The 72089-nt window shown below is 42.5% G+C and overlaps 2 protein-coding genes, 2 long non-coding RNA genes and 4 pseudogenes across 29 annotated transcripts; 4 read left to right on the top strand and 4 right to left on the bottom strand.

Annotated features, from left to right (window-relative positions):
• Window positions 1–36127: 36127 nt before the first annotated feature.
• LOC148916563 (uncharacterized) lies at window positions 36128–37655 on the bottom strand. Its single transcript, XR_016127308.1, has 2 exons — window positions 37347–37655; window positions 36128–36353 (listed from the first exon to the last, which is right to left on the bottom strand). It is a non-coding gene; the product is annotated as an uncharacterized LOC148916563 (long non-coding RNA).
• Window positions 37656–42030: 4375 nt separating this feature from the next.
• Window positions 42031–51380, top strand: LOC103330907 (putative disease resistance RPP13-like protein 1 pseudogene; annotated as a pseudogene). Of its 20 annotated transcripts, none has more exons than XR_016126871.1 (8): window positions 42031–46097; window positions 46321–46435; window positions 47069–47493; window positions 47720–49287; window positions 49408–49573; window positions 50255–50308; window positions 50412–50548; window positions 50787–51380. The product of XR_016126871.1 is annotated as a putative disease resistance RPP13-like protein 1 pseudogene, transcript variant X19 (transcript). The 20 variants fall into 20 exon arrangements; XR_016126866.1 differs by having other exon boundaries at window positions 42031–46102; window positions 46332–46500; window positions 47720–47883; window positions 49055–49287; window positions 50255–50548; XR_016126870.1 differs by having other exon boundaries at window positions 42031–46102.
• A 197-nt stretch (window positions 51381–51577) lies between these two features.
• LOC107880114 (uncharacterized) lies at window positions 51578–52799 on the bottom strand (annotated as a pseudogene). Its single transcript, XR_016126695.1, has 3 exons — window positions 52613–52799; window positions 52144–52432; window positions 51578–51982 (listed from the first exon to the last, which is right to left on the bottom strand). The product of XR_016126695.1 is annotated as an uncharacterized LOC107880114 (transcript).
• On the bottom strand, window positions 51578–54884 carry LOC103330908 (uncharacterized; annotated as a pseudogene). The gene is made up of 4 exons (XR_016126873.1): window positions 54029–54884; window positions 52613–53948; window positions 52144–52432; window positions 51578–51982 (listed from the first exon to the last, which is right to left on the bottom strand). The product of XR_016126873.1 is annotated as an uncharacterized LOC103330908 (transcript).
• A 1485-nt stretch (window positions 54885–56369) lies between these two features.
• Window positions 56370–57665, top strand: LOC148916562 (uncharacterized). Its single transcript, XM_089051686.1, has one exon. It carries the CDS (start codon window positions 56370–56372, stop codon window positions 57663–57665), a length of 1296 nt encoding a protein of 431 aa, XP_088907812.1.
• Window positions 57666–57755: 90 nt separating this feature from the next.
• Window positions 57756–60037, bottom strand: LOC148916561 (uncharacterized). Its single transcript, XR_016127366.1, has 3 exons — window positions 59896–60037; window positions 58046–58403; window positions 57756–57950 (listed from the first exon to the last, which is right to left on the bottom strand). It is a non-coding gene; the product is annotated as an uncharacterized LOC148916561 (long non-coding RNA).
• On the top strand, window positions 57944–63810 carry LOC103330909 (putative disease resistance RPP13-like protein 1 pseudogene; annotated as a pseudogene). Of its 3 annotated transcripts, none has more exons than XR_016127364.1 (4): window positions 57944–62046; window positions 62450–62635; window positions 62963–63074; window positions 63185–63810. The product of XR_016127364.1 is annotated as a putative disease resistance RPP13-like protein 1 pseudogene, transcript variant X3 (transcript). The 3 variants fall into 3 exon arrangements; XR_016127363.1 differs by having other exon boundaries at window positions 62392–62635; window positions 62997–63074; XR_016127362.1 differs by having other exon boundaries at window positions 62392–62635.
• Window positions 63811–64423: 613 nt separating this feature from the next.
• On the top strand, window positions 64424–68080 carry LOC107881098 (uncharacterized). Its single transcript, XM_089052853.1, has 4 exons — window positions 64424–64636; window positions 64733–64864; window positions 65486–65664; window positions 66937–68080. The coding sequence occupies exons 1-4, from the start codon at window positions 64581–64583 to the stop codon at window positions 67881–67883; spliced, it is 1314 nt and encodes a 437-aa protein (XP_088908979.1). The 5' UTR covers window positions 64424–64580; the 3' UTR covers window positions 67884–68080.
• The last annotated feature ends 4009 nt before the right edge of the window (window positions 68081–72089 follow it).

Genomic DNA, 72089 nt, shown 5'->3' with positions numbered 1-72089 from the left:
ACAGTTGGTAATTGCATTCTAAAAATAAAAAGGCTACCCAATTGCATGCCAAATATGTACACAAATTCCAAAAACCCCTTACGATTTGGTAATTGCATGAGTTGAAGATGACCTCAATGTAAGATATCATTATATATCATTACAATTAAGAAATTCTACCTAATGTTTTTCAAATGAGTCACAAACTTTTCAACATCAACAATATGCCCAACATGAAAGAAGAGAAAGATATTGACACTGATCATATTGTGTTTCTTCTTTGTGAAAAAACTCAAATTACAATGGTTTTCTTTTCAGAAAAACAAAAACCCATTAACTTCTACTTGCTTCCTGGGTTGCATTAATTTCTGCTTAGTTTTTCTGGTTTTCTTTTCATAACATAATTACTTGATTTCATAGAGGGAAAATTACCCATATAAATAGCTGAAATATTGTCTTCCTCAAGTGTTATATTGCTGGTATTTGGGAACTCAAGTGTGGACAAGGATAAACTACTATAAAGCTATTACTTTTACCTTTGCAATGGCCACTCCAATACGTTTCAGCAACTCTTTTGCATTGGTTTTGACAGGACCCGCCCCGAATTTCCCGGAACCCGAGGCGAACCTGCGGAGACCCGGCATCACACCCACGCCGGGTTTACTCCTTAAAACTATGTCCTCTTTTACGAGAGGATTTAGGGCCGAGACTTTCTGCGAAATTTGTGAGTCTCCCCTACTAAATTGAACATTCCCCAAAATTTCCACCTGCATAAAACACATTTTATAACCCAACCAGCAGCACGCACAATAGTCTCATGCAATTTACATAAATGGCCTCCGGCCTTCAAATGATTCTAGCAGAACTGCCCACACTGTCTTTAAAATAACTTAATGCATTAAACATGCATATAACCAATTCAAAATCTATCTAAGCACACCTTCGCTCACTCAGTACACCGGACAAGCCTCAATCCAACCAAGTTTCGGGACCAACCACGAGGTCCGCATCACTCTCGACAAAACCACCTAAGTGGTGTCTAGGTCGTGGCTGCACCTAGGCGCTATCCCAGGCTGCCTACGTACCCTACTAAGGGATCAAGCCACACGTAGCTCTTTCCTATCAATCAAGGCTCCTAATATCAAATAAACCATTACATCCATACAAATTCATACATTCTAGGGTTTATCCATCACAACACACAAACACCATCACATAGTTCCCCTCATACGACGGGACGCACCCGACCTCGTATGGGAGTGCATCTACGCCGGCTAATCCAAAGAGCGCGTGCGACCTCACCGGGGCTGGCTACATTCTCACCATCCCTCATACAATCATATCTCCCCTCATACGTCGGGACGCACCCGGCCACGTATGGGGTCTTTCAACACGCCGGCTAATCCAAAGACGCGTGCGACCTCCTGGGCCTGGCTACATTGTCACCAGGCCCTCACACAATCACATCTCCCCTCATACGTCGGGACGCACCCGGCCACGTGTGGTGCATCAACTGCGCCGGCTAATCCAAAGGCGTGTGCGACCTCCTGCTGGGCACTGGCTACATTCTCACCACCACGGCACGGCTACATTCTCACCAGCCATCATACAATCACATCTCCTCATACGTCGGGGCACCGGCCACGTGTGGGTCTGTCAACACGCCGGCTAATCCAAAGGCGCGTGCGACCTCACACTGCAGGCTGGCTACATTCTCACCAGCCATCACACAATCATATCTTCCCTCATACGTCGGGACGCACCCATACGTATGAGTGCATCAACACGAGGAGGTACATAGGGTAGTGCATATAGCACTGCAAACTAACATTCAATTATAAACTCCATACATAATTTGTACATTAAATTCTAATTATATAAACACCTTAATAAACAAGTAGCATCCGATAATTCCCCATAACATCAGTACCTGTCTCTATGATCATTCTAACCCTCCTGGGAAGGTAGAACTATCCCAAAGGTCTCACAATCAACCTAGGGTCAAACGGTCCTGCGGGGCCCACAACCTCCAATTTCCGATCCGAAAGTTCCAATAGGTTCTACAAGCTCTAGGATGCACGTCCTGCAAGTTTGGTCCAGATCGGACGGTCGGATCGCTCACGATCGCACGATCGGACGGTTACTAAAACCCTAACCCCAGGGTTGGCATTTCCGGAGTATCCGGGACTCCGTTTTACGATCCGTCAAATCCTACACGATCCTGGTAATACCTAGATAAACATATTATAACTTCAGGACCATCCAACGGTCCAAACCTAGCGAACCCGGAAAATACGCGATATGCGATATCCGTTCGGAACTCTAACGGTATCCAAAATGAGATCCGAGCACACCTACGCGCTCGTGACATCGAGAGGATCACAGTGGGACAAAAATGCCCCTTAGCTACGGTGCCCACGCTCCGCCACACGCGCCGGCGCGTGGGTGTCTAAAGCGATATCGCATCGCCGGAAAACTTCCAAATCGTGAGCCAAGACTCCTACCCTAGGTAATACACCTAATTTGGAGTCACTTTTGTTCTTGGACATACCCCAAAAACTGACCGGAGGTGGCCGGAATCGCGATCGCAAAACCGATCGAATTTCAATTCGTAGATCGAGCTACTTAGCCTCAAAATTTATGAAATCCTACCCAACCATCAGCTAAAGCTCGGAAAATAGGTGAGAAACCATACCTCACTTACCGGAATCGGTGGCGGACGACGGAGAACGAAGCCGGCGAGTTCGAGCGAAACCGGGCTGTTTTCTTGATTTTCGGCGGAATCCCGGCGGTGGCGAGACCAGGGGTAGGAAGAGGGCCGGCGGTCATTTTGTACCGGCCGTCGACTTTGGGGGCGGACGAGAGCACGACCGGCCAAAGCGTGGCGGTGTTTCAGCCGTCGCGAGCAGAGGAGAGGGAGAGGGGCGGGGAGAGAGAGTGTGAGAGAGACGGGGGAAATTCCGTCTTTTAACCAAAATCCCACTTCAAAATATTTACGATTATGCCACTGAGCTTCATTTGACCATATCTCTCCCGTTACAACTCCGATTCGAGCCCACTACACGTCTACGGACTCATCTCACCGTGCTCTACGCAACGGTACAACCGAAATTCCCAAATTCCTTCCGGATAAGAAAATGACTAAAATACCCCTATCCCACGGGTAATTTCTCAATTCCACTTAAATAAATTAAAACATGGGATAAATTTGGGGTCGAGGTGTTACAGGTTTTTTGTGAACTACACAAAATGTAGCCACCGAGATTTAAGATCTTCTCAATTTCATCCACAGAATCAAGCGATTCACAAGTAAGGGAAGAGAGGGAGAGATGAAAGAGAGAGTTGGTAGGATTGCCTCAGCAGTTCAACATCTTCTTTGCCATTCTCCCTTTGTATCGTTCTATTTTTCTTTTTTTGTTTAAATTTTATTTTATTCACTTTTACCTACAGCAACCCTTTTAACCGGTTACCAGCATTCAATGGTGTGGATTTAACCCACATCTCTACTTACTCATCAAATGGTGTGGATTTAGAATGCTCTATTACTAATTTGGTACCGCTTCCTAAAATCTCAGATCCGCCCTAATACATTCATAACATACATGTTCAAAGTTCAAGAATAATGTATAGAATGTGAAATTGACGACCCCAGCCTTTATGAGGCAACGTCTTTATTTCTTTGGTTATTCCAGTTTAGAATATTTGCACAAATGAGATGACTCCAAGCATGAAGTCACATTTGACCAAAAAGCATGAAGTCACACACAAAAAGAACACGGACAATTGCTAAGTTTATCCTTGTATCCTTATTTTATTGATCTGACCCAATTGAAGAATTAAAAAAAAATGATAAAATATATTGTTCACTGCTTTTACATCTATGAGTAAAGTCCTCCATTTGAAATTGCGTCATTATAAAAAATTGGAATGAAAAAAGAAAATCCTACAGTTAAATTTGATATATTTCCTTCTTTTTTTTCGATGAGATAGGGGGGACAAACCCCAAAAAGAACCAACAACTAACTAGAACAAACTAGGCGAGGCCTAGCAACTCCTAAAAAATCATCCTCCATAAAGGAGCTAACCCAAGACGAGGCCTCATCCAAATAGCTAACCCCCAAATCCAAGTTAAAGCTCCAATTAGCCATACGGTCAGCTACAACATTCATTTCTCTGTAAACATGAGCAAGGTGACAGTTGCCAATACGCCTCATAAGACCACAACAGCTCTGAATTAACGCAGCAAGAGGATGACAACTCAAGGTACCAACTTGCTGAACAAGGGAAACAACAACAGCAGCATCCATCTCAATAAGAAGATTAGAGATACCTTTATCACAAGCCAAATGCAGCCCAAAATACAAGCCCCAAAGCTCAGCCTCAATGATCTGCCCCTTGCCTAAATTCGCAGCAAAACCACAGATCCAATTGCCAATAGCCCCACGGATCACTCCACCAGCACCAATACAACCTGAGGCTGCTCTCCTGGAACCATCCATATTCAATTTGAACAAACCTAAACCAGGAGGCTCCCAACTGAGTAAAAGCTGAGCTTTAGGCTCATCTTGACACCCGCCTGAGAAGCCTTAATCCAATCTCTTACAGCCATTAAGATAGTCTTAACAGGGTCAGCAACAAACTCATCAAGCGGGAGAAAAATATGCTATTCCTCCATTTCCACAGGTACCAACAAGTAAAAACAAACACAACTGACCAAGGCAGACCACCACCCCATTTAGCTTTCGAAAGCATGTTAACTTTAAGCCAAGGTATGAAATCCTGCTTAAAAAAATGGGGAGCAATTTCAGGGATAGAAAGAGTATGCCAAACACTTTGAGCCCTCTCACAGTCACGGAAAATATGCAGCACAGATTCCACAGGCCAATCACATAACCCACAAAAAGAATCAATAGCCAGTTGACGCCTCACTCTATACTCATTGGACAAGATTTTACTTTGGGACGCAAGCCAAAAAAAGATTTGCAGCTTGGGAGGAATTTTCAGTTTCCAAAGGAAAGCCCAGCTAGACTCAGGCTAAGAAGGACCAGCAAAGAACAATTCATAAGCAGACTTAACAGAGAAAACACCATTAGAAGAAGCATGCCAAATTTGAGTATCAAATAAAGACCCATGAACACCCACAGGAATACTCACAATTTGTTGAACTAAATCCTCTGAAAGAGCTTCTCTTAACTTGGAAATATCCCACCAATTATGAAGAAAAAAGCTTGAGACCACGCAATCAGCATCACAAATCTTCAAAACACCATCCTGATGCAGCAAGGGTGTGTTACTACACCAGCTATCCTTCCAAAATTTTACTTGAGCACCCGAACCAATCCTCCACCTCATACCTTTCAACAGCAGCTCCACACCATGAACAACACCTTTCCAAGTGTGAGAACTAGCCTTCTTGGTAAAGTTAGGAGAAGCCAAAATAGAGGCACCTTTCAAGTACTTAGCCTCAAAAATCTTAGCCCATAAACCATTGTCTTTATTTTGAACCCTCCACCCAATTTTAGATAACAATGCTTGATTCATTGCAGCAGTTTTTTTGAACCCCATTCCCCCTTTACATTTAGGCCTATAAACCAAATCCCATTGGCAAAGATGGACCTTATTTTTCTCCTCCTTGCCTCCCCAAAAAAAATTACGATTCAACCGATCTAGATGCTCACAGACACTAGCAGGAAGTTTAACTGTTTGCATCGCATAAATGGGAATGGAAGAGGTCACAGCTTGAACAAGAGTAGCCCTACCAGCAATAGATAACAGCTTACTTTTCCAAGAAGCCAAACGATTGGTCACTCGATCAATCAACCCATTATAAGTAGTATAAGTTGGTCGTGAGTGTAAAAGAGGCATACCAAGATAATTCCCAAGACTTGCAACAATAGGAGAACCACATATAAAGCCAATCTCCTTAGCAATTGCCTTAAGGGTATTAGGAGAGCAGAAAATAGCAGACTTATCATAGTTAACAACTTGCCCAGAAGCCTGACAGAAAATCTCTAAACAATTCTTCATCACATGCGCTTGCTTAGAGTGGCTTGATAAAAGGATAAGATCATCTGCAAAAAGCAGATGGGAAGCAATTTGGACCACTCTGGGAGGATTTAACAGGTTTCCAAATCCCTTTTTGAACAGAGTCAAAAATAAGGTGAGATAATTTTTCCACACACAAGACAAAGAGGTAGGGTGAGAGAGGATCACCTTGTCTAATACCATTCTTAGGCACAAAGGAATCAGTTGGCTCACCATTAACGCAGATCTGGTACCTCACCGTGGAGACACAATGCATAATCAGTTGAATAACAACTGTAGGAAGCCCCACTTCCTGTAAAACATACTCAACAAAATTCCAATTAAGTTTGTCATAAGCTTTAGAGAGATCAATCTTCCAAGCCACAAACCCCTTCCTTCCTTTAGAAAGCTTGAATTTATGCATAAGCTCCTGAGCAATCAGAATATTATCTGTTATATGCCTACCAGGGACAAAACTAACCTGGTTGGGGCTAATGAGGCAAGGCAAGATAGGTCTCAACCTTGCAACAATAATTTTGGAGATGACTTTATAAAGAGTTGAACAAAGACTAATGGGCCTGAACTGAACCATAGTCTGAGGATTATTAACTTTAGGCACCAGAGTAATAAGGGTGTAATTCAATTTCTCAGGAACCTTGCACTCAGTAAAAGCTTTGATCACCATAGCATAGATGTCAGAAGCACAATGATCCCACTTACTTTGATAAAAACAAGCTGGAAAACCATCTACACCAGGTGCTTTAAGACCTCCAATATTAAAAAGGCTCTCTTTAACCTCGTCCAAATCAATATTCTTACCCAACAAAGCCAAATCATCATTGCTAATACCAGGAAACAAATTAGGGAGGACCATGTTAGGAACAACCACCTGCACTTGGTTGAACTGACCAGAGAAATACTCCACAGCAAGAGCCTTAATGCCTGCAGCCTCTTCAACAAGCAAGCCATCACTATTTTTAAGCCGCTCAATTTTATTCCTCCTTCTTCTAATCACAGTAGTGAGGTGGAAAAATTTAGTGTTTCTGTCACCTCCTTGCAACCAACTAATCCTAGATTTCTGCTTCCAAAACAAAGCTTCATGGTCTAGGACTTCATTAAAATCATCCATAAGAGAAATCTCCAGCTGCTTAAGGAAAGGATTAGGACCCTGACATAAAGCCCTCTGAATCCCATCAAGATGAGCCAAAAGTCTAGCCTTCTTTTGTCTTAAGTGACCAAAGACAGTAGAATTCCAATTTATTAAAGGTTCAATCAAATTCAAAGTCTTATTTACAGCAGAGCCAGAAGAACTCCCCCAAACAGCAACAATTAAATCATTGAAGTGTTCATGCTTCAGCCACATCGCCTCGAATCTAAAAGGCCTAAGAGAGGGAGAAGCACAAAAATTAGACTCCAAAGAAACCTTGATAGGATTATGATAAGAAGTGGTACGAGGCAAATGCCTAACATGACCCTCAGGGAATAAGTGTCTCCATTTCATGTTACAGATAGCACGATCAAGCCTCTCAAAAACTTTGTTGTTTCTCCAAGTAAACTTAGGCCCATAAAAACCCAAGTCTATCATATTATTACCATCAAACCACCTTTTAAACCCTTTCAACCTATTCATAGAAGCACCTCCCAACTTATCATCAACCGCTAGTAATTCATTGAAATCACCAGCTAGTAACCAAGGCAATTGATGACAGGTAGCAAAAAAATCCAAATACTCCCAAAGCTTCTCCCTCTTGAACCCACTAGGATTAGCATAAATCACAGTTAACAGCCAGGGAGATTGGTCCTTCCAAGACACACAAGCTGTAATAGAGTGATCAGAAGTCCCAATGATGTCCAAATGCACTCTGCTATCATCCCACATCAACCAAAGACCACCAGAAAACCCAACTGAATCAACAATTTCAACACAAGAAAAACCTAGAGAGGTAGCAATATTCAAAGCCTTCTCACCACTAATTCTAGGCTCACATAAAAACAAAATATCCATACGATGAGTACGGATCAACTCCATCATATTGTTTTTGAATTTTGTGCTAGCAGCACCTCTAACATTCCAACAAACTAAATTCATAATGAATGAGTTAACAGCAAAAAAGTTCACCTCAGGGCTTTACCCTTTAACAACCAAGAGGCATACCTCCAACATTGTCGAAGGTATTATCTGCTAACTGCTCTTCAACAACATTTCCTTGCCCTTCAGACAAATCCATTTGTTCAACTTTATTTTGGCTTCCAGGAATCGAGCAGAGAAGTTGCTCCTCATCATCATCAGAATCGGAGCTATCCTTCACGACTCTTCCTCTTCCTGTATGTTGGGTGGCTGATGTCCAAAGAAATAAACTCCCTTCTCTTTGGACAAATCATTCGCATTAACCCAACTAGCAATTGTTTGTGCCTAATAAATCACAGTCGTCAGAAAGGACCTCTTCTCGGCCGTAGCACTGTTCATGGATGAAGCGTACGTTTTGTCAAACATTTAGCCTTTTCGAAAACATAAGAAAAATACGAAGGCAGGGATCTTCTCGGCCTGACAACCACGGCATTATGGGCCGAGGCCGAGGTCCATGAGAGACACGACCAAAGATACTATGGTCAAATCGCCACGTAGTGACAAGACCCGCCCGAATTTCCTCGGAATGCTGGGACGGACCCGCCTAATTACCGACATCAACCCGATGCGGGCCCACTTACTAAAGACTGAGACTTTCTACCAAAAATTTGGCAAAGCCTCCCCTGTAAATTGAACATTCCCAAACTTCAACTGTTCAAAATTTACGATTAATTACAACTAATGGCGGCATGCTTTACAAGCAATAAAACAATTTACGAGGCCTCGGCCTCACAATTTAAACCCTCGTGAGCGATACAGCATGTCTAAGAAATTCAAATACAACAGAGTGCAGTTCAACCGAAAAGAAAAAGGTGAAGGAGTCCCTACGAAGACTCAAGTTCAGAGAGCACGGTCCGCTCAAGCTGCGGGCTCATCGCTCTTGGTTGGGGGGCGCAAAACAAAAAATTGTGAATGGACAAAAATAAAGTTCAGTTCAATTAAATCAATGTGATATAACCCCACCTTTATTAAAACATGCAATAAAACCATATGCATAACAAACCGTCAGAAGCAGTATATAAACATATACCAAAAATATACATACCGGATCTCAAATCCGTAATCCGTGAATAACGCTTCACAAAATCCACCACTCAAACTTAAGAGTCCCGAGAGATTAAACTCTCGGCGTACCCAAATAAATACGTGGAAGTATCCTACGAGAATCGTAATGAAGGAACATTCATATATACATATATATACATAATAATAATATACAACATAATAGTAACAATATATATATATATAAGTATAACCAATATTTAATTGTACCGCGGAAACAATCCAGGGGATTGTTTGACTAGTCCACATGGCGAGCCATTCCTCAATTCACCATGTGTCTAGGAACGAGCCGTCCAGCTGGGACTAACTCTCGGCCAAGACGTACAGCCGACACTCAAACCTTGTACGCTGCAATACCAGTCCTGCGCGCAGATCGCCACAAATCAGGGTCCACAGCAACATCTCCTCAAGGATGTCCTGAGCTCAAATAATTCCAAGTGTATCAGTATCAGTAATCAAGTTTCAGATCCGGGGAGGTACATAGGATAGTGCTTAAAGCACTCCAAACAGACATCAATAGTCACGCCTTTTCATAAACTCATATTAACCTCCCAAGTACCCCACATATAACCATATGTGTATATATTCTCAAAACTCAAACATATTATCAAAACTTTATGAAAACCACGAATTTCACATTCGAATATATACCATATTCAATAAACAAAATAAAGCAATATGCCATATTTTCCATGAATAAAGTCATGCTGAAGTTTTGAAAGAAAAGTCCACTCACAAGTAGTCCCACACAGCTTGACCCTTAGAGGTCCGCCTCTGCGTATCTTTGGGTCGAGTACGATTTAGAATACTGAAAATCGATGAATATCAAGCGCTTCGAAACAGAACTTTAAAATAAAACCCTAGCTTCGGGTTTCCCGTGAGTAAGAGGAAAGAGGTGTTCTAGGGTCCAATTACCCAATTCGCACGATGGAACAGCTTCCGGAAGACACTCGGTCAACCGACGGTCAAACTTTCCAATTCAAGTCAACCGGGCCCACGGGACCCACAATCTCCATTTTTCAATCCGAGAGTTCCTATAGGTTTTACGAGGTCTAGGATACACGTCCTGTAAGTTTGTTCCAAAACGGACGATTAGATCGCTCACGATCGCACGATTGGCGCGGTTACTAAAACCCTCACCCTAGGGTTGGCATTTCCGGAGTATCCGGGACTCCGTTTTACGATCCGTCAAATCCTACACGATCCTAAGGGTATCTAGAGTAACATACTTCAATTTGAAAACGATCCAACGGTCAGAACATATCGAACCCGGATAACGCACAATATGCGATAATCCGTTCGATAGTCAAACGACCTCGGAATCGAGATCCGCGAAAATCCTACGCGCTCATGACAACAAAGATCACATTGGAACATTTTGCAGCTCCACCACACTTGCCCACGCGCCGACACCGCGCGCGCGGCAAGCGGGTGTCTGAGAGAAATTCGGCGACGGAAAATCTCCAAATCACAAGTCACCCTCCGACAGGTCCTACTCAACTAGAGCACTTCATTCAACTACGGCCAAGCCCAAAACCACCAACTGGCGAAATTTCGAATTGAAAACCGGCCAAAAACCTAATTGAAAATAACTTCCAAAACATCAAAATCGTTTCAATCCTAAAAGCGAGCAATAGCGATAAAAAAGAGGAGAAACCTCACGAATCAGGAAGCAGGCAGGAAGCGGCGGCGCAACGTCGAAAACCTCCGATTCGAACGGTCAGCGCGGCTATTCTCGAGTTTTCGGCGCGGTGGGTCTTGACTAGGGCGTCGAGGCGAAGATTTTAGGACCACTCGAGTGAGGTGGCGGAAGTGATGTCGGCGTGGATTTTCCGTTCGGGTGAGCGGTGTGGGGAGAGAGTTGCGGGAGAGAGAAAAGGCATGGGAAGAGAGAGAAAAGTGAAATGAAATTGAAGAATCTGATTTTTACAAATACCCTTTTCGAATTATTTACGATTTTGCCACCGAAAGTAATTTGATCGCCAAAACTTCGTTATAACTCCGATTCAAGCCTACATGTCTCGAATTCATCTCAGAACCACCTACGCAACCAAACCACTTGTGGTCCCAAAATCCTTCCAGACAAGAAAATGACTGAAATACCCTACCCCAAGGGTAGTTTCGTAATTTCACAGTTAATTTAATTTTTAACCTTTTGAATTGGAAAATTAAATAGAGTCAGGGTGTTACACGTGGCCTCAGGGTCTCACGCCCCATTTAATGAAGTAGTGCCTCTGACCGCCACGCAAAACCACTGGGTGCAAGAAGCATTTAATGCGAGGGCGGGAGGAAGTGATTGAAGTTAGGATTTGTGCCGGAATCGAGTGGTTAGGCGCAAACATTCTCACGGCTTGAGTCGAGATCACCAACCACGGACGAGCATTAAATCGTTCCCACGGCCAAGAGTGCACGAGCCCACGATCAGGGCGGTGGCGAGATTTGCCGAGATTTATGGGGTCACACCACAATGCTTCACGATCCCAAATGCCGGTTTGACTACCCACTTGCCCCGATCAGACTCCACCATGCAGATATTTTCAAGCCATCAGGCAGATCTTTTTTCAGCCTCGATTGGCCCTCCAGGACTCCTCCTATAAATACTAAGCTCAAGACCACGTTCAAGGGGTTCAAACACCAAACCAAAAGCCTCCCACGGAGCAACTTATATTTTCTGTAATGCACTTTCAATACCTTTATTTGCTTTCTTAGGAGTAGTGGTAGACTGTAAGGAAAATCCATTCATCAATATATCATACGACCCTTGATTTTCAAGGCGCCGGAGCACCACCTCTGTTATCGCCTCACTCACCCCATATATCATCGGCCGTCGCCCTCCCGAGCAGCGCGCAGGAGCACCGCCTAAAACCCACCACCAACACCACCACCAAAGGGCCTTGTAGCTCGGTGTGAACCTGACGGTCGAGATTCGTTCCTCACTCGGTCTCGTTTGATTAGGAGTCGAGCGCAAGCAGGCGCAACATTCAAACCATCTTCTACCCGAACCTCATCATCGCCGCCTCGGCGCACGGTGGGCCGTCTTGCGCGCCACAACCGCACCGCATCCAAAGGAGGGCGTCACGTGTTGACCCACATCCCCTCGGCCGGGCACTAGCCCGCGAGATTTGCGACGGACCAACACTTTTGCACGCCCGGTGGGATACTTGTCAAAAGACCTCATGGTGGATCTAATGGACAAGCAGGCCTTCAGGATAGAGACATCCTTTATGGCGCGATTGACAAATTCTCTGCAGGAACTGCGGGCGCTTTTCCAGGGAGGGGATGCGTGCGCCTACCCACACCAGCGTCGGGCTACGGTCCGCACTCGGCCAAAAGGTGGCAATCCCGGCCAGCGCAAGTAAATCTGGACCCACGCCGAGAAAAAAATGAAGCGCGGCCCTCCATGCTTTGGTCGTATCATTGGGGCGGAACATCCCCAAGTATCCGCTGCCCGAAATTCGGCCCGATCGGCGCCTCGGCCGTCCGCCCATCTGGCCTAAGGCGGCGCGACCGCAACCGTCTGCGACACGGTCGAGCGATCCGACCGTTTCACCATCACAAGCGTCGTTGTTTCCATTTGGATCCCACCCTCGATGCAGTTGGCCGTTCCAACATCGACACATCGCATCCCGGCCAAACCTACGGCGCTTACCTAAAGCCGCCCGGCTCGGTAGCAGCGGTTGAACCCCTTGTTCAAATGACCCGGCGATTGAGCCATAGAATAATGTACAGAGTCCTGCGGCCACTTCAATCCGGTTGGAGTTACCCCGAGGACCCTCGGACCAAAGAGATCGGCGCCACGACCGAGGCGGCTTAACGAGTGGTAGAAAGGCGCCAAGCTATATCGAGCCGTACCGCTCGGAGGGCCGGACTTAGCGCGATTTGTTCCCAAGGCGTTTTGGGCACGTCGCACGTCAAAGGTCGGCCATGGGCACATCTCCATATGTCTTTGCCTACGGCCATGACATTAATAAGCGATGAGGCTAAGGTTGGCCTCTTTGGGTTTTCAAGCGGCTTAGGCGAAAAATGGCGAACTACGGGCACGTGCCCCAAGATTCAAAATTTGGGGCGACTAGGGCTCGGCAGCTTACGTCGGCGCAAGTTCAAAAGAAATGGCACCGAGGGCCTTCGACAAAAAGTCAAAAAGAAAAAGGCGAAGTAGCCAAGCAAACTAAACAAGCAGCGGCGCAGAATGAAAACAACGTACACTCATTCATAGAAAAGGGCTTGTGCCTTATAATTAGATTAGAAATATTGTTTCTACAAAGAAAGAAAAAAAGAAACGGCCAGTCGGCCGATCAAACAAAATATATATATAGCCACCCTAAGCGCCTTGTTTGAACATCCCGAGATCAGGCGGGTTATCCTTCTCGAGCAATGTCCCCACCATCTATGTCCACTGCCACCTGCCGGATCGACTTCCTCTCGGCGGGGCCTTCTTTTTCGAGTCGCGGCTTTGAGAATATGTCGGCCGAAGACTTGAGTCGACTCATTTGTGACCGCAAGATCTTGGCGTTGAAGGATAAGAGCCCGAGCGGACACGGAGATCGGCAATCGAGCCTCAACTTGCGGAAGTTCCTCGTTCTCTCTCTGGACAACGAGGTCATTTTCCTTTAGACTGGCCATGGTAGGCTGGACTTGCTCTTTTATCACCAGCACTCTTGCTCGAGCGAGCACCCCTCGGTCATCCTCATGTTGGCCTCAAACATATCGCCCGATCATCTCTTCACCCTCGGCGGACTTGCATGGCTCATCCAGTTGACCCGAGTCCAGCAGACCCATAGCTATGGTGGTGTCCAAACACGACCTAAACTCGGACAGCCTCGGCCGAGGTCATCTGTGCACCCAAAGAAAAGTAATTCTCACAACTTCTCAGCCACGGCCTTGGAATCCTCGTCCAAAGGAGGGGCGGCCTCCTTCTTCGTGCAGTGGCGTATAACTCCTCGAGGACATCAAAGGAGGGTATCTGGAAATGAGAAGAAGAGTTAAGAAAGAGAAAACAAACGGCTAGGGCATAAGGAAGAAAAAGGTGAAAGTCTCACCTCGGTGGCCGGAGCTCGAGGGCGTCTCGACCACAAGCTTAGTCGGGGCGCAGAAGAGGCCAATAGGCTCGGCGCATCGGTGGCTGCGGCCTCAACCACTGCAAGCTCGGTCACTACCGTCGAATCACGGGACAGCGATCTTCGGGGCAAACTCACGAACAGTGGATAGCGGCGGACGACCAAGGAGGTGAAAGCAAGCAATTCGGTCAGCGCGTGTGGCGAAAAAAAGCCAAAGCAGAACAAAGTATAAACAAGAACTAAGCGCTAAGCGAAACACAATGCCTCTCGGGCGAAGAGGTGGGCGGTGCGGCTCGGTGGCGCGGTAGCGACCAAAATGCGGCAGCGGCGGCGAAGAGACTTCCACGGGGCAGCTGCGGCAATCCCATGGCGGAGACCTCATCGTGCGAGATGTCCTCGCGGCCTCCTCGGTGGTGGCGCCTCTGTGGCTCGCTACCTCGGCATCCGGCGCTGTCACTTGGCGGTGGCCTCTCCCTCGACCATCACCTCGGCGGCCACCTCGATCATCTCCTCGATGCGGGCTCTCCTCCCGACCACCTCCTCTCGATCATTGCCTCGTCCCGAGGAAGGACGGACTATCAAAATAGAGAAGGGAAAGGCGTCCCCTAGGAAAAAGAAAACAAAGAATAAAGGAAAAGTACTTACGGTCACAGTGGGGTTTCACTCACAACCACCAAGGAGCTTTCTCCTCATCCTTGTCCTCAGAGAGATCCAAGAGGACCCTTTTTCTCGGCCCGCTCGGATGACGCCGTCTCCACCACCGTGCTTTACGGCCGGCGGCCTCGACCGCCGTGGCCATAGTGCTTGAGGCCTCTCGGCCCCTCTTGCGGGGGCCACATAGGGAGAAGCAAAAGAGTTATGAGATAAAAATAGGCAAGGACAAAGGTAGCTCGAAAGGCCGACGGAAAAACATAAGGGGCTTACGGCGGCAACAGTCGGTGGCGAGGTAGAAGCGCGATCTGTGCGCGAGTCTTCGCACCCGTCCGGCGAGCGCCCTTGGGGTTGGGGCGCGGTGAAGTCGCGATCACGTCTAGCCAAGGAGGCCGCCACCGCGGCAGGCGTGCTTAGTCGAAGCGCGGCGGGGCCTTCTTCCTTTGCGGCCTTAGGAAGGAGGGGTCCCAATCTGCGTTCTTGAGGCCCTCCTCACGGCCTCTTCGCGGGCGGATGAATCTGCGAGATGCACTCCTCGTACCAAAGCCTTCCATCTTCGTCGGGCGTTTGGCGCATCCGCGGCCTCAGCGTAAGAATGACATCCCTACGGTGGAAGGAAATCCTAGCCACGCGTCTTCTTTGGGTGGCGTCGGCCCTCGGACGAGGCGGTTGATAGGCGGGGAGTGGCGCCATCTGGATCGAGCCGAATTGCCACGCCACGAAATCGGCAAATAAACCTCGGCCCCGACCTTGGATAGGCCACGATGAAGGTCACGCGCGACCAAAAGCGACCTCAGGTCGTTCTCGTCTCGCCATTAGGAATTATGGAGAGGTCGTGCGCTAGGTACAAGGGATACTGGTCGAGCAAGGACACGGGCTGCGACACAGTGCGTCTCGGTCGGCTCATAGAAAACTTGTGCGAAGGTCGAGGCATTGTGCTTCTTGGGGCTCGGCGAATGCAGCCAGCGGCTCGATATCAGCGGCGACCGCACCCCTCGACTCGGGAAGTAGGCTGCGGCTGGCTGGAAGGCCCGGTGGACCACCGTGCTTGGCTTCATCCGTCGATAACCACATCGTGAAGCGCAGATAGATGTGACCAGGGAGGAATGGGCGGCGCCCGACCTTGCGCCTGCGCAAGATAGTCGGCGGATGGGCGAACTCAAGGTGACTTTGTTCGCTCGGGTGCGAACACGAACTTACACCAATATAGCAAAGACGCGGCATGCTCGACCTCGCCAAGGGAGCAATCGAATCATCATCGTGTCCCTCCATGCGAAGTTGCCGTAGAAGGGAGTAGTTGAGCATGTTCTTCGCCTTGCTCCGAGCAAGCTTGGTGGCCGTGGGCCATGTGGCCTTAAAGCTCCCTCGGCCTCGAGGCGACCAAGCGGCGTTCACCTCCGCGCCGAGAGGAGGCGAATAGGCGGCCATGTCTATACGATCGGCGTCATCATGCCAAACCGAAGGTTCATGGTGTTGGTGGTGGCGACGAGCGTAGGGCGCGGCCAAAGCGACCGTCCATAACAATCGGCCGATCGAGCAGCTTGATCAAGTGGTAGATACCTTGATCCTTCCATTCTTGGCGAAGAAATGCTCCATCCTTGGCGACCATTTTTCCCATCTGGGGTCAAGGTTGGCCATTGGGCTGCGACTGGCGACATTCCAATCTGAAGTCCCCATCAAAGGCCAAGAAATTCACCAAGTTGTCCCTCAAATGGACAGCTAGCCTCTCTGGCATTCCTCCTTCCACGGAGGGCCGAGATACAGATTCATGATAAGCGCCGTCATCGTCAATCCAGGCGCAATAATGTCGAAAGGACCGAGCCCTAGATGTCTCGGCGGATGTCTTCAAGCTGAGTGCTGGAAGACTTGGGACAAGGCTTCAGAGGCGAAGTCTTGGAGGCCATTAAGCGGATCAAAAGGGTGTTTTAAAGAAAGTCGAGAAGGATGATAAACACGAAGAACCTTTGGGAAGCCAAGCGTTCAAACAAAAGGATAAGCTGGGCAGAGAGGTGGAGTGCTTGAATGAGTTGAAAGGGTTGAGAAATTGAGAGAAAAGTTTGGCAGTTTGGGCATCTGAAAATTACGAAAGCATGAGGAGAGAATGAAGAAGGATATGCTTTTATCGGCTTTCGAATCAGCGAAGGGCACGATCCTCTCGAGGCGTAGCGGTCGGCGATGTGCTCGAATCTGCGATGGCGTGTCGAGCGGAGGCCGTCGTTTCAATTGGCGGGCGGCGGCTCGGCGAATCAAGGCAATGATGGCAAGGGCGTGCTGCGCATTTAATCGTCGATTGACCTTCGCATTTAAGGCGCCAACGTTGATCGCTTCTAAGGGAAGGCGAGAGTCCATCCTTGGAATCCATTCGGCCTCTACCCAAGCCGCGACCGAAGAATCCGGGATGTGGGGGCAATGTTTGTGCCTAATAAATCACGTCGTCGAAGGACCTCTTCTCGGCCGCCTTTGTTCATGGTGAAGCGGCCGCGTTTGCGTCAAACATTAGCCTTTTAAAGAAGAAAAATACGAAGGCGGATCTTCTCGGCCTCACAACCACGGCATTATGGGCCGGGCCGAGTCCATGAGAGACATGGCCATAGATACTATGGTCAAATCGTCCGACGTGGCCTCAAGGTCCCACGCCCCATTTAATGAAGTAGTGCCTTTGACCGCCACAGCAAAACCACTTGGGTGCAAGAAGCATTTAATGCGAGGCGGGAGGAAGTGATTGAAGTCGGGATTTGGTAATAGGAATCAGAGTGGTTAGGCGCAAACATTCTCACAAAGCATTCTCACAGCTTGAGGTGGATCACCAACCACTAGACAGGGCATTAAATCGTTCCCACGACCAAGTCAGAGCCCACGATCAGGGCGGTGGCGAGATTTGCCGAGATTTATGGGGGTCACACCACCATGCTTCACGATCCCAAATGTCGATTTGACTACCCACTTGCCCCGATCAGACTCCACCATGCAGATATTTTCAAGCCATCAGGCATATCTTTTTTCAGCCTCGATTGGCCCTCCAGGACTCCTCCTATAAATACTAAGCTCAAGACCACGTTCAAGGGGTTCAAACACCAAACCAAAAGCCTCCCATGGAGCAACTTATATTTTATGTAATGCACTTTCAATACCTTTATTTGCTTTCTTAGGAGTAGTGGTAGACTGTAAGGAAAATCCATTCATCAATGTATCATACGACCCTTGATTTTCAAGGCCCGAGCCACTACCTCTGTTATCGCCTCACTCACCCCATATATCATCGACCGTCGCTCTCGAGCAGCGCGAAATACCGCCTAAAACCCACCACCAGCACACACCACTAAGCGGCCTTGTAGCTCGGGCCGTGAACCTGACGGCCGAGATTCGTTTCCTCACTCGGTCACAATCGTTTGATTAAGTCGAGCGCCAAAGCGAGCAACATTTAAACCATCTTCTACGAACCTCATCATCACCTCGGCGCCGCGGTAGACCGTGTTGCGCCCGCGCAACCGCACCGCATCCAAAGGAGGGCGTCGCGTGTTGGCGCATCCCTCGGCCGGAGCACCCGCGAGATTTGTGATGCAGACCAACAGCAATCTGATCATTTACAATACCCTTGGTATTAACCTTTTCTCCCCTTGTCCTAAATCTCTCTTTTATAGTCGTACCTCCAAATGGGGTTTTATTACCACCAGCAAATTTCCTACCACTCTCACCACCCTTACGTTGGATATGAACAGAATGGTTAGAAATATCATTCAAAACAGGTCTTGAGACACTCTTAGTCTTTTGCGATTTAGTCCAAGCTTTGGAACTAAAATCAACAACAGGAGCAGAAGAACTAGCTTTGGTTTGGAATAATTTTCATTGGCTCCATATCACTACCAGCTTCAGCTCTCCCAAAATCATCATTCACTTATCGAAGAGCAGCAAACCTGGACTCCTTAGCTTGAGCACCATAACCCTTACCATTACCATCTCTAAAAGAAGCTTTGACATTCCGTCTAGGTTGAACAATCATCCATGGACCTCTTAACCCACTCTCCACAAGCATATCCTTAGTATCCTTAGTGCCAGAGTCAGTGGCCATATGATCCACTCCCCCCTCATCAGAAACCCCTGCATTACTTTCCACAGGATCCACAGCTTTCATATCACAAGCCTCCCTTTTATGACCATATTTTCCACACAGAAAACAAATCTTAGGCAGCCCTTCATATTCAACATTATACCAGTTCTGATTAATTTGGACAAAAGCCTCTAAAGGCTGGGTTAGATCAAGCTCCACACAAAGTCTAGCAAACTTACCCCGATTTTGGGATGTGGTTAGAGAATCAATTTTCAAGAGCTTGCCCAATAGATTGCCAATTCTCTTCAAGGACCACACATCAAAACATTCCAACTGTAAAGCAGACACCCTAATCCAAGCAGCCATCCTAGTAATCTTAGCAGTAGCTGGGAAAAATCCAGGCCTCCATTTCTACATAACCAAATACCGCCCTGCAATAATCCAGGGCCCTCCAGTGAGAACAAAATCCAAATCCTCCTCCAGCTCAAATTTCACCACAAAATAATCATTGACTAGATCCACCAATTTCCAACCTCCTTTAAGACTCCATTTTTGCTGCAATCTAGCATGAAGATAATTGTAAGTGTGAGATCTTCCTAGCAACTTGATAATCAGGCATTCTTCCAAGGCTTGCACAATCGATCCATAGCTCGTTCGGAGAAGTGGATGCTTGGACCATGCTCCCCACGAGCAACTACAACATCCGTCTCATCATTGAGATCATCGTAATCTGCCTCAAGGGTATTCACATCAATTCCCACATTTTTGGCTAAATTAACCGTATCCATCAGCTTATCCCTAAAGCTCACAGATCCAAATCCAGATCTACCTTCCATCACTGGGCCATCAACAAAACCCGAATTTAGCATCAGAGTATGATCGGAAGCACCTTTCATACCATACTCAGGAACACGATCCTCCGACGCTCGGACTCGCTTCGTCGATCTGGAGCTCGTAAAGAACACACCAGGCGAACCTTCCTCCATACTCGGAGAAGGCTTAGAGAACGCACAACCAGTAACTAAACAAGGCTACACCCAGAAACCGCTGCGTACGACAGTTTCTAGACGACGAAGAACGAACCTCTCGACTCTGTAAAAACAGAATTTCACCGCGCGTGAGGCGCATTCTCAAAAGCTATTCTTATATTCGCGCTTTTTTGATATATTTCCTTTTCATTTTATGCTGGGTGTTAAGTTTTCCTTGTTTCTTTTTGAAAAGAAAAAAAAAATACATAAATTCCACAGCTAGCAACTACTCCACCTTCCCTTCTTCACTAACAACAAGCGATGCCTTCGATCCCCCAAAAAAAACAACAGGGGATGCCAGGTCAGCATCTCAGATAAGTATCCCAACCAAAACCAATCAAATAATGACATCTGTATCTCTTTTTCTTTTTCTTTTTGGTTCTATTTCTCTTTGAATTAACTCCAGAGTTTCATGAGCATTCCTCCTTTTGAAATTGGGTATTCTTCAAAATTGAAATTTGCTGGTCGTACTTGATATTTTCGTGAGTAAATTCTGGTTTTATTTACATTATTTCTGATTAGGGTTGTTGTGCTGGTCACAATCAATGAAATGATAGCAGTGGTTTTGCAGGACAGCATTACCTTCTCTTGGGGTGCTTTTCATTTTGCAACATTTCTTTACGTGTGATTTCCGGAGGAGGGTTTATCATTGTATATAGCTCTTCGGGTGGTTTTTCTACAAAACAAATATCACAAAGAAGGAGGAGAAACGGAAAAGATTTACTTGGAATATCTCAAGTCTCCTTTGAGATAAAGGCATCGAATGCACAACATTGATTTACTTGGAATTTTCTCTCTCACTGCCATCCACAGCTCAACTGGCAGATCTTGCACTGTAAATGAATTGAATTTCGAGGGAGGCTGTTATCAATTGTTATAATTTCCAGCACAAAATGGGAACACAGATTACAATCAACACTTCAAAATGTCAAATATTAATAATACACTTAAATCGAAATTGAGAAATCACAGACCCACTCAATCAAGCTAATAAAAATAGTTGCATTTTCTTCGAATCCAAACAGAGCAAACCCTACAAATGTTCAATTCACCATCCCCAATCACAACCCTGTTCCTCTCTTTCCTTTCTCTAACAACCTGTGGAACATAATTAAGTGCATGGTGGTTTGCATATGCTATCATATGCCGAACGAGCCCGAAAGACGAAGCCATCGTGTTAAGCCTAACGGCGGCGATTGGAAATGGCAATATCTAAATCCCAGAAAACAGCAACATTGTTTTCTTCAATTTTCTGGGGTGCCAAACACGATGATGGGCTCGAAGAATTAAAACCCGGTTCCGTTTGGAAATGGCAATATCTAATCAACAGGGTAAATGGGTTTAGCGTTTCTAACCTTTTGGATTGAACTGTACAGAAAACGTGGCGAAATTTGAGATGTTTAATTTAAGCATTGTCAGGGGCTTCAGAGGTCGGTGTTTTTTATTTTCAATAAACTGCAAAAAGAAACAAGAAACCAAACCAATATAATAATGGGGAAACCAGAGGAAACAGAGAGCTTTGTGAACTTTAATCTTACGAGTAAGCACTGAGTCGCCGAGTTTGGCTCGTGTGAATGTCACTTGGTTTTTTAGCGGGTTTTTCCTTTCTCTTGGTAAATTCGTTAAAAATTATTATTTAAAACCAGATTTTACAAATTTAAGATTTTTAGAAAGAACCTTACCTTCTACTGTTGGAATCTTGGGCTACTGTTGTGGCTCTCCTCTGTGTGCCTCCTCTTTATCTTTATATATAAAACAAAACGTAGAATATGGTAAAATATTTAAAATATCAAAAAATGTCCATAATTAATGTAAATATTAGGAATTAAAATTATTAATTAAATGAGGATAATATGGTAAATTCACACGTTTTTATAAAAATAAAAATAAAAATCAGATAATTGATCTTATTTGTATAGAACACAACTACCCATTTTTTTTTAATTCTAAAATAAATTAAATTTTTTTTTAAAAAAAGCCTCTTCTGTGCGTGTCTTTGAGAGGCTAGTTAAAAATAATGAACTTTGCTTCTGATGTCTATACCAGACCCACTGAACCTGTTTTATGATTATACAAAGAACAAACTCGTCCTTAAGACTCATTTGGTTAAACTTAGAAAATAATGAAACAAAAATATACACACCCACAAGTAACACAGCCAGGATTGAAAACAACTGGACAAAGAAAGGCATGTTAAAACAGAATTTTCAACAACTTATCATCATTAGACATGAAAAAGAAAAATCAATACAGAAACTGAAAGAACAGAGAATAAATGTGGTGGAAGAAAAACGTTGAAGCCATTTGTGAATCCAACAACACTACCACTCTGTTTCTCTCCTTTTGTTCAGGCGGATCTGCATATATCCTAAGGCGTATTACGGAAACAACTTCTTGCCCTTATACTTGAATGTTGTGGATGCTTCAACGTTGCCATCTGGGTGGAGTAGATTTGTCCAATTCACCTTCACTATGGTTAATCAACTAGACAGGTGTTTATACCATATTTGACCAAGCAACTAGAAGCAACTCTAGGCAAAGCAAAGAGTCCCACATTGGAATATTACAAGAAGTGAAGGCTCCCCCTCACCTATAAAGGAGACCACTCTCCTTGAAAAGGATCCCTTGGGCTGGGCTTGACCTTTAGTCATGTCCTTCCCCTTTCTTACATTTAAGTTTGGGCCCAACCGTATGTACAAATGTAAATACACAATATTATAATAATGAGAATATACTTCTCCGTGGGCGTAGCTCATTCATTAAGGGTGAACCACGTATATCTTGTCTTTTGTATGTTTATCGCTTGCTCCAAATCCTCACACGCTTGGTGAAGGTCCTCACCTTCACCCATCATCAATCACACCTCATCACTAAGTTGGCCTCAAAGTGCGAACCATTTTTGGCGTCAACGGTTTGCGCGATCTGTAGGAATCGACACAAAAGCTTCATCATTCTCCTTCTTGGTGCCCTTGGCGGTTCCTTTCGGCGGTGCCCTTCGGCACCCCTGCAATCAGCATCTCCTAACTTGCCGAACGACAATCTCATGCTGGAGCAACCATGAATGCTAAGGCAACATTGCAAAAGATGATATTTCAAGGAAAAACCAATCAGAATGTGGATGCCATTTTGCATGGCTTGCATGACCAAACCACCATCTCAATTCAAAGTGCCGTTCGGCACCCCCTTTGAAGAGAAAGTTTGGCAACCTTGAGTCGCCAAGGCATCAAGATGCCGAAGATACTATTGCCGAAACCTCCATCAGATAAGTGGCACATTCATTATTTTTATAAGTTATTTAATATGGAAGGAACTTGTTATTCTTGGGATCAAGCAAAGCCACGTGCATTATTTCTAAGAGATACATCACATTGCCTTATCTTATATTTTAGTATATTTATAAGCATGCAAGTCAATGATTGCATATATTATTCAAGTGGCTTAATCGGTGGCCTAGCCTTCATTCATTCTCATTTTAGTGCTATTTTGTCCTATTTTCCATATAGGAAAGCCTGGAGCAATTTCAATGGCCAAGCCAAACGGCACACCCATATAGAGGATATTGCTCAAGGCACCCAAGAGCTTTGAGAGATCACCATCTCCATGCCACTTGACTAGCTTCCCAACGTGGCTCTAGAAAGGCACATGCACTTGGAAGTGGGATGGCAATAAAACATTGCTTCTGGCCATTTGGCAAATATGAAACAGAAGGTATCTCTGCAGGCACCTAATTACCGTCTTGCGTCATGCTCCCTTAAATACTTGGTGGAAACCAAAGCTGCCGTTCGGCACCTGAGATGAGTAATTATTCAAGTCACCTGGACTGAGTAATTATTCAAGTCACCCTGAGGCACCTCATCATCAATGCAAAGGCTCACGGTTTCGTTCGGCACCTCATCCTTCAAGCCAACCGATTGGCCAAACTAAGACCTCCACCTTGCTTATATTTCACGCCTTACCGTTCGGCACCGGTACCTATGCTCACAACAACCATGAAGCTCCATTGCACCACCATGCTGGTCAGAAACTCTTTAATATGTGGTCTATCCAAATGGCAAGGCGCAGACCCAAATCGCCCTGACCAAACCTTGCCGAATGGCACAGTCGCTGCCGAACCATGTGGGATTCATCTCAAAAAATCTAAACCAGCGAGTTGGAAGTATTGTACGCAAAATGGCTATCATCTACCCCTCCGGTTTCAGCGCCACCATTCTCCTAAAAAGACGCAAGGAATATAGCGAGGACCCACAGCTGCTGTTCGATCTAATCCGAATCGCCAATCAAGGATGCTTCGTCCTCTTCTCCTTCTTCCTTGCTAAATAACGGACTGACTCGGCCCGAGCGGAGCCGGTGAAAACAGGTTGCAAAGGCTCCGCTTCTTGCTCCAACTCGTGCCCAACCTCACCGAAAGCCTAAGCGCAAGGGGACTTCAAGAAATCCTCAGCCCACTGCTGAAGCAAAGAGACAAGTCAATGGACTAACGGAAGAAAAAGCCACGAAGACTTTCTCCGATCACACTGTGCCGAGCAGCGGTCGGTATCTGAAGGGATATGGATGCTTGCAACCTTTGTGGACCTTGCCGAACCCCCAATAGCATAGCTCCACTGCTTCCACAATGAATACCGTCACGGAGCTGGTCGTCTTCCCCATCATGAGGCTACACTGTCGACATCCGTCATCTTACCGTTCAGGAAGTCGACGACCGAGCTTGCAAGAGCCCCCAAATCACCTATATCAGATCGGCGATTCACTTACCATTCGGTAGGAAAGCAAAGCGCGACATGCCTAGCGGCAAGCCACGATCAGGCTGTTAGCCTCCCACCATGGTTTCCGATCGGCAACCTCGGATAGTCATAAGCTAGAGGAGCTACTTCTCACCGAATGTTAACCTGCCGTTCGGTAGGAAATAGCTTCCTTTGCGAAGCATCACAAAGCCCATACTCTTGTGCTGAATCAAAGCCCCTGGCTGTGCACACCTTGCCAATAAATTACTCAGGACACCCAAGGAGAATGGGTTCGTCATCGGAAAGCCCAACTGCCGCTCGCACCGCCCATTCTCAAACAACCGCATCCTAATAACCAATGGCCAAGCGGCACGTGGTAGCTCTGTGTGACCTCCTCTCCAACTCCCCCTTTACCGTTCGGCAAGTCCAGAACAATGGGCCAAGAGCCACGGAAAGACCACTATCACAGCAAGGAATATGCGAGGACCCACGGCTGCTTTGTTTGGCAGCTCTTTTCTCCCAAGCGCAGGGGACTTGCTTTCCACTATCTGTCAAAGCCACAAATCTTGTCGGTACCAAGTGCATCGCCCTTGCATCCTTGTGAGAACATCATAATTCAATACAACAGTGTTACAATTGGCACCTCTTTTGAAAAGTAAAGAGATGAGAATCATAAGGTACAAAATATGGGAGAAGCAAACCAAGGTTACGAAGGTTCACGCACACCCAAGGCCACCCTCTTTGGCGAGCGGCACAACCTCATAGTTCACTTCTCGAGCGCATCACGTGCAACATGCCCTTGGCACCACTCAATCCCTCCTTTGGCAGCTAATGTACGATATGCTCATGTGGCATTTAGCATATATACGCCTTGGCAATATTGCGATCCACTCACAAAGTGACCAGCGGTACAACTCATACCATCGCGTTGCCTTCGGCACCACCGCCATCATCCGACGAGCGATGCCTTGGCACCCGTCATCACCTTGGCACCTGCCATCATCCGGCAGGCGTGCCTTGGCACCCGTCATCACCTTGGCACCATATCATCATCGGCGAGAAGCGTGCCTTCGGCATCCGTCATCATCGACAAGCGTTGCCTTCGGCACCCTGTCATCATTTGACAAGAGAGATGCCTTGGCACCACTGTCATCATTTGACAAGAGAGATGCCTTCGGCACCCTGTCATCATCCGAAGCGGAGCGATGCCTTGGCACCCGTCATCACCTTGGCACCTGTCATCATCGACAAGCGTTGCCTTGGCACCTGTCATCATTTGACAAGAGAGATGCCTTGGCACCTGTCATCATTTGACAAGAGAGATGCCTTGGCACTCATCATCCGACGAGCGATGCCTTGGCACCCGTCATCACCTTGGCACCTGTCATCATCGACAAGCGTTGCCTTGGCACCTGTCATCATTTGACAAGAGAGATGCCTTGGCACCCTGTCACATCATTTGACAAGAGATGCCTTGGCACCTGTCATCATCCGGCGAGGCGATGCCTTGGCACCGTCATCACCTTTGGCACCTGTCATCATCGACAAGCGTTGCCTTGACCTGTCATCATCGACAGCGTTGCCTTGGCACCTGTCATCATTTGACAAGAGATGCCTTCGGCACCCTGCCGTCATTTGACAAGAGAGATGCCTTGGCACTGTCATCATCCGGGAAGCGTGCCCCGGCACCTGTCATCATCCGGCGAGGCGATGCCTTGGCACCCGTCATCACCTTCGGCACCCTGCCATCATCCGACGAGAGCGACGCCTTCGGCACCCCGTCATCATTCGGCACCATCGACACTACACTACTTGGAAAGAAGACTAAGGTGTTGCTCGGTCAATGCACTGAAAATTGCAAGTCCTCAACCAAGGAGTACCTCCTTGCTTGAGAACTTGGGGGACTTCTGTTTATACCATATTTGACCAAGCAACTAGAAGCAACTCTAGGCAAAGCAAAGAGTCCCACATTGGAATATTACAAGAAGTGAAGGCTCCCCCTCACCTATAAAAGGAGACCACTCTCCTCTTGAAAAGGATCCCTTGGGCTGGGCTTGACCTTTAGTCATGTCCTTCCCCTTTCTTACATTTAAGTTTGGGCCCAACCCCATGTACAAATGTAAATACACAATATTATAATAATGAGAATATACTTCTCCGTGGACGTAGCCCATTCATTAAGGGTGAACCACGTATATCTTGTCTTTTGTATGTTTATCGCTTGCTCAAATCCTCACACGCTTGGTGAAGGTCCTCACCTTCACCCATCATCAATCACACCTCATCACTAAGTTGGCCTCAAAAGTGCCGAACCATTTTTGAGCGTCAACAACAGGCATAAGTCAGAAACAATAGGTATATACGTCCAAATTGTTGTTATTTGAAAGGCTTCTAAATTTTAACATTTTGATTTTTAAATTTTGTTTTAATATTTCGATCCACTTAGTTCTTCTCGAAATATGTCATCAATATTGTTGAAAGGTTAAACTTAGTAAATCATTATACGGTAATACAAATTAATACTGATTTACATACATTGCAGGTATATTAACATACATGCATATATGTTCAGAGTTGAACACTAATGTACCTAGACATATTGTATTTGGGAATTCTGTGAGGCCACTGCTCCTCCGAAGGACATCCTCCCAATCCTTCTTGATGGAGACCGCCTAAGCTTCATTCACTCAAGCTCAGTGTCCATGGTGCATGTGAATTTTGTGATTGGCAAAATGGGGCTTCGGCTTGGCAGAGTTGATGGACGTTTTTGGGTGTTTGCTGAGGAATGCTGGTTTTGTTTCCTTGGTGGTTGAAACCAAATGCTCAAGCGCCTATTTATGAATGGTGGTGCCTTGTATCAGACATCTCCCTAGTAATGGGAGGTGGAATCTTACAGACATACATGTGGAATTTTCAAGTCATTTATTCTTCTTATAAGTTATATTTCTAAATCTTGTCATACTTTTAGGGATCATCATTTACCTGCAGGCTGAAGTGGATTGCCCGAGACTCGATGGGGCCCGATGGTTAGGCTCGCTCAGTCCGGCCCGACCTATGCCTTTATTTTTTAAAGATTAATTGATGCACTCCCTAACCTCATTTTATACTTAATCAAAACTCGATGGGCCGAAGTAGATTGCCCGAGACTCGATGGGCCAAAGCTCAGTCCAGCCCGATGGTTAGGCCCGTTCAACCCGACCCACTCTAAGGTTGGGTAGGCATGCTCGGCCTTGGCCGCCCTATGCCCTTCTTTTTTAAAGATTTAATTGATGCACTCCCTAACCTCATTTTACTTAATCAAAATAATGTAATGTGTATTATAAACTAATAAACTTCTTTTTTTTCTTTTACACATATTTATAAATTAAGTTAATTTTTTCAGTTATGTGGTGATCTATACTATTGTTTAAGGGAAGACTTTTTATCCATCACTTTTGACCCAAAAAAAAAAAAAAGTGTAACAAAAAGAGTTCAAAGACTTAGGCCATTGACGCCCCCAATCTAGTCTGGCCCAAAAAATAAAAAATTCTGAGTCCAAAATTTCATGCCGGCCCGGCCCAATGACGAACACTACTATAGCTCATCAACTGGCTCATTTTTATTTGAGATGTGTAATCCTAGCCTTGAGGCAAGGCCACATTGATTCATGAATATCTCACTGTCTTTAAAGAGATCAAATCACACATATTTGCACAAATGAGATGACTCCAAGCATGAGTACTATAACATTTGTTGGTTTGATGAAAGTATGGGCAACGAGGGTAAAACCATACAAACACACACAAAGAATATGGACAATTGACAGGACCCGCCCTGAATTTCCCAAACGAGGCGGATCCGTCTTAGTGCCGACATCACACTGCGATGCGGGCCCACTTACTAAAACCCAAGACACTCTACCAAAATTTTGGCAGAGTCTCCCCTGTAAAGTGCTCAAACCCAACAATAAACAACCTGCACAATTTACATCATAAAAATCCCAACTGCCACAAGCTTTTAACATACTACAATCCAACACAAAATGGCCTCCGGCCTCAAGTAATAGCCTAACATGGGCAGTAACAGAGCGTCTACAGAATTTGTTTACAACAAGCAGGGGAGTAGAAAGAATTTATCAGACCCTAACAATGCGGCGACAAGCTTGGGCTCGTGACTTGCTCGAATGCCTTGGGAGCAACTCATGTCTGGGGGGCGCAAAACAGAAAGATGTGAGTGGGACAGAAATAAAGTTTCACTTTAAATCAACATAGTAACCCCACCATGTAAAAATAATGCTCTAGCATGCAGTTTCACAATTCAGAAACCAAAAACTCAAACACAAAATCCCAAAGTCCAAAACATCTCCACATCTCAAGCCCACAACTCATTTCCCAAAATATATGCAACTCTCAACAACCCGTAAATACCCATATATAAATATATATATATATATATATAGCTAGGACTCTAATATAAAATATACTCCTCTCCAAACTAATGTACCGGGGAAACAATCCAACCGGGGGATTGTTAGGTGATGCGCAGGATTTCGAACACTAACCCGCGTCCAGAATGAGTAGTCCAGGGGGACGGAACTCCATAGCTCACACGCCGGCACTGCCAACGACACGTGTAGCTCACAAATCTCATATCAAGTCCTACGCGCGCAGACAGTATCATCACCCCACCGGCACTGCCAACGACGTGTGTGATGATACTCAAGCAATATACATACTCTCCCCATACGCCGGCATGCTGCCAGCGACACGTATGGAAAGTGTCTCACACACGCACGCCAGCGACATGTGTGAGACCCGTAATCTCATGGCCTTCCCACCCCACCGGCACTGCCAACGACGTGTGTGGGAAGCCTAGTAACTAGGGAATGGTACTCACCTACCATACTCATACATCTCACAACCATCCATCAAACTCCTATCTTTCCACAATCTCACCACAACAACCTCTCATACTCTATACATAGACAATATAGATAGCCATCCCAAAATCCATATCAACATATTCATCATACTCAAATATATATGTCCATACTCAAAATATATCGCCAAGATATAAACATATTCAAATCCATCAGCCAAAGGCTTATTAAATCAAAGTCACCATCATTTAAAGTATATGCACAAAACTTTCATAATTAAAAACCATGCATATGCTTAAAACAAAGTCCACTCACAAGTAATCCCAAGCTGCCCGGCCCCGTGAGGGTCCCGCTGCTGCGAGTGATCAACCGAAGTACCTATTCCAAGATACAAATCCTTGATTAACATCACGTACTTCCAAAACGGAAATTCACGAAAGGAAATACTTAAATCCCCAAGTTCCCGGTGCGCTCACGTCCAAAGGAACATCCTAAGGTCGATTCATGATTGAATTCGCTTCCCAATCGCACGGTGATCGCGATTTCCCTAAACTTCACATTATTGAATCGGAACATCCGGGGCTCCAATTCACGATCCGCGAGTTCCTACAGGTTTCTAAGAGTACCTAGATTAACATACTTCAATTTGGAAACGATCCAGCGGTCAGAACTTATCGAACCGGATAATGCACAATATGCGAAATTCGTTCGATAGTCAAACGATATCCAAATTGAGATCCGAAATCCTACGCTCGTGACAACCCAAGGATCTTAACAGAACGAAAAACAACTTCACCCACCTTGCCCACGCTGCCGGTGCGTGTAGAGAAATTTCCGCGACGGAAAATCTCCACACCAACGCTCACCCTTCCAATCCTAGATACTACTCGAAGAATGGAGCAACTTTTTCAACTACGGCAACGTTCAATTCGGACGGCAAGTGGCCGGAATTTCAAATTGAAATCCGGCCAAAACTTAGGTTTCCAATTCGATTCCAAACTTCAAATTCGATCCAAACCTACCCCAAAATCAGCTAGAGCATACCGAAAGGATTCGAAAACATACCACACTCGACGGAAAAACTGGCCGGAATCGCTGCGCCGTCGTGGTGAAAATCGGGTGAAAAACCGGTCGAACCCGTCGGGAATCGGGTTTTCCGGGAAATGGGGTGGGTTATGATCGGGCTTCAAGGTGAGTCGAGCGGGACCCGTGCGCTCTTCCGTTGCGGCCAGAGATTCGAAGAGAGAGAAAGAGAGAATCGGGAGAGAGCGGGAGAGAGAGAGTGTATGTACGGGAGGAGAGAGAGAGAGTGAGGTGAAAATAGTAAAAATCAGATTTTTACTAAACCCTTGGAATATTTACAGTTCGCCACCGAACAAGTTTTGATCGCCAAAACTTCGTTAAATCTCCGATTCAGCCTACACTTTGTCTATGGTTTCGTCTCAGTACCACCTACGCAACCACCCCACTCACGGTCCTAAAATCTTCCCGGGTAAGAAAGTGACCAAAATCACCCTTAACCCAGGAGTAATTTAATATTTTCCCTTAATTAAATTAAATTAGGAAAATAAACGGAGTCGGGGTGTTACATTCTACCCTCCTTATAGAAATTTCGTCCCCGAAATTCACATACCTGTCAATGGAAGAGATAAGGATACTTGGCCCGCATCTGCTCTTCGGGTTCCCAAGTAGCTTCTTCAACAGTTTGGCTTCTCCACAAGACTTTCACTACCGGGATGGATCTAGAACGCATAACTTCTGTTCTTTCCTATCCAAGATCTGTACGGGTTGTTCCTCATACGTCAAATCTTCTTCTAACTCCACAGGTTGGTATTCTAATACATGGGAAGGATCTGGCATGTATTTCCGGAGCATAGATACATGGAATACATCATGAACTCGAGATAGCTCTGGAGGTAAGGCTAGTCTGTAAGCCACAGGTCCAATTCGCTCCGTGATCTCATAAGGTCCAATGTAACGAGGGCTTAACTTCCCACGTTTCCCAAATCTCATCACACCCTTCCAAGGAGATAACTTCAGAAAGACCCAATCCCCAATTGCAAACTCAAGATCCTTGGACCTGTTATCTGCATAACTCTTCTGTCGGTCTTGTGCAGTTTTCAACTTCTCTTTTATAATCTTCACCTTCTCATTTGTTACTCGGATACTATCCACTTTTTCCAGTTTCTTGTCACCCACTTCATTCCAACAAATAGGAGTCCTGCACTGCCTCCCATACAACGCCTCATAAGGAGCCATCCCAATACTCGAATGATAGCTGTTATTATAAGCGAACTCCACCAAGGCAAGGTGAACATCCCATGCATCTTTAAACTGTAACACACAGGACCTCAACATGTCCTCCAGTCTGGATAGTCCTTTCCGATTGTCCATCGGTTTGTGGGTGAAAAGCGATCTGAATTGCAATCTAGTACCCATAGCTTCTTGCAAACACCTCCAAAATCGAGAAGTGAATCTAGGATCCCTGTCCGATACGATGGACACAGGTGCTCCATGCAATCTGACAATCTCGTCCACAAAAAGTTTTGCCAACCTTGTCAAAGGATAGGTCTCCTTAATGGGTAGGAAATGAGCAGACTTGGTAAGTCTATCCACTATCACCCAAATTCCATCATGACCCTTTGAAGTACGTGGAAGCTTAAAAACAAAATCCATGGTAATACGCTCCCACTTCCATTCAGGAATCTGAAGTGGTTGCATGAGTCCCGATGGCTTCTGTCGCTCTGCCTTCACTTGTTGACATATCAAACATCTTGCTCACATATTTAGCAATGTCTCCCTTCATATGCGGCCATGAATAATATGCCCGTAGCGTCCGGTACATCTTCGTGCTACCCGGATGCATGGTATAAGTGGAACAGTGAGCTTCCTCCATAATTTCTCTTTTCAACTCAACATTCTTACCAGGTACACATAGACAAGCTCCTTTTACCAAGGCTCCGTCTCCCCTTATAGCATAATCCTTCCGCGTTCCATTCTCTACTTCTCCCCTTATCCTACAAAGTACAGGATCTTCCAACTGGCCTGCAATTACCCGTTCCACCATAATGGGTCTCACATGCAAGCTAGCAAGGATTCCACCTTGTTGAGTCATCTCCATTTCTACTTCCATCTTTCCGTAGTTCCACCAACAACGGAAGATAGGCCGCCTTAATATGGGCTAAGTTCGCAGGTGCCTTCCTACTCAATGCATCTGCAACCACATTAGCTCGGCCTGGGTGATACTCAATCGTACAATCATAATCCTTGATCAATTCCAACCAGCGCCGTTGTCTCATATTCAGTTCCTTCTGGGTAAAGAAATACTTGAGGCTCTTATGATCCGTGAAAATTTGACAGGTCTCACCATACAAGTAATGTCGCCAAATCTTCAGAGCAAACACTACTGCGGCAAGTTCCAAGTCATGGACTGGATAATTTCGCTCATGCTTTTTGAGTTGCCTCGAGGCATAAGCAATCACCCGGTCATGTTGCATCAAAACACATCCCAATCCTTGTAAAGATGCATCACTGTAGATCACAAAGCCCCCCGAGTTATCAGGAAGAGCCAAAACAGTGCGGTGGTCAACCGCTTCTTCAACTCCTGAAAACTCTGTTCGCACTCTTCCGTCCACTCAAATACAACGTCCTTCCTTGTCAACCGTGAGAGAGGTGTTGCTATCGAAGAAAACCCTTCCACAAATCGACGATAGTAACCTGCTAACCCCAGAAAACTTCGCACTTCCGTTACACTTGTGGGTACAGCCCAATTCACAATAGCCTCAATCTTCTGTGGGTCCACATAAATCCCTTCCGTTGAGATTACATGTCCAAGGAACACCACTCTATCCAGCCAAAACTGACACTTGCTAAATTTGGCATAAAGTTGCTTCCTTCTTAAAGTCCTCAATACCAACCTCAGGTGCTTCTTATGCCCTTCCAAAGTCTTAGAATAAACCAAGATATCATCTATAAACATAATCACAAAGTGATCCAAATAAGGTCGAAACACTCTGTTCATGAGATCCATAAATGCTGCTGGAGCATTCGTCAACCCGAACGGCATCACTAGAAATTCATAATGACCATACCGCGTTCTGAATGCGGTCTTAGGGACATCCTCTTCTCTAATCCTCAACTGATGGTATCCTGACCTCAGATCAATCTTAGAGAAATACTTGGCATCCTTCAACTGATCAAACAAATCATCAATCCGCGACAAAGGATACCGGTTACGTACTGTCACCTTATTCAACTGCCGGTAATCAATACATAACCTCATGGTCCCATCCTTCTTTCTCACAAACAACACCGGTGCACCCCATGGGGAAACACTAGGTCGGATGAAACCCATATCTACTAATTCCTGCAACTGAATCTTCAACTCCCGGAGTTCAGCTGGTGCCATCCTATAAGGAGTTAGATAGATAGGATTGGTGCCTGGAAGAAGTTCAATAGTGAACTCAATTTCCCGTTCAGGAGGTAACCCCGGAAGATCATCTGGAAAGACATCAGGAAACTCACTAACAACAGGAATATCTTCCAGATTCAAGGTGATCTCTCGGGTGTCGATGATATGAGCTAGAAATCCTTCACACCCTTTCTCTAGTAATTTCTTAGCTGTAATAGCAGAGATAAGGCAAGTAGGGAGAATTCTACGTTCCCCCCGGAAAATTACTTTAGGCTGTCCTGGACTCCGGAATGTCACTTCCTTCCGGTAACAATCCACGGACGCATGATGCTTCTCTAGCCAATCCATCCCCATGATGATATCCAAATCCACCAATTCTAAAGGGATCAAATTGGCTTCCAACCATGCATCTTCTACTTGAACATGGTATTCTCTGAATACCCGGTCTGCAAACATGACTTCCCCTGTGGGTAGAGAAATACTAAAACTTCCTGTCATGGGTGTCGGCCTCACACTGACATAGGGTACGAAATTGTGTGCTACGAAAGAATGTGTGGCCCCCGGGTCAATTAAAACACGAGCAAGATAGCCGAAAATAGGGATCATACCAGTAATCACGTCCGGAGTGGCTCAGTGCCTCCTGCTGGGTCATAGAGAACACCCTAGCTTGAGTGGTAGAACGCCCAGGTGACCCTTGAATTTCTGCCACTTCTTCCCGAGAAGATGACGGTGCCCTTCTCTGGAAGATCCGTGCGAGGAAGTAGCACCACCCGACTCGATCTTGACCCATAGTACCGCCCCTGGGCTCCAGTCCCACCGGTACATCACCGGTAAATCAATGGGCAAATCCTCCTAGTATGCCCTAACTGTCACAAAAATAGCATATTGGGCCGCCGCTGCTTGGTTTACCCCTTGAAAGGAATTAGGGCAATCCTTTGCAAAATGCCCCACCTGCCCGAAGCGTAACACGTCCAACCCGATGCGCCTAGAGGGAGTCCTAGCTGTGCTAGATGCAGTCTTGCTCTGGCGAGTCCATCTTTGGGCGAGAACCGGATCTCCCACTACAGGCGGATCCTCGTCCACCGACCATCCACCACTAGCGAGCTGAACTAGATCCTCCTCTCTTGGATGGACCGACTTAGGCCACCCAATCCTGCGCATCTCTCCGGCGTCTTCCTCGCACTCCAAGGCACATGTCCTAGATACTCTGTCAGCCTTGAGCTAAAGCTCTCATGTTGGGATACGTGCTAGCAGTAACCACGGACTGAATCTCCACCATAGACCGCCTTCAAAACGCTCGCACCGGTCCTCTTCATAGCCACTAATTCCGGTGCAAACCTCGATTCATTAAACTTGTGCTCATATTCGGCCACTGACATTGATCCTTGCTTCGGATACAAAAACTCTGTCTTTTTGGCATAGCGATAGGAAGGTGGATAGAACTGATCGAAAAGATTCTTTGGAATTCCTCCTGTAATAGCAATGGATTCCCATAGCCCTTTTGCAGCTTTCCACCGGTGATAAGCATTCCCTTTTAGCGAAAGGTAGCCAAACGGACTCTATCTTCATCGGACACTCCGGTACCTCAAAGATCCGCTCCACATCAAGAATCCAAAGACTCAAGATCTGCCGGATCCGGGCCACCCATGAACTCTTTGGCTCCGAGCTCTTTCACCCTTTTAATTTCCGAACTTTCAGTACTCGCCTCCCCCGCAAAGCAGTAGTCATGGTGCGGGTGAATTGACTCAGCACATGGCGCAAGTCCAGGGCATTCTCTCCGGCAGGTAGAGATGGTGGAGGAGATGGAACTGGAGGTGAAGGAGGTGGTGACGGAGATGGTGGTGGAGGATTTGGGCCCCATCTTTGACCACGACCTCGTGTTCTCGGTCGGCGTGTTGCCATGGTTCTACACAAAGAAACCATCGAATCATTAGATCAACAATGCAGCAAAAGTGCTAGTGTCGAAGGAAAATGAACCTAATGCTCTGATACCAAGCTGACAGGACCCGCCGAATTTCCCGAAACCGAGGCGGATCCGTCTTAGGTGCCGACATCACACTGATGCCGGGCCCACTTACTAAAACCCAAGACACTCTACCAAAATTTTGGCAGAGTCTCCCCTGTAAAGTGCTCAAACCCAACAATAAACAACCTGCACAATTTACATCATAAAAAATCCCAACTGCCAGCAAGCTTTTAACATACTACAATCCAACACAAAATGGCCTCCGGCCTCAAGTAATAGCCTAACATGGGCAGTAACAGAGCGTCTACAGAATTTGTTTACAACAAACAGGGGAGTAGAAAGAATTTATACAAACCCTAACAACTGACGACAAGCTTGGAGCTCGTGACTTGCTCGAATGCCTTCAGGAGCAACTACTGTCTGGGGGGCGCAAAACAGAAAGATGTGAGTGGACAGAAATAAAGTTTCACTTTAAATCAACATAGTAACCCCACCATGTAAAAATAATGCTCTAGCATGCAGTTTCACAATTCAGAAACCAAAAACTCAAACACAAAATCCCAAAGTCCAAAACATCTCCACATCTCAAGCCCACAACTCATTTCCCAAAATATATGCAACTCTCAACAACCCGTAAATACCCATATATAAATATATATATATATATATATATAGCTAGGACTCTAATATAAAATATACTCCTCTCCAAACTAATGTACCGGGGAAACAATCCAACCGGGGGATTGTTAGTGGTACGCAGGATTTCCGAACACTAACCCGCGTCCGGGATGAGTAGTCCAACCGGGGGACGGAACTCCATAGCTCACACGCCGGCACGCCAACGACACGTGTAGCTCACAAATCTCATATCAAGTCCTACGCGCGCAGACAGTATCATCACCCCACCGGCACTGCCAACGACGTGTGTGATGATACTCAAGCAATATACATACTCTCCCCATACGCCGGCACTGCCAACGACACGTATGGAAAGTGTCTCACACACCGGCACTGCCAACGACATGTGTGAGACCCGTAATCTCATGGCCTTCCCACCCCACCGGCACTGCCAACGACGTGTGTGGGAAGCCTAGTAACTAGGGAATGGTACTCACCTATCATACTCATACATCTCACAACCATCCATCAAACTCCTATCTTTCCACAATCTCACCACAACAACCTCTCATACTCTATACATAGACAATATAGATAGCCATCCCAAAATCCATATCAACATATTCATCATACTCAAATATATATGTCCATACTCAAAATATATAGCCAAGATATAAACATATTCAAATCCATCAGCCAAAGGCTTATTAAATCAAAGTCACCATCATTTAAAGTATATGCACAAAACTTTCATAATTAAAAACCATGCATATGCTTAAAACAAAGTCCACTCACAAGTAATCCCAAGCTGCCCGGCCCCGTGAGGGTCCGCCTTCTGCGAGTGATCAACCGAAGTACCTATTCCAAGATACAAATCCTTGATTAACATCACGTACTTCCAAAACGGAAATTCACGAAAGGAAATACTTAAATCCCCAAGTTCCCGGTGCGCTCACGTCCAAAGGAACATCCTAAGGTCCGGTTACAGATTGGAATTCGCTTCCCAATCGCACGGTGATCGCGATTTCCCTAAACTTCACATTATTGAATCGGAACATCCGGGGCTCCAATTCACGATCCGCGAATTCCTACAGGTTTCTAAGAGTACCTAGATTAACATACTTCAATTTGGAAACGATCCAACGGTCAGAACTTATCGAACCCGGATAACGCACAATATGCGAAATCCGTTCGATAGTCAAACGATATCCAAATTGAGATCCGCGAAATCCTACGCACTCGTGACAACCCAAGGATCTCAACAGAATGAAAAACAACTTCACCCACCTTGCCCACGCGCCGCCACACGCGCCGGCGGCGTGGGTGTGTAGAGAAATTTCCGGCGACGGAAAATCTCCACACCAACGCTCACCCTTCCAATCCTAGATACTACTCGAAGAATGGAGCAACTTTTTCAACTACGGCAACGTCCAATTCGGACGGCAAGTGGCCGGAATTTCAAATTGAAATCCGGCCAAAACCTAGGTTTCCAATTCGATTCCAAACTTCAAATTCGATCCAAACCTACCCCAAAATCAGCTAGAGCATACTGAAAGGATTCGAAAACATACCACACTCGACGGAAAAACTGGCCGGAATCTGCTGCGCCGTCGTGGTGAAAATCGGGTGAAAAACGGTCGAACAGTCGGCTTACCGGAATCGGGTTTTCCGCGGGAAATGGGGTGGGTTATGATCGGAGCTTCAAGGTGAGTCGAACGGGACCGGTGCCGGCTCTTCCCATTGCGAGAGATTCAAGAGAGAGAAAGAGAGAATCGGGGAGAGAGAAACGGGAGAGAGAGAGAGTGCGCGGGAGGGAGAGAGAGAGTGAGGTGAAAATAGTAAAAATCATATTTTTACTAAACCCTTCGAATATTTACAGTTCGCCACCGAACAAGTTTTGATCGCCAAAACTTCGTTAAATCTCCGATTCAGGCCTACACTTTGTCTATGGTTTCGTCTCAGTACCACCTACGCAACCACCCCACTCACAGTCCTAAAATCTTCCCGGATAAGAAAGTGACCAAAATCACCCTTAACCCAGGAGTAATTTAATATTTTCCCTTAATTAAATTAAATTAGGAAAATAAACGGAGTCGGGGTGTTACAACAATTGCTAAGTTTATCCTTGTGTTATTGATCCGACCTAATTGAAAATTAAACAAGATGAAAATACATAACATTCACTGCTTAGATCTATGAGCACTAAAGTCCTCCTCTTGAAATTGCACAAAACGGCACTTTTGGTCTTTGGTAAATTTTTAAAATAAATGAATTTTTTACTTATTTGTGAACTGAAATGCCTCTTAAAAAATAATGATAGTTTGAAGAATTTGATAGAAATTAAAAAATATCCTCAAATTACTTGGAATTGAAGACCACATAAGCAAAAACACCAAATTGAAACCTCACTTTTGGTCTATCATCTTTTGTCGGTTTGCCGGTGATAATAGTCTATCATCTTTTGTCGGTTTGCCGGTTATCATCTTTTGTCAGTCCGACCTAAAAAGAAGAAAAAGTTGATAGCATCTTGTACCATTTTTGCCAATGTGGGCCCAAACAATTTGACGAAGTCCACAGGCAATTTCTCAAAAGCAATTGTGTGAGTGTGAAGCTAAACCAATATTATTTTGCATATACGACCCCGCATCCCCATGTGAGGCTACAGAAGTGTTTCCAAAACGAAATATATGATATTTCAAAACGAAGCTATGTATAGAGTCATTTGTATTCGAATAAATAACATTTGATTTGTGAAAGCATTTTATATTTATACATTCTGATATTCGAATAAATAAATTGACTAAATTTAGCCAACAGGGTTTGCCCGAATAGAAAAGTTCTTATTTATATACTAGTGATTTCAGATTTTAAGTTTAGACTATCGCATGTATTTTTAAAAAAAAAAAATTAGCTTAATTTGATATATTTCCGTTTTTTCCTATTTCATTTTATGCTGGGTGCCGTTATTAAGTTTTATCCTTGTTTCTTGTTGAAAAGAAGATTGAAAAAAATAATAATAATTCCTACAGCTAGCAACTTCTCCACCTTCCCTTCTTCGCAACTAGGGATGCCATTGCAAGGTCACCATCTCAGATTAAGTCCTTTTAGAGCATTGCCACCAGAGGGCCCAAGGGGGGGCAAACCCAAAAACATGTTTCCAGCAGCAATGATCTGCCCGGGCAAACAGTGGAGCCACGAACTTGGGCAAGCCCGAGGAAGGTTGGCAGAGCTCCAGCCGTGGCTGAGCGTCGCAATTGCTTTAAATTTTTTGGCGCGGGCAATACACGCGCCGGTTTAAAAAAATTTGACGCGCATGCCCCGCCAACGGTAGGATTACACGTGTCGCTCCCTAGGCCATCCGATCCGCTTTTAAACTTATCCAACGGCAGCCATTTTTCGCGAATAAAAAAATCGAACAGTAACCCCAACGGCTCTATGACACGTGGAAGCTCTCGGCGCCCGATTGGTTTTTCCAATCCAACGATGTAATTTTTGGCCAAAAAAAAAGAAAAAATCGGAAAAAATTTAAAAAAATACGAAAAAAATACTGAATTTTTTTTCTATAAATACCAACCAATACTCTTCACTTTTAACACCAACTCTTCATACATTTTCTTCTCATTCTACTATTTTTCACTTTGTAGTCAAATTTTTTTCACTTTCAAGTTGTTTTTTTCTCTCTTTCAAGTTGTTTTTTTCTCTTTCAAGTTATGGGTTCTTCTAGTGAAACCGGTGGAGGAGCATGGAGCATGACGGAAGATATTAGCTTGTGTGAGGCTTGGCTCCAAGTTAGTCATTGTCCCGTAACGGGCAATGAGATCAAATTCTGTCATATGTGGAAAAAAATTCATCAGGAATTTTGTGAAAGGGTAATTGGTTCGACCCGTACGGATCAAGCATTATCTAGTAAGGTGGAAAATTCTTAATAAAGAGTTGGGAAAGTGGAGAGATGCCTTGACAAAAGCGATGAACAACCATAGAAGCGGGCAAAACCTTAGCAGTGAGGTAAATTATTTGTAATTTTTTTCTGTATTAATTTCTATGTCATATTATATTTTATTTAAATGTTTCTTGCAATTTATATATTATGTTATTATTTCTTGTATTTCCAATATTAATATGAATGTTTCTTGCAATATTTATATTTTGTTTTGCATTTCTAATAAATGGTTAAAGTTTCTTGAGTTTCCATTAATTTTTTTAATACTTGTTGAATTGCTAATATTTTTTTTAGTTTCTTGTATTTCATTTTTTTATTTTTATTTTTATACTTTTGCATTGCCAATATTTTTTAAAGTTTCTTGTGTTTCCATTATTTTTTAATATGTTTTAAAGTTTCTTGTGTTTCCATTAATTTTTTGTTTTACTTGTTGCATTGCCAATATTTTATAAAGTTTATTGCCTTACATTTTTTTTATTTTTTATATATAGATTATGCAAGCACAAATGTTTTTTGGTGCTACTGGGCAAGGGAAAAAAAGTTTCAACCATACCCTATTTTGGTGCTACTGTCCACATTCGGTGCCCGACCTTCTCGTGAACCACGGCGGCTCTGGTTTTCTTCCTCCAGCAAAGCAATGGCCACACCAAGTTGCTCATCTAGTTCTCTCTGCGCCCTTTTGCTTGCAGCTCTTCTACGCATTCTTGCTCCCCTTTCTCGCTCTTGCCTCTCTAAAACCTCTTCCATGTCGTCTGACATTGAGAATAGAGAATGAAATCTAAAATATGAGAAATGAAGATGCAGAGAAGATATGGTGTGAGAGGTATGAGCTAAGCCTCTGCATTTATAGAAAAATTTAGGCAGATAGAGATGACACGTGGCGCAATTTTAGAGGGTGAAAATCTTATCTGAAATTTGAAATTCACATGAAATTTGAAATTTATCTGGAATTTGAATTTTGAAATGTATCTGAAATTTGAAATTTGAAATTTATTTGGAATTTGAATTTTGAAATGTATCTGAAATTTGAAATTTGAAATTTATCTGAAATTTGAATTTTGAAATGTATCTGAAATTTGAAATTTATCTGAAATTTATCTGAAATTTGAAACCGAAAATCTGATCCGATATGAATAGTATTGACACATAGGAACCCAAAAATCTTATTTGAAAATATTATCCAAATTAATTGTTTAAGTAAACAAAGTTGTGAAAAAAACAAAAAAATGAATAGTATTTGCCATGGCAAGCCTTGCATTGCTGGAAACACAATTTTTTCCCTAGGCGATACTATTCACGTGAATAGTACCCGCCTTAGGGCTCCTTGCCATTGCAAGGGGCTAACTGTGGAAGTGCTCTTAAAGTTGTGTCGTTATTCAGAATTGGAATATAATCTGTCCCACAAAAAGAAAAAGAAAAAAGTTGATAGCATCCTGTACCACTTTGGCCACTTTTAAAGATGTTCACCGACAATTTCTCAAAAGCTATTAAGCTGTACGTCCACAATATTATTGCATCCATCCCCATGTGAGGCTACAGAAAATTTTTGAAAACGAAACTGGATATTTTATCTCTAACATACTTCGTTTACCCTGTGTTTCCAAGTTGTGCTAGCTATTTGCAAACCTTGGAATATTACTTCATCCAAATCCCTTGCAGAGAAGAGAAAGATATGGCTTTGATCGGAGAGGCCCTCATCTCTGCTACCATCCAGACGTTGTGTGACAAAATTGCTTCGCCTGAGTTCACCGACTTATTTCGGCAGAAAAAGTGGATGAACAACTCCTCAACAAGCTGAAGACGACGCTGTTGACTTTGTCCGTAGTGCTTAATGATGCAGAGGAGAAGCAAATTGAGGAACCTTTAGTGAGAGACTGGCTTGACAATCTCAGACATAATGTCTTGGCTGCGGAGGACTTACTGGATGAGATCGACACTGAAGCTTTGCGATGCAAGCTGGAAGAAGGTGAAGGTCAAACCCACAATTTAACCAAGAAGGTACGTGATTTTTATCAACGCATGAATGTTGAGATGAAAGAACGTGATTTTTATCAACGCATGAATGTTGAGATGAAAGATTTATTAGAAAGATTAGAACAATTTGTACAAGAGAAAAGTGCTCTTGGTTTGACAGAAGGTGCTGGGAGGAAGGTTTCACAAAGAACAACAACTTCCTTGGTTCATGAACCTTGTGTCTATGGTAGAGATGAAGTCAAAGAAAATCTATTGCAAATTTTGTTATCTGATGATGCAAGCAAGGATGATGTGTCTGTCCTCACCATTGTTGGAATGGGCGGGGTTGGCAAGACAACCCTTGCTCGACTGCTTTACAACGACGATCAGGTGAAAGAACATTTTCCACTTCACGCTTGGGTTTGTGTTTCGGAAGACTATGATTCTAATAGGATAACTAAAACTCTTCTAGAGTCAGTCACTTCAAAGTCTTCTGATAAGACAGATCTAAATTTGCTTCAAGTTGAACTAAGAGAACAACTCCAGGGAAAGAAATTCTTATTTGTGTTGGATGACCTATGGAATGAGAAATATGGCGATTGGAAACGCCTCCAAACTCCTTTTACTTATGGGGCAAGGGGAAGTAAAGTCATTGTAACAACACGGAGCCAACATGTAGTAGCTGTCCTGCAAAGTGTTCATGTTCATAACTTGGAACCCTTGTCGCACAAAGATTGCTGGTTCTTACTTGCAAAACATGCATTTGGAAATGAAAATTGCAGTGCTCCAAACTTGGAAGAAATTGGCAAGCAAATTGCACGCAAGTGCAATGGGTTGCCTTTAGCTGCAGAAACACTTGGGGCTTTGTTACGTTGCAATATAGATTCAGAGGAATGGAATACAATACTAAATAGCAGTATTTGGGAGCTACCCTTTGATAAATGTGACATTCTTCCGGCTCTTGGGTTGAGTTACCATTATCTCTCCTCCCAGTTAAAACGATGCTTTGTTTATTGTTCAATTTTTCCAAAGGATTATGAGTTTAAAAAGAAAGATATAGTTCAATTCTGGATAGCAGAAGGTTTAATTCCAAAAGCCGAGAACGGAAAGAGCATAGAAGCGGAAGCTAGAAAATACTTTGATGAGCTATTGGCACGATCACTATTTCAAAAGTCAAGCAAATTCGGTTTCACAATGCATGACCTTATTAATGACTTGGCCATGTTCATGTGTAAGGCATTTTGCCGTAGGCTGGAAGGGGGGGAATTACATGACATAGAAAAAGTTCGGCATTTTTCATATGCTACGGAAAGATTTGATGCAGCTCCAAAATTTAAGCCATTAAATAGGGCTAAGTTTATGCGGACCTTTCTACCCATATCTTTAAATGGTTTCCCTTCTTATGTAACTAAAAAGGTTCTACAAGAACTGTTGCCGTCACTAAGATGTTTACGAGTGTTATCATTGTCAGGTTATCAAAATGTCACTGTGTTACCTGATTCTATTGCAAACCTCATTCACTTGCGCTACTTGGATCTTTCCTATACCCCAATTGAAATGTTACCTGGGGTACTTTGCAATCTCTACAACTTGCAGACATTACTATTGTCAAATTGTTCCTCACTCCTTGAATTGCCTGCAGACATTAGAAAATTGATTAATTTACAGAAATTGACATTGGGCGGTTGTAGTTCTCTTAATAAATTGCCTGCAGGCATGAAGGAGTTGACTAATTTGCATCATCTTGATGTCAGTGGAACTAAAATTGAAGAGATGCCAGTGCAAATGGGTAGACTGAAAAGTTTGAGAACATTGACTGCATTTGTTGTGGGCAAATCTACTGGGTCAGGCATAAGAGAACTGAAGGAGTTCCCGCAACTTCGAGGAAAACTATCAATTTTGAAGCTACAAAATGTAGTTGATGCGAGGGATGCACTGCACGCCAATATGAAGCACAAGAAAGATCTCAAGGAGTTAGAGTTTTCATGGGGTGCGGAGGATGCTGATGATTCCCAAAAGGAGAAAGATGTACTCGACAAGCTCCAGCCTTGCGTGAATTTGGAGAAATTAACCATCAGATTCTATGGTGGAACCAATTTTCCGAATTGGTTAGGAGACTCGTCTTTTTCTAACATACAAGTCATGCATCTCAGTGACTGTAGTTATTGTTGGTCGCTCCCACCAGTTGGACGGCTACCGGCACTCAAAGAGCTCTGTATAGAAAGAATGAAGTTTGTGAAGACGATTGGCGTTGAATTCTATGGCAGAAATGGAGCTTATGTGACTCAGCCATTTCGATCTTTGGAGAAGCTAGAGTTTGGGGAGATGCCAGAGTGGGAGGAATGGGTACCAAGTGGAAGTGCAAGTGGAGGTGAATATGGTCCAGACTTTCCTCATCTCCAGGAGCTGATTCTATACGAGTGTCCGAAGCTGAGAGGAAGTTTGCCTTGTGAGTTGCCTTGCTTGAAGAAGCTTACGGTGTATGGGTGTGAGGTTTTACATGATGGAAGGGCCACTACCGCAACTACCAATAGTCTTAACTATAAATCTCTGGAAGAATTTAAAATAAGTGGTGGATGCCAAGCTCTGTTATCATTATTAGAGACAAAGCTCCTGTCCCGACTTGAGAATGAAAATGTTGTTGACGTACAGTGCTTGCCCAACTGCAATCGTCTTCAACGTTTGACTCTTTCGAATTGTCCAACGCTGTCATCGTTTCCCAAAGATGGCCTACCCAGTACCTTGACATCACTTACTATAGAGAATTGTAGGAGATTAGAATTCCTACCTCATGAGATGTTGGCCAAATTAACATCGCTTGACTCTTTGAGTATATTTCAAAGCTGTGATTCAATGAGGTCCTTCCCGTTGGGCATTTCTCCCAAATTGACGACGCTTAAAATTTGGGATTGTGAGAATCTGGAATCCCTTTCCATTGATGAGAATCTCAGCCATCTCAGTTACTTTTTTGTCCAGGGATGCGCGAATTTGAAATTCCTCGAACGCCTTCACACCCTCACAGCCCTTCGATCTTTGTCGATATCGAATCTTCCGAATCTGGAGTCATTTGCAGAAGATGGGGGTTTGCCTCCCAACCTCCGATATTTTTACATTCGGCATTGTAAGAGACTGAGGGCTTCATCAGTGGGAGAGTACTGGGGTTTGCAAGCACTTGTCTCCCTTGAACAATTTCATATCAGTGGAAATGACCGTGTCATGGAGACGTTGCTCAAGGAACAGCTGCTCCCTACCACTCTTCACACTCTCAACATCTCTGATCTATCAACTCTGAAATCTTTGGACGGAAAGGGTCTTGGACACCTCACTTCTCTTCAAACGCTACAAATTGGCAGCTGTCCAAGTCTGGAATTCCTGCCAGGAGAGGAACTTCAACACCTCACTTCTCTTCAAACTCTATACATTATTGGCTGTCCCAGTCTCCAATGCCTGCCAGAAGAGGGTTTGCCGCCATCTCTTTCTCATCTGCGTATCCTCTGGTGTCCTGCCCTGGAGGGAAGTTATAATAATAAGACGGGACAAGATTGGGCCAAGATATCTCACATTCCTTGCATCGAGATAGGCAACGAAGTGATCATATAATATGAGCTATTCCATATTTCACTCTCAACCCTCAACTCTCAAATCAAAGTCAGGTGAGGTATGTGCCTTCTCTTACTTTAAAAAACTGCTTCTCTTCTTCTAATTGAATACAAAAACCAAAACACATGTTCTCTTTCTCTTCCAAAAACCCAAATACATGTTGGACATTGCCCAAATTTGATCTCCAAATTCCTAATTATTTCACGCTTTTTGTTATTTTGTTGCTGGTCACAAATTATATCCTACTTGGAGTATCAAATGCTGAATAATTAGCAGTCTTTTTGCAGGAGGACATACCTTCTCTTGGCCCTTGGGGAGCTTTTCAAAATTTGCAAGGTTTCTTTATGTGGCATTTCCAGAGGGAGCGTCACAGGGCGGAGAAACAGAAAAGGTTTACCTGGAATATCTCAATTGATACGTTCCTGCATATAGGCATCAAATGTACACCATTTTTAGGTACTTTTATATGGAAAAAAATGTATTTGAGTCTCATTTGCGCTAGTTTAAATCGAATTTAATGCCTATGGATAGTCTGTTAATAGGTTCATGCCATGAATTAATCTTTGGATTTTCCCAGGTACTGCGGGTTTGTTATTAATGTTGTGGCCTGATATTTGTCGTATCAATAGGTTGTCTTACGTTGAGGAGAGAGATCGATCAGCAATTACAAAATTGTTAGTGAATTTAGCTTGTTTATCATCTCTCTCCTTTTGTTTGTTAAGTTTTGTTGTTCTAGGTTAAACCCTTGTCCCCGCATTTCACAGCAACTCTGTGTTATTCCACTCTGTTTAGATTTCATTTATGTTGTGATTCGACTGCTGCTGTATTTTAGATTTCGTTCATGTAATGTTAGGATGTTTAATCTCTGATATGTGGTGGTAGTTGAGTAGTATAGCTAATCCAATAGATAACTTGTCCCCTGTTTTGTATTGTTTTTATATCTCTGGTAATGAAAGCACGTTTCTTATAAAAAAAAAGAAAGAAAAAGATTTCATCGATATTCATTGCTTATTTTGAACTGCAGAAGCCTACTTTTGTCAGAGTCAGTAGATGCCAGAATGAAGTCATTGCCCAGACACATTGGCACCCTCACAGCCTTTGACATTTGGGGATATATGATCTTCAAAATCTTGTGTCATTTGCCTCCCAACCTGCAATATTTTCATATTTTGAATTGTGACAGACTGAGCCCTTCGGTGGGAGATTACTGGGGTTTGCAAGGACTTGGTGGCAATATCTTGTAGACGTTTGCTCAATACCACTCTTCACACTCTATATATTATGGCCTGTCAGTCTATAATTCCTGCCAGGAGAGGAACTTGAACGCCTCTCTTCGCTGCAAAGGCTACATATTTGTGGGTGTGACAATATCCAATTCCTGCCAGAAGAGCGTTTGCTGCCATCTCTTTCTTATCTGTGCATCGACCATTGTTTTTCCATGTAGAAAAGGTATCTCATATTCCTTGCATCAAGATAGGTGAAGAAGTGATCATAAGATATGAGCTCTCTCTCCCTCTCACTCACATACAAAGTACTTAACACAAACACTCAATCTGATTTCTACTATTATTTTGCTCAGTAAATTTTGTTTAAATTTGCTTTATTTCTCATTGCGCTTGTTCTGCTGATCACAACTTATATCCTATTTAAATCTCAAATGCTGAATAATTATCAGTCTTTTCACAGGACAACATATCTTCTCTTGGAGATATATTCATTTGCAAGGTTTCTTTATGTGTCATTTCCAGAGGAGGGTTTACTATTAAATAGAAAGGTTCACCTGGAATATCGCAACTGACACATTCCCAAATATAGGCATTGAATGCACAACATTTTGAGGTACTATTTTTGTAATAAAAATGTACTTGAGTCTCATTTGAGCTAGTTTAAATTGTATTCAATGTCTATGGATAACCTGTGAGCTTAAGTTGTAAGATAAAACTCACAGTATATTATTAGGGTTTAGGGTTCAACAGGTGAGCTGAAGTTGTACTTTCCTAGGTACTGCATGTATATTATCTTAGTATCAACAGGTGGTCTTATGTGGACGAGAGAGAACATTGAGGAATTACAAAATCTTCTTAGTGAATTAAGCTTGTTTCAGCTCTGTTTGTCATCCCTCTCATTTTCTTTGTTAAGCCTTGGTTTTTTATTAGACATAAGAAAAAATGCTTTTATAAGACAGGAGATGAAAGCTTTTATATGTTGATGTCGTAGTCAGTCTTCAACCACACTCTGTTTTTAGAATTCATTTATGTTACTAGTGGAGTGCTGCTGTATTTTATATTTCATTCCTGTAATGTTTGGATGTTTAGCTTGAGTAGTCTAGCTTATCCAGTAGATAACTTGTCCCCTGTTTTGTAATGTTTTTGTTTCCTCTAATGAAAGCAGGTTTTACTTATCTTGAACTGCAGAAGCCTACTTTTTGACATAGGTGGCATGGCACAAACTCGCGCATCCGCATTTCCTTCCCCATTGGCATGTTGGGGTGGGGGGGGAGACAACAATACAGAATTTAAAATTTCTGATAATCAATAGTAGTTTGCATATATCAGGCTGGGACCTGTATGACTGTATTATGTAATTAATTATTTCTTTTATTGTTTTTGTACTGTTAAAAGGAGTTAGCCACACAAAATAAAAAAGGAGGCCTCTTATTTCATACAATTTTTCAAAAGTGATCATTCATCTGTTTCTTTTTCAACAATGGAGGAATGTATACTAATCGTCTGGTCCATCTGCTGCTTCACTCCCTAGTAGCTTCATCTCCTGTCTTTTGCTTTATTCTGTTGATGAATGTTTTTTCTGGGTTATTTATTTTCATTTCCTGTCCATTGCTTCATTTCTGTTTGGATTCTTAATTAAATCTGTCCTGGACTTGAACAAGGGTTAGGTTAGCTGTATAATTTGCGGTGCATTATTCTAAGGTTCATTTAGAATGTATTATCACCACAATTATAAAGTATACTCCTGTTACAATTAATTTGTTGATTCTAATTTGGACTTGTAGGAACAGACCAAACATGTTCATACGTGGCATTGCTCAAGTCATCATCATTTGGGACAGAGAATCAGCCTTCAAATTTCTGCCGAGTCAATGATCCTTTATTCTAGATATCTCAAGTGTAATGGAAATTGATGAGTTACAAAGGATTTGTCAACATTTTCTACTGGAGGCTAGAAATGCTTCTCATAAGTGGCTGTGTTGCAATTATTTTGTAGGATCAAAGACTCTGCAAAGAGGTAAGAAAGTCATCATCAAGTAACTTTGCTCTTCAAACTTTTCATTTTTATTTTTAAGTATCAGTAATAACTGGGAAAGCTTGCATCTCCTTAAATTGCTCATTCTTGCATCTTTTATAGTTTGTTGATCTTGGGCAAGTGGAGAGAGAGGCGTCAAGTGATACACAAAAACCATTTTCTGTGGGCTGATTTGATAAAGAGAAATGGTATGCTTTCTTGTCTTAAGCGGTGTGTTCTGCAATTATTTGAAACAAAGGGTGCCGTGCTTCGAGTTCGAGAAAATCAGGTATTTTAGTATTTTATTCTTGAGAAATTTGTTTTATGTAGAAACCTGAACATGTAAATGAGAGAGAAATTTTTTTTTATAAAATATATTATATATTGTATGTGCCGTTAATGAGTTAATATGGTGCTTGGTACTAGTTGGAAATTTGTGTAGTCATCTAACTATGATCAAATAAAGATGAAAGATAAAATAAAATTGAGAGCATCTTCCTCTCCCCTGCTTTGCTCATCCCTTGTTCTTCCACTTCAGCCCCACTATTACACCATTTTTTCCGCCACAATTATAATAGCTCCATGAGCATTAAGTCCTTTTCAAATTCTGCTAACATTCAAAATTGGAATTTGCTGGTGATATATGATAGTATCTTTGTCCGACCAAAAAGAAAAAGAAAAAAAAGTTTATAGCATATTGTACCATTTTGACCAGTGTAAGCAATATTATTGCATCCAACTTTGCATATTAACATCAGTGGCCACAGTTACACGATTTGAGTGCACAGAAAGGTTTCAAAAGTTGTCCCACAAAGAACAGTCGTTCAAAGTGAAAGAGAGTTTTCAAAGCTTAATTACAAGTTCATGTTATTTACAATATCAGACAGCTTTCATACTTGCTTACAAACCTGTATTTCCAAGTTCTGCAAACCTTGGAATATCACTTCATCCAAATCCCCTTCCAAAGCAGGAAAAAATGGCAGCATCTTTGATCAGAGAGGCTCTCATCTCTGCTTCTATCGAGGTGTTGTGTTACTTCAGCCGAGTTCATCGACTTATTTCGGCAGAAGAAACTCGATGAACCACTCCTCATGAACCTAAGACAACACTGTTGATTTTGTTCGCAGTGCTCAATGATGCAGAGGAGAAGCAAATTGTGAACCCTGCTGTGAGAGAGTGGATTAACAGCTCCAGCATGCTGTCTTTGATGCAGAGGACTTACTTGATGAGATTGACACTAAAGCTTTGCGATGCAAGCTGGAAGGTGAGGATCAAACCCACAATAATTAACCATCAAGGATCTTTTTGATTGTTTGAAAGGAGAGGGTCTTTGATGATTTGAAAGGAGAGGGTTGCCTCATTTCTGTTGGATGCTTAATTAAATCTTATCTGGACTTGAACAAGGATTAGGTTAGCTGTATAATTCGTGGTAAACACCTTTTTCTAAGGTTCATTTAGACTCCTATTACGATTAATTTGTTGTTTCTAATTTGGACTTGTAGGAACAGACCAAATATGTGCACACGTGGCGTCGCTCAAGTCATCATCATTTCAGACAGAAAATCAGCCTTCAAGTGTCTGCTGAGTCAATGAACCTTTCTAGATATATCAAGTGCAATGGAAATTCATGAGTTACAAAAAACTGGCAACATGTTCGGGGCTGGCAATTCAATCCCTGATGAACTTGAGAAGCAAAGCTCCCGTAAGGAAATTGGTCGAGGTCACGACAGGGATAATTGATGGTGAAATGGATGCTATTTCTTCTTGCAGCCTGTTCTCAAAGTTCTTGTTGGCAAAAGCAAGAGATGGAGTATTTTGATTGGGAGGAGAGATAATGACATGTCTTGACAATTCTAGAACAGCCCATCTGAGTTCTTTTGTCAGGCTGCATCATTTAATCCCAGCAAAAATCCAGTATTTGCTAAACAATCACTTATGGAAATGGAATTTGTGATCCTTTCAAATTGTACACATTTTTTCTTTTTGAGGAATTTAACTTTGTCATCAAACAGTTTTCTAATGCATTTGTTGTAACAAGTTGCAATGAGGAATTTGGATTGAGTTTCTTGTGTTAATAACATGACACTTTCATGGAATGGTTTATCTTGTTTTTCTGGACAAAAATATTTAGATTAATTTCTTGGAATAATTTTTTAATTGCAGTACCGAAAAAAGGACAATTGTATTTTTCAAAACCAATTAAGTCCAGTTTCCTCTTCTTGGTCGTCACACTTGGAAATTGCTAACCATATATAGCTTGGGGTAACACTGCACAAAACTGCACACCATCACAAATCCTAATTTCCCGTCACTTTGCTTGGGGTAATTCCATGCAAACAATCAGAAGCATCTCAAGGCCATAAGACAGAGAGTTGCTGACCTGAATAAATGTTACATAGTAAACGCTTTCATATAATGTAAAGCATGCACATGATTAACTTAGGCTGAACCTTCCTTCTAATCAATGGCAAATTTCTTAAGGAAGAACAAATGAATGACCACAAATCTAAATCGACGGAGGCCACAGACATGTACCATTCTATTTTTGCAGAGACGACTGGACCTTCCCCAACCATTTGATAAGTTCTATCTCTCCTTGTTTGTCATATATTGATGCAAGAAAACAGAAATGTCATCATTCACAAACCTTGCTTCCAAATAGTCAATAAACCTCTTTTGAATCGTTCTCTTCAAACTCCTGTCAAAAACACAGAAGCCGCAAACAAGTCACACCACCAAACCCAACACTGCAAACTCATACAGCTAACAAACATTCATTCTTTGTGCTTCATACACTTCCTGGAAAAACTTAAACAGTGGCTTTACAACCTAAAACAAAATAGAATGCGGAAGACATACCAGATATCAGGTCCCATATATGGGTTAGCCTGCATTCTATCACAAACAAAGAACATAAACTTTCTGAACCTCTAGACAGTCTGAGCAGGCCGAGCACAGAAACTCCAGATCATTGGAGCTATCCCCCCCTGAAAATATCAACAAGCATACTGAGGTGAAGACACACGTACCCATCAAACATAGTAACTTCGATTTTAATATCTTTCGTGTCTCCAAATTTCTCTCTCACTGTCATCCACAGCTCAACTGGCCGATCTTGCACCGTAAATGAATTGAATTTCCAGGGAGGCTGTTATCAATTGTTATTATTTCCAGCACAAAATAGGAACACGAATTACAATCAACACTTCAAAATGTCAAATATGAATACACTTAAATCAAAATTGAGAAATCACAAAGACCCACTCAATCAATTTTCTTAGAATCCAAACAAGAACAAAAAATAAAAATTAGGAGGATGATGACTGACCTGTTGAGGAGGCGCATACTCGGACTGGTACTCTTCCTCGTTTCTGAGGATTCTGAGAATGTTAGCTTCCAAGGGGCGACTTGAGAAGTGTCTCAGACGCGTAAGGTCTGTTTGGGAAGAAAAAGGCTGAGATTGCTTTCCGCAGTTGCAGCGATGGATTTCGGTGGCGTTGAATGCCATTGGTTCCCTATAACAAATGGGTAAGTTTCTGATTTTGTGCTGATTTTGGTTCCCTATCACTAAAAGATCAACATTTTGGAGGCATCAGCATCAAAGTCAAGCTCCCACCATCTGCCACTGTCATCCTTCCCTAAATTGTCATTCACTCCACCACCAACATTACCTTCAATTTCCTCTTCTTTGCTTTCACCGTCAATCTCATCATCCCAGCTATGCACACTTTGCTCCTCATCTGGCTTGTATGTCCACTCCAATCTCTTCAACACATCACGGTCTTTCCATTTCCCCACAACCGATACCGCCTCCTTCTTCGCCTTCCCAATCAGAATTTCGTTCCAAGAAAACCCCAAATCCGCAACCCTCTTCAGAGCCCCGTCGCCAAAATCCCCCACAACCACCGTCTTGAGACATCTCAGCTTGGCCTCCATCACAACATCCACGAAATCTGAATCATCCGACACAAGCATCAAACACTCAGCTCTCCTGTGATCCCTCATATCCACAATGTGATTCCTCAGTGTAGCATCCGCCCTCTGAGGCTTATCCACCAAGCTCCGAACCCAAAACCCCGCCCTCTGGGTGACAAGACATCCCTTGCAGCATTCTTATACTTCTCCATCTTCATTGAATACTTACCAACCAGCTTCACCCTCCCGCTCCCTCTAGCAGACTCAATCTGGTTCAACCTCTTCGCATGCTGTCTCTCATGAATCTTAATGTGGTTCAACAGCTTCTCATTAGTATAAAATCTCCTCCCGCAAACCCTACAAACGTCAATTCACCATCCCTAATCACAACCCTGTTCCTCACTTTCCTTTCTCTAACAACCTGTGGAACATATTTAAGTGCATGGCGGTTTGCATATGCTATCATATGCGCCCCAAAAACGAAGCTGCTGTCTTGAGCTTAACGGCGGCTTCGTAAGGCGAGACTGATTTGGGTGGTCTGGTACCCAAATCCCAGAAAACCGCAACATTGTTTTCTGCAATTTTCTGGGGTGCCAAACACGATGCTGGGCTCGAAGAACTAAAACCCGGTTCTGATTGGAAATGGCAATATCTAATCAACAGGGTAAATGGGTGTAGTGTTTCTAAACTTTTGGATTGAACTATACAGAAAATGTGGCCAAATTTGAGATGTTTAAGCATACAATGAACTGCAAAAAGAAACAAGAAACCAATAAACGATAAAAGAGGAAACAGAGGAAACAGAGGGCCTTCTGAACTTGAAGCTTACGAGTAAGCATTGAGTCGCCGAGTTCGGCTCGTATGAATGTCATTTGGTCTTTCCTTTCCCTCTATAAACTCAAAATGGAAAAAATTTCTCACTAAACTATAAATAAAATAAAATTTTTTAAAAAAATTATCTTCCCTGTCCTCTCTCTAGAATGCTAGTTATGATCAAAATGGAGAAAGGTTCAGGCTCTGGATCAGGCAAAAATCAAAGCTTTTTACTCTGAAGGCACTCGCGAAGGCCAGATACGCCGTGAGAGAAGGAGACTGGGATGAGAGAGAGAGAGACGATGAGGAGGTTGACACGAGATGAGGTGAGAGAGAGAGAGAGAAAAGGAACGTTCCGGATATAGACTTGCGACGATGTTCAGGATGAGAGACAGAAAAGAAGGCTGAGAAGCTGGCCAGCGACGATGGCTGAGAGGAGAGGAGGAGATGGAGTCGACGACAGAGAAAATGAGAGAGGAGATGGAGTCGGCGGAAAAAATTGAGAGAAAGGGGAACCCCTCCCTAATCGAATGGTATTGATAAGGGTGCACTCTTCTGATGCCGGTTCTATGGTAAGCTTATAGAGCCGGCGCAAGATGCCGTGTGGGATGGTGTCGGTTGTTGCCCAGGAAGAAGAAAGATTGGGAAAGTGCCGGTTTATCTGAATGTGTACGATCTTAGTCCGATCAATGGCTACGCGTATTGGCTCGGCCTTGGGGTCTACCATTCCAGTGTACAAGCTTCCTGGGTCTTGGGGCAATTCCTTCAAATTGTACACATGTTTTCTTTGAGAAGCAAAGCTCTAGTAAGGAAATTGGTCGAGGTCGTGACAGGGATGATTAATGGTGTGAAATGGATACTGTTTCTTATGGCAAGGCCAACTCTGTAAATGAAATTTGCTATCCCTTCAAATTGTACACATGTTTTCTTTTTTAGGAATCAAACAGTATTCTGAGGACATTAGTTTCTAGTATAAATTGTTTGGTTGGTCATTAAAAATATTAATTTCTTGTGTTAATAAAATTACACTTTATATGGAATGGTGGGGTTGGGGAAAAGAAAGAAATCTGCAAATAATATTGAAGTTTTGAAGAAGCTCATCTATATACTGATTATATATAAAAAAAAGTTAAACATTCAAAATCCCACAAATTGTCATAGTTAATGAAAATGTTAAAGGAGAATGCAATTCATTAATTAAGATAAAATAATACATTCACAATCTGTTTAAATTGAAATAAATAAATAAATAACACAAGAAAAGTTGCTCATAAAACTAAGAGATAACCACTTTCAAAAATTTACACTATTTTGGATATATTTTATTTAAAAAGTTATAAACTCAGTTTTTAAAAATTAAAAAAACAAAATAATAAGAACAAAAAATATTTAATTGGCACACGTTAATGCGTGTGGCAATGAGCTAGTTATATTTATAAGATGAAACAACGAAGTACATAACATGTTGATGTCAAAATTTGATCAACGAGACTAAAACCATAAAGCCACAAAAACACACACACAAAAAAAACACTCACAATATAACATTGTTCACTCAAATTCGTTGTTTCGTTTAGGATCACTAGTGTAGGTTTCACCATACAGTTTATTTTGTTAAAGAATATTATAGGTTTTGATATTCTTACAATAAAAAAGAATATTATAGGTTCTGATATTATAGGTTTCCTCTCTTTTTTTTCTTTTTTTTTTGTTTCTCTCTTTTCCTTTTCATTTTATGCTTTGCTGTGCTCAGAGGCGGATCTGTGTAAAGGGCAGGGTGGGTGCCCGCCCATCCAAAGTTTTTATTATTATTTAAAAACCTATATATGTTATATGGGCAGCCCAACTTTAAAAATTTTAAAAGCTAACCCAATGTACACACACGCCCATCCAACTTCAAAGTGGTCCCAGCCTTTGTCTCTTTCTTTTGGCGCAGCTTTTCTCTCTTCCATTCTACAGACCCCAACGACAACAACAGCTTCCTTTTTCCCTTTTTATTTTCTGCATCTTCCTATTATATTGGCTGGGCAGTGGGCAACTTGGCAAAATCTTGTCCTCTTCTTTCTACAACAACAAGTAATTACTAATTCTCTCATTTTCTATATGTCTTTAATTATAGTTTTAATTTAAAATTCAATATTCTAGGGTTTACTTAGATATTGAATTATAATTTTGTGATTTTGTTGAAATTAATTAGGGCTTTGATTGTAGGAATTTTGTTGAGATGTTTCAATGTTTGATTTGTTCTTTGTTGATATTGTTGAGATTCTATTATTATTAGAATTTGTTTGATTTTTTGTTGGTATGTTTGATTTAAATTATTTATTTTACATGTTATTCATAGGTTATCTTTGATTATGTCGGATCACAATCGGAATCCCAAGAGAACAAAAAACTTGTTCTCTTTTTTTAAGAAAAAGAATGATGGGTCATCATCTAGTACATTGCCTTCTAGCTCTTCTTTATCTATTCCAATATGTGATGAGCAAAATCTTCCCGAGTCTCCTATTATCAAGCCTCAAGTTGAAAGAATTGAATCTGAAAGAGTCGATGATTATCATGATTTTAATATCAATTATCTTGAGCGTGATCCGGGATTACGTCGTCTAATATGCACATATCCGGTGAATGAACAAGATAATGTGCGAAAAGCATATATTCTTTTAGGACCATGTCAACCTGAGTTAGAAGATTATTCAAGCCACTTAGAAGGGCGGGACTTTCGTCGATTTAATAAAAAGTGGTTTGGTCAATTCACTTGGCTTGAGTATTCAATTGCTAAGAATAAGGTATTTTGTTTTCCTTGCTTCATTTTTGACATGAATCAGTCACATCCAACCTTTATTGTTGATGGGTATCAAAAATGGAAGAGAATTGGTGGGAATCAATGTGCATTTCAACAACATATAGGCAAGTTAAATTCACCACATCATCTTGCTATGCAAAAGTGGATTAGCTTAAAAACTCCATCTCTTCATATTGAAAAAGTGGTAGAGAAGCAATCAAAGCAACAAGTGATGGAAAATCGGTTGCGACTTACGACCACAATAGAGGGCATTAGGTATCTAGCGAATCAAGCATTGGCTTTTCGGGGCCACGATGAATCCGTTGACTCATCTAATCGGGGCAATTTCATTGAAATCATAAAGTCTTTTGCAAGAATGAATATAGAAGTTGAGAAAGTTGTCCTTGATAAGGCTCCTCAAAATGCTCAATACATTGCGCATGACATACAAAAGCAAATCTTACATATTTTTGCTAACAAGGTGAGGAAGACAATTTGTAAGGAACTTGGGAAGAACAAATTTTGTCTTTTAGTTGATGAATCACTTGATGAATCCGGTAAGGAACAAATGGCTATTATTCTAAGATTTGTTGATTGTGATGGATTTATTCGTGAGCGCTTCTTCGATATTGTGAGTGTTGTAGACACTAATGCCTTGACTCTTAAAAAAGAGATGTGCAAAGTGCTTGGTAATAACGACATTCTAGTGGAAAACATGCGTGGTCAAGGGTATGATGGTGCTAGCAATATGCGTGGTTCATGGAATGGCTTACAAGCATTATTTCTTCAAGTTGTCCATATGCATATTATGTGCATTGCTTTGCCCATCGCTTGCAATTATGCTTTATTGGTGACCAGGGATGCTTAGCAACTTTCTTCATCCGCCCTTCTTCCCATGTACTAACCAGGGATAGGTCAGCATCTTAGATAAGAATCCCAACCCAATCAAACAATGACATCTGTAAATATTCAAAATTGGATTTTGCTGGTGATAGTTGATAGCATCTTTGTCCGAGCACAAAGAAAAAGAAAAAAAAAGTTGATAGCATCTTGCACCATTTTGGCCAGTGTACGCAATATTTTGGCATCCAACTTTGCATATTAACATCGGTGGCCACAGTTCCATGATGTGAGTGCACAAAGAACAGTAGTCCTGCAAAGTGAGAGAGTTTTCAAAGCTTATTTACAGGCTAATTACCAGTTCATGTTATTTACAATCTCAAAAGGCTTTCATACTTCCTCACGAACCTGTATTTCCAAGTTCTGCAAACCTTGGAGTATTACTTCATCCAAATCCCTTGCAAAGCAGAGAAAAATGGCAGCAGCTTTGATCGGAGAGGCTCTCATCTCTGCTTCTATCGAGGTGTTGTGTGACAGAATTGCTTCAACTGAGTTCATCGACTTATTTCGGCAGAAGAAACTTGACGAACCACTCCTCATGAACTTGAAGACGACACTGCTGACTTTGTTCGTGGTGCTCAATGATGCAGAGGAGAAGCAAATTGCGAACCCTGCTGTGAGAGAGTGGCTTAACGAGCTCAAGCATGCTGTCTTTGATGCAGAGGACTTGCTGGATGAGATCGACACTGAAGCTTTACGATGCAAGCTGGAAGGTGAGGATCAAACCCACAAATTAACCAATAAGGTGTGGAACTTACTCCCTTCTTCTCGTAATCATTTTTATCAAAGCATGAATGTTAAGATACAAGAGTTGTTGCAAAGATTAGAAAACTTTGTACAACAGAAAATTGCTCTTGGTCTGGGAGAAGTTGCTAGGAGGAAGGTTTCGCATAGAACTCCAACAACTTCCTTGGTTCATGAACCTTGTGTATATGGTAGAGATGAAGTCCAAGAAAATTTATCAAAAGTGTTGCTATCTGATGATGCAAGCAAGGATGATGTGTCTGTCCTCACCATTGTTGGAATGGGTGGGGTTGGCAAGACAACCCTTGCTCGAATGCTTTACAACAACAATAAGGTGAAAGGGCATTTTACACTTCAAGCTTGGGCTTGTGTTTCAGAAGACTATAATGTTGTTAGAATAACTAAAACTATTCTTGAGTCAGTCACTTCAAAGCCTTGTAACATGACAGATCTGAATTTGATTCAAGTTGAATTAAGAGAACAGTTGAGGGGAAAGAAATTTTTATTTGTGTTGGATGATCTGTGGAATGAAAATTATGGTGATTGGGAGCGCCTCCAAACTCCTTTTAATTCAGGGGCAAGGGGAAGCAAAGTTATTGTAACAACACGGAACAAAAATGTGGCATCTTTAATGAAAAATGTTCCCATTCAATTCTTGGAACCATTGTCACATCAAGACTGCTGGTTGTTACTTGCTAAACATGCTTTTGGAAATGAAAACTATAGTGCAAATTCAAACTTGGAAGGCATTGGCAAGCAAATTGCACTCAAGTGCAAAGGGTTGCCCTTAGCTGCACAAACACTCGGGGGTTTGTTACGTTGCAATATAGATTCTGAGGAGTGGAATAGAATACTAAATAGTAATATTTGGTACCTACCCTATGGTACAACTGACATTCTTCCGGCTCTATGGTTGAGTTATCATTATCTTCCTGCTCAATTAAAACGATGCTTTGTTTATTGTTCAGTTTTTCCAAAGGATTATGAGTTTGAAAAGGAAGATGTAGTTCAATTATGGATGGCAGAAGGCTTAGTTACTCAAGTTGATAATGGGAAGATTATGGAATCAGTGGCTAGAAAATACTTTGATGAGCTATTATCTCGGTCACTGTTTCAAAAGTCAAGAGAATTCAGTTTCACAATGCATGACCTCATTCATGACTTGGCTATGTTCATCTCTAAGGGGTTTTGCCTTAGGCTGGAAGGGGTGGAATCACGTGAAGTTAAACGAGCTCGTCATTTGTCATATGCTAGGGGAAAATTTGATGTTGCTTCAAAATTTGAGCCATTATATGGGGCTAAGTGTTTGAGGACCTTCCTACCTACCACTTTAAAACAAAATAGATATTATGAAGAATTTTATGTAAGTAAAAAGGTTCTACAACATTTGTTGCCATCACTAAGATGTTTACGGGTGCTATCATTGTCACGTTATCAAAATGTCATTGAGTTACCTGATTCTATTGGAAACCTCATTCACTTGCGCTACTTGGATCTTTCCCATACCGCAATTGAAAGGTTACCTGGGGTACTTTGCAATCTCTACAACTTGCAGACGTTACTATTGTCAAATTGTTCCTCTCTCCTTGAATTGCCTGCAGACATCAGAAAATTGATTAATTTACAAAAATTAACGTTGGCAAGTTGTAGCTCTCTTACTAAATTGCCTGCAGGAATGGGGGAGTTGATGAATTTGCGTCATCTTGATGTCAGTGGAACTAAAATTGAAGAGATGCCGGTGCAAATGGGAAGGCTGAAAAGTTTGAGACAATTGACTACTTTTGTTGTGGGCAGATCTGCTGGGTCAAGCATAGGAGAATTGAGGGAGTTCCCGCAGCTTCAAGGAAAACTTGCAATTTTGAAGCTACAAAATGTAGCTGATGCTAGGGATGCATTGCAAGCCAATTTGAAGGACAAAAAAGATCTCACGGAGTTAGAGTTGGCATGGGGTGCAGAGGATGCTGATGATTCCCAAAAGGAGAAAGATGTACTTGACAAGCTCCACCCTTGCATGAGTATAGAGATACTAACCATCCGATTCTATGGTGGAACCAACTTCCCGAATTGGTTAGGAGAGACGTCCTTCTCTAATTTACAAGTCATGCATTTGAGTGATTGTAGTTATTGTTGGTCACTGCCACCAGTTGGGCGTCTACCCTCTCTCAAAGAGCTCTATATAGAAAGAATGAAGTCTGTTAAGATGATTGACGTGGAATTCTATGGCAAAAATGGAGCTTCTCTTATTCAGCCATTTCAATCACTGGAGAAGCTAAAGTTTATGGACATGGCAGAGTGGGAGGAATGGGTACCAAGTGCAAGTGGAGGCGAATATGGTCCAGATTTCCCTCGTCTCCAAGAGCTGATTCTAACCAACTGTCCGAAGCTGAGCAGAAGCTTGCCTTGTCATCTGCCTTGCTTGAAGAAGCTTACGGTGTCTGGGTGTGAGGTTTTACATGGTGAAGGGAACAGTACTACAACAACCAGTAGTCTTAACTACAGATCTCTTGAAGAGTTGGAAATAGAAGGTGGATGCCAACAGGGTCTGTTATCATTACTCGTGGAAATTGGAAATTTCGTTGACACACAATGCTTGCCCAATCGCAATTGTCTTCAACGTTTGAGTCTCCGGAATTGTCCAATGCTGTCTTCGTTCCCTAATGATGGGTTACCCACTACTTTGACAACACTTTATATACAGAACTGTAAGAGATTAGAATTCCTACCTGAAGAGATGTTCGCCAAATTAACATCGCTCGAATCTTTGCACATAGAGAAGAGCTGTGATTCACTGAGGAACTTCTCGGTGAGCATTTTTCCCAAATTGAAGAAGCTTGGCATTAGGGGTTGTGAGAATTTGGAATCCCTTTCCTTCATTGAAGAAGGAGTTAATGAGAATCTCAGTCATCTCAGAGGATGGCCCACTCCCAACTTGAATGAATTTACAGTAATCGAATGCAAGAACTTAAAGTCATTACCCGAAGGCATTCACACCCTCACAGCCCTTCAACTGTTGCAGGTGGATGATCTTCCAAAATTGGAGTCATTTGCAGAAGGGGGTTTGCCTCCCAACATCCGACATTTGTTAACTCGTAGTTGTGAGAGGCTAAGGGCTCCAGTGGTAAAGTACTGGGGATTGGAAGGACTTATCTCCCTTGAATTTTTTGTAATTGGTGGCAGTATCTTGGAGACATTGCTCAAGGAACACCTGCTCCCTACCACTCTTCGCCATCTACTTATTAGTGCGTGTGACAGTATCCAAGTCCTGCCAGGAGAAGGAGAGGGACTTCAACACCTCACTTCTCTCCAAACGCTAGGAATTGACGCGTGTGACAACCTCCAATTCCTGCCAGGAGAGGGACTTCAACATCTCACTTCTCTTCAAAAGCTACATATTTGGAACTGTCCGAGTCTCCAATTCTTGCCAGAGGAGGGTTTGCCGCCATCTCTTTCTTTTCTGCACATCCTCAGATGTTCTGCCCTGGAGAAAAGGTATCAGAATCAGACGGGAAAAGATTGGGCCAAGATATCACACATTCCTTGCATCAAGATAAATGACCAAGTCATCATCATATGATATGATATAAGCATACTCGGATCACACTCAGGTATGTAATCCAATTAACGTTTTTTGTCAATTACCTTGGCACTCCTGTTTATTGGTCTCATGCTTTTTTCTGATCAAAATCATTTTGAAGAAGAACAATTTGTGCTTTAGACAAAAAATCAATCTGATTTGTATTATTCTAATGCTCAGTAATTTAGATTGAGTAGTTTAGATTGTAATCAATGTCTATGGATAACCTGTGAGCTTAAAGTTGTAAGATAAAAGTTAACTTGTCCCCTGTTTTGTAAATTGTAATGTTTTATTTTTTCTATCCTTCTCATTTGTCTTTCCCCTGTTTTGTTTCTTATAAAAAAAAAATGGTTTTCATTGATACTCTTTGACATAGGTGGCATGGCACAAACTCACATCCGTACTTCCTTCCCCATTGGTTATTCTGTTAGCAGCTTGAAGCTTGTGTAGATATGTAATGCTCTTGTAATTCTGATCACAAAGATCGATTTCTTCTTCAACAATGGAGGAATTTATGCTAGTCACATGGTTCAAAGGAGGTGACTTTTGCCCTATCTCTGGTCCATCTGCTGCTTCACTGCCTAGTAGCTTTAACTGTATGTTTGCGGCCAGTTAAGGAGGTAAGATTCAGCTGGTTTAACCCTGCGTCGTGTAATGCATTGTTGTGTGTGAAGCGTAAACTCTTTGGAGGAAAGATGAGGGCTATGGTTTTGGGAAGATTTGATGTAATGACAATTTACTAGGCTGTTTGATGTAGGGATGTGAGGGTCCTTGGTGATTTGAAAGGAGAGAGGGTGAGGAGGGGAGGGTTCATTTCTTGGGCTCCTTAATGGACTCTTTATCCTCTTAGTTTAGGGATTTTCTTTATCTGTCATCGTATTAAATAAGCAAGCTGCTGTAGTTTAGATTCTTTTGATGCAATATTTATGTTGTATGTGTACTTGCAGACTTGAGAAAAAATTTTCCCATTCATGATTTCAGAGTCGAAGCTCATGGTTCAATCATTGATGTCAGCTTGGCTGCTTACTTCATTGTAAATGCCTTTCACTGTTCGATTATGTAAGGATCTGACCAAGCATATTCATAGATATTGTATTCTTTGGTCCTTTATTGTTGTTTATTTGGTGTTTTCTTCTGAAAGAATTTTCATGACAATATTTTCTTTTCAGTTTTTCTGAAGATGCCTGCAAGTGAGATAGATGGTGAAGGAATCAGAGCTGATCTCGAGGTCTCTGATGCCACTGTTGTTGCAATATATGTTTGGTTCTCAAAATTCAATCCCTGATGAGCTTCGGAAATTGGTCGAGGTCGAGGTCGAGACAGGAATGATTGATGGTGAAATGGATGCCATTTCTTCTTGCAGCCTGTTCTCAAAGTTCTTGTTTGCAAATGATAGATATGGAGTATTTTGATTGACAAGAGATAATGACATTTCTTGACAATTCTAGAACAGTCCATCTGAGTTCTTTTGTCAAGCTGCATCATTTAACCCCAGCACAAGTCCAGTTTCTGCTAAGCAATCACTCATGGCTGAGCAATCACTCGTGACAAAATTGCAGCTTCATTGCGTCAAATACCCAAATTTGTGTCCAGCATGTTCCTCGTATTTCTAATGTGGCTGAACACTGAATTGCACGGTTTAGCCTCCGTGAAAGGGGCTTATTGTTTTGTCTTTTTTTCTCCTCATTTTCCATGCTTAACTGGGAAATAGATTGTTAACATACATAGCTCAATTTGTTCCATTGGATGCCTAAGTTGATGCAGCAGGAAATAATACTTTCAAGTTTTAAGTTGATATCCCCCTACAATTATAAAAATGATGATGATCATGTTCATGGACTCTAGAAGGCGTGGGCAGCACAGTAACAGTACAATTATAAACCCAATTGATTTTCATGTTTTTGTTTATCTTATTTTCTGCTTCTAGGTGTAAAATGGACTTGTTTGACAGAGTTTAAAGCTAAAATGGAACACAACCCATTTTACACCTCTAAATATCTTTTAATTATGCTCCAGCTGAATAAAAGTTTTGGAGAATGACACGAAATTACAATTCGGATTCCTGGCCATTATAATACTTGGTTTCTTCTCAGTCAATTTGTATATCATGTTATCTTTAAAATAGAAAATCAATTCTTAACTTAAATACTCATTGAATTCGACAAAAACGAAAAATACTTATAGGGCCAGTTTGGTATTGCAAAATAATCATTGTTATATTTCAGAGAAATCACCACAGAGAAAGCAGTTTGGCGTTTGGTAAACTTTTTGTTAAAAGTGCTGTTGGTAGAATAATCAGTTTATGAGTGTTTAGAGTAGTTTCTAAATACATTTTGTTTCTAGTTTCGCATTAGTGGAACAAAACATATTTGTGAATTACTTGCATATGTAATGTTTTCAGTTTTCAAAAAATAAAATAAGAACATGTTTATATCCAAAAATAAAGAAATTAAAAAGAAAAAAAAAATGCTTTCGAAGCTATGAAACAGATAAGACAAATAAACATGAAGCTTTTTAATCCGCGCTGCCACAAATGCTGTAGTTTTGTGCTGGCCTTCTTTTCCAATGTCTTTATCCGAAAATTCTCTTTCTTTGTCTGATCAGAAAATCACCATTGGAAGGTAGCTTTCTCAAAACCATTGTGGGTCTGATATGATATTTGGTCCTGGGAACTAGTTGTTGTTTGCTAAACATTTTTGGGTTTTTTTTGTTAGTAGAATGAAGACGACCAAGGTTGAAAATGATCTTTTCCTCACTGGGTCTTTCACTTGGAGAATCGAAGGCTTCTCAAAATTGAACGACGACAACATGCATTACTCTGATGTTTTCGTCATTGGTGGTCTCAAATGGTATTAATCCTCTCCTATTTTTAACTATATATGCTTAACCTTTTTTCATTTTTGGTAGAACTCAAAAGTCCCTAATGGTGGGTGCTAAAAGACCCATCTTGAAAACTGAGCAAAACCCATTGTAGACTAGCATGGTGCAATTTATTTAGTGAAAAACCATCTTCGTCACTAAGAAGAGTAGCCAAGATTACTTTTTTAGTTGATGGGTTTCAAGGAGGCATTGCCATTTCCTCCAAGATGAGTTTTTTAGTTGATTTTCTTCGAGTTGGTGATGTCATTTTCTTCAAGATTGAATTTTTTTTTCTCTTTGGCTGAGTTTTTTGGAACTCATTTTCTCGGATACCAAACATGCAATGGTGTCCCATTTGGATTGTATATCTTGCATTTCTTTCCCATTTTCAGATCCACTATAAACTATGAAGCTGCAAATTGAAAGAAAGGAAAATGAAAATAGGAACTATCTAGAAGCTTTTAGCTTCTTTCACCAAGCTAAAAGTTAACCCATCAACTTGATAGCCCAATGTTGGTGAACAGTTGTAATAATCCAATAGTAGGCCACAAGGCCCAAAATGATCCATTATACTTTGTTATTTGTTTGTTACCAACCCTTTCTTTGATCAGGCAAATCCTTCTACACCCAAAGGTTCACGCAAGCCTAGCAGAGGCAGAGAGCTTCTCAGTGTATTTGGGTGTTGCAGATGTTTCAACATTACCACCTGGGTGGACTACATGTGCCCACTTTAGATTGACCATGGTTAATCAACTTGACACCAACAAGTCAATAGCAAAGCCTGCAAAGGGTACTTTTCGTTACTGCTCATTTCTTTTTTGTTTTTGTTTATCTCTGTCGTGTTGTCATTTATGACAAAGCACAATGAATTGAATATGTGATGGTTTCCATTCTACACAGTTTAACTTTTTGTAGAAGGCTCAAACAGCATCATTTCAATAATTTGAACCCTACTAAATTTTTTACTTGGTGGAAAGAAAGGAAATATGCAAATTTGCTAATCCTATATCTTTTTTTCTGGACATAATAGTATGGCAACTGTCACTGGACAGGATCTAATCCATTTCCTTTGTGATGGGACGTGCATGTAATTTGAACTTTAGTCATTTTGTGATGACACATTTCTTCATGTTGACGGGGGATATTTTGTCATCCAGTTTGAATGAATAGGATGCCTAAGTTGATGTTGCAAGAAATTATGTTCTTAATTGGCATCATGGTTTAAAATATATAACAAATTGATTCCCCTACAAATTTGAGGGAGAAGTGCTTTAGAGTATAAGGCCTTGTTTGGTGGGTTGGACTGGACTAGTTAGGATTGGACTGGTTTGGCTTGGATTGGAATGGACTTTAATAGGTTTTGAGGATCAAATTTGGGGCTCTAGGATGCATGGCCACATCAGTATACTTACAAGTATAACTTGTTTTCATGTTTTTGTGTAGTTTCTTTTATGCTTTCAATGTGAATAGTAGCTTGCTTGACAAAAACATGCCATGAACCTGACTTGGTTAAAACTTGAATGACGCGACGTGTGGTGCTATGCACAATATGATCGTGCCAAGGACATGAGTATCTGTTCCTATTGGTTCAGTTATGGCATGGTACGTACAAGTATGAACCATGACTAATTAGTGTCCTGTGTGCATACGAAATAACCCATTTTTGACCTTATGTCTTTTAGAACTTTAGTTATGTAACGAGCTGATCATTGTCTTCCAGCTTGAGAGAAGTTTTGGAGAAGAAAATAGCTTGAGGGAACTTTAGTTAAGTCAAGCTATTTGGTTTCTTAGTTAATGTGTTTCACTTCGTAAACTTAGCCTTTTATCATGATTAGCTTTTCTCTGTTTAAACCTTTGCTGGTTATGGTATTTTTTGGATCTGAACTATTATAAGCACTGTTCTTTTATCGTTGGTTCAGTTCATAAATATATATATATATATATATATCGAAACACTTCTATAGTAACTTGGAATTAGAGTTCATTTGTTGTTGTTTCTTTATTATTTGGCAATGTGCTTTGCATTCTAAATTATAGTTATTCTGTTCCTTGAATTTCACAGGCACTGTTCGACTAGTGTTCAAAAAGGGCTCCAGTGAGTGGGGCTTCAGATCATTTATGCCTTGTAGTGAGCTTTATGACTGCAGTGCAGGTTATCTTGTGAATGATGTATGTATTGTTGAAGCCAAGGTTGATATCCCAATTAAGAGTCAAGACCATGGACTTGGCATTTCTGCAACTATCAAGTCCTCAATTAAGAAAGAACAGAAATGGTTGGAGCCTTCAAATGTGAATTCTGTTCAAGTCCCAGACTCTTTAGTTGCACCTAAGACACCTTGTTCTAAACTGGTGCCTGCTTTGCAAGATACGCCAGGTTCTGGAAAAGCTTTTATTGTTAACCCTACTAATGATAGCCCTGTTGAACCTTCTCTAAACAAGGTACCTATGGAAGTCCCCACCGACCTATCAGCCGAACATGTGGATTTTAAGGGTTTTGGACGGATAGAGAAAGTTTTTCTTCCACTACTAGAGGAAGTCTGTACATGGCATCCTTCATTGATTCAATGCCAACTGAAAAGTAGTAATTTGTTTGCTAACTCTGCATTCAATGCTTTGGGACGAGTGCTGTATTGTCTCAAGACTACAAAGGTCAAGGATATGACACAGGAATCTTGTGAACGCCTTCAGCTTTTCTGGGAGGAGCTTGAGACCTTCAGATTTGACTTGGGATGGCTGGAGCCTCGAGTTCAATATGCCCTTGGTGTGAAGAGATTGGTGCAAAGGGCAGGAAGAAGGAAGAGGCTAAGAGAAGATGTAAATGATTTGGAGAATGAAATTAAGAGGCGGAGGCACAATGTAGTTGTTTTGGAGACTGAAGTTCAGAGGCAGAGGGCTACACTTGCTGTTGCAGAGGTAGATCTTCAGGTAGCAAAGGTAGACTTGGCAAAGTTGGAAGAAGACTTCAATGGGATTGACATGGATAGTGAGATGGGTTATGAGAGGCCTTAGTTTTAATGGGGAGTTTTCCGAGTACGATTTATAGGAGGCGTGTCTGCAATATATATTTACCACTTGCACGACTAGGAATTTTGAAACTTATGAAACACTTGAATTAGCTGTCTGTAAGTTATATAATGTTAAGAATTATGTAAAAATCTTCTAGTTTCTTTTGAAGAGTGGTCTAGCTTATTGAGGTTGCAGTTCTCCTTTGTCATCTTTTGTTCATTGCATGATTTATCATTTATTCACTTGAGCTATATATTTGCAGAATATAATTCCATTTTATTTATTTATTTATTTTTATTAGTAGAGTAATTAGAACCAAATCGAACCAGCCCCTTGAAAATACCCAAATATATTAAAAACTTTTACACTAGAGGGAGTTGAAACCTGACTAATAATTGCACACCACATCGACTTTCCACTGTGGTACGCACGCTTCTTGTTATATATTTGTAAGACGAGGTACTTAATAGCATTTTATTATGAAGAGGGACGTCATTTGGATATAATTTTCCTAAATCTATTGTAGCATGTGAAAACTTTGTCTTGGACGAGGAAAATGGTTCAAAAGTCATCAATTTGCTCATTGACATTCAAAATTGATTAATGACATATTTGGTACAACCATACATTAAAGTAGTCATCATCGTCAAATTCTTTTAATATTTTGTCGAACTTGGTTATGTGACTCGTTTTTTAAGGGTATGTGATTAAAACCATATCTAAAGGTGCAATATGCAGCACCTAACCTGTGTTTTTCAGTGAGAGAAGGTGCAGCTACACCTCCTTATACCTTCATAGGTCAGCTAATACATATGCATATCAATATCTATAGATTATTTCAAGTATATAATGAGAAAAGGTGAATAAATAAAAAAGAGGCGCAATATAATGAAAATGTTGCACTCATTTGAGAGTGGTTTATTTGTTGGCCCCAACCACATGGCCCCAAATTTAGAGGATTTTTTTTTTTTGGATTGACCCCAAATTTAGATTTGGGGCATAAAATTCCGATACTGCGCATTAGGCTAAGTCCAGTTTTTTTTTTGTTTCATCATATTATTTCAAGCATCACGTGAAGAGCTAGCTAGCTGGCTACCTTTTGCGGACAGGTTGTGTTATCAGTGATAATGAAATAGTGGAATCCAAATTTTCACTAAAATGGTTAAAAGATACTCAGACCACCATGAATGTGGTTTGCATGGAATTAGAAATATCTTAGCTGCCTCGCCCGGCGAGGACTCAGGCGGGGCTTTAATTGGCTACAATACATTCAAGACATGCCAATGTTATTTATGGGCCTTCAGAGCAGGACTCTCTCTCTCTCTCTCTCTCTAGCATAACCATATCACTGTTTGGGCCACAAATTGGCATACCCAGCCCAGCAAAATTTAGGCCCAGAATGAAGCTGCAAAAAATCAAAGAAAGATGGAAGCCCAAAAGCCAGAGGAGACCAGCCCAAAACTCATCAAATCTGGGCCTCACAGGCCCAATATAAAAGAAAGAAGAAAGCCCAAGTAAGGAACAATCCCACGTGATCTCTCCGAAAAAGAAAAGTCAAGAATGGCAATCACAGGAGAAGTAATTGAAGGGTTCATAATATCAAGATTGATTCTGGAAAAGCTAAAGATCAAATCCTCTTACACATACATGATATATATATATACATACTGTAGATTTTTTCCCCGTCTTTTCGAAGGTAATTCTCCCAAGGAGATAAGCAAGTTACAATCTCGGGAGGATAAGGGAAAGTAGGAAGCTGTCCGAAAAGGAGTCAAACTAACCATCACCGGCAAAATATCACGAGGGGCAGTTGAAATTGGGAAAGAGATTAGGTTCCTTTTCAAGAAAATCAGGGAAAGTGATTGCCTATCTGTTGAGAGCCTATCTACCAAAAACTGAGGAAACCTTTTTCTTTCTTTTCTTTTCCATTTTTTTTAAAAAAGAAAATCTTTTTGAAAGGATTTGCCGCCCATTATTAAAAGAATTACCCTACTCCAGAAGACATCTCTTATAAATACAAGAAGGAGTGAACAGGGCAACACACAATGAATCTTACAACAAAATTTCATCATTCAACCAAACAAAGGTCCTACATAGGTAAACATTCACGTAAACAAGCTCAGAGTCGACCAACAAGTCCACTTGAATTTCAAGTGAAAAACCAGTCCCAGATCGAATGCCTTAATCCGACTTAGGAAGCAAGTCATCCAAAACGAGATTTCTCTCGTTACAAATTTGGTTCAGCAAAAACCAACACAAGCAGAGTCCGAGCCTCCTCCAAGCATGGAAAACCCCAGCCAAATTCACTAATAGCCTCTAGCTCACCAACGCCCTCAAGAACGACCACTTCGCCTTTCGATCAAGAAACCGCAGCTCGCTTACTCGAAGCTTCGCAAAAGCTTGAGGTACATTAAAGCTCTGCCAGAATCAACCTTTGGCATCGATTTGTAGTTGAAAATCGGGCAATCAGAGTTGTCTACGATCCATCCAGACATTCCCAAATCACAGAGCCTCCCATCCAGGCAGAAATGGAGATCTAGCCATCTCTTTATTTTTTTTGCATCGACATGTATTTTTGTAGTCTTGTAAAAGGTACTTCCGCCCAAAAACAGCTTAAATTTCATCAACTATTCTGGCCAGAACAACCTCTTTATACTGAGATAAATTGTTAAAGTCCTCACCAGTCTGAGGCAAGAAAAGAACTTACTTGGGAGATATTCCTCACCCAAATTCACAATCGCTTGTAAAAGGAAATCAGTAACTTGGGGCGCAAGTTATCCATTCCAGACTAAGTCCGCTAGACTGCTTCATTACTAGCAAGTGGCACGCTCGCACACCAAAGAAAGCGACTTGTTGACCAGCCTATGGTTCTCAAGGCGTGGGGAACTTTGCCCTTCCATCATAGGAGTAAACACAAACGGGTGAACAATTTGGCACGCCCGGTGGGACCTCTCAAGATACATATTCTCATTGAGTTCTTCACCAGTTCATGAATACCGGAAGCTCTAGCCGTAACCCACACCACGGCATGGAAATAAACCAAGTGGCCCTCGGGAAGGACTGAATCGAAGAAAGTGATGCCCGACATTCAAGACATGGCAAAGACAGGGAGCAGGAGGTCCAGGACCGGTTCGGAAGGATGAACTGATGTAGAATCGTGTTACGACAAGAGGTCACAACACAAAGAAGCCAGGATACTCTAAACAATATGACAGCCATGATGCAATGGCGGTCAACAGCAATTCAGAAGGATCGAGAGGTGCCATGGCGAATTCCTAATCCCGATGAGGTGGTCCAAAGAACTAGACCTTCCCTATGGTCCCCACTGGTTGGCATGGCCATATCAAGAGAATCCTCTTATTGCACAGATAGTGGGATGCCGAACGGGAGGAACCCAGCCGACACCGGAAGTGGTTTTTCCTATCCAAGAACGTCTCGCCGTAAGGTCTGCGCCAGACAAGTTCTACAGAACCAAGAGCCTCACTTGCTCCGCAACAAGCTGCCCCACAAGATCACCCTATGGAAGTTCTACCGAACATCCAAAGCGGTGGTACCCTACAGCCCGTAAGAATGGACCCCAATCCATTCCCTCCACCGCAAGAGGAAGGAGAGGCAGAGGGGGAAATTACCCTATGCTAATAACGACAGAACAGCAGGGGGGCAAACTGGAGGAACCACCCGGGCTGGAGGAGCCGGAGGAGCACAGGGAAGAAGCTCGCTTAGACCATACAGGCGTAACCACGATTCAATCATGCCCAGCAGGGACAAAACCTTCCCCTGTTAATGCTCTAAATGACGTGGGGGCATTGCAGAGGATGATCAGAGAAATGATGGAGCCTGAGGCAAGGAGGGGGGAAAGACCCACCTATAGGAAGCCATATCCACCTTACATTGATCAGATACCCTTGTCCCCGGGCTTTAAAGTACCAAACTTCACTTTATTCAACGGAGAGGATCCTCATGCTTCATCAGTTGAGCACGTAGGCAGATTTTCTACCCAATGCATAGCCATAGAGAATAACCCACTGCTAAAGCTAAGGCTTTTTGGGAATTCTCTCTCTGGACAAGCTTTCACCTGGTACACTACTCTGCCAGCAAATTCCATTCAAACATGGGAGCAAATGGAGAGCGTCTTCCATGACTACTATTACAGGATTCAGACCAGAAGTCACCATCGTGACCTTGCGCTCTCAAACAGAGTGAAGATGA

The sequence above is a fragment of the Prunus mume genome, linkage group LG5 (genome assembly GCF_029339155.1).
Source record: "Prunus mume cultivar Tortuosa linkage group LG5, ASM2933915v1, whole genome shotgun sequence".
NCBI lineage: Eukaryota > Viridiplantae > Streptophyta > Magnoliopsida > Rosales > Rosaceae > Prunus > Prunus mume.
This window is presented reverse-complemented; position numbering and strand designations above follow the sequence as displayed.

Coding starts and splice junctions, on each gene's coding strand:
- LOC148916562 (XM_089051686.1), top strand. CDS start 56,370: ATGTCGGATCACAATCGGAATCCCAAGAGAACAAAAAACTTGTTCTCT.
- LOC107881098 (XM_089052853.1), top strand. CDS start 64,581: ATGTCTTTATCCGAAAATTCTCTTTCTTTGTCTGATCAGAAAATCACC. Junction 64,637..64,732: donor CAGAAAATCACCATTGGAAG/GTAGCTTTCTCA, acceptor TTTTGTTAGTAG/AATGAAGACGACCAAGGTTG. Junction 64,865..65,485: donor GTCATTGGTGGTCTCAAATG/GTATTAATCCTC, acceptor TTCTTTGATCAG/GCAAATCCTTCTACACCCAA.